Genomic DNA, 72,089 nt, shown 5'->3' with positions numbered 1-72,089 from the left:
AACCTCGTACATTAGACTTTGGGGGAAAATTACTTTCCAAAGAAACTTCTCAGACTCAACTGCTCTCCAAACAGATGACTTCTGATTCCAGAAAGGTTATGCCAGATGAATCAGTAATTTTGTTATTTTTTTCTATTAATTTTTTGATCCTGTGCCACCTTCATAGGAGGAGAAGAGGAAAATAACTGCTCTTCCTCATATTTCTACTAGGTACCAGTCAGAGTAATGATACACATTTTTCTTGTTATTTTATTTAATCTTTATAACAATTCTAAATTGAAAGTATCAGATCCTACTTACAAATAAAGTAACTGATTCTCAGAGAAAATGAACAGCTTGACACATTTTAAGTTGATGCTAGAAATGATAAAAATTTAGTAATGGGACAGAGATTAGAATGTAAGTAATTCGTGGGACACCTGGGTGGCTTAGTCGGTTAAGCGTCCAACTTTCGCTTGGGTCATGATCTTGCGGTTCGTGGGTTTGAGCCCCACGTCGGGCTCTGTACTGACTACCAGCTCAGAGCCTGGAGCCTGTTTCACAGTCTGTGACTCCCTCTCTCTCTGACCCTCCCCTGCTCACACTGTCTCTCTCTCTCTCTCTCCTAGAAATAAATAAAACATTAAAAAAAAAAGAATGTAGGTAATTCGTATTTCCTTTAAAGTTTATTTATTTATGTATTTATTTTGAGAGAGAGAATGAGAGGGGGAGGAGCAGAGAGAGAGGGAGAGACCGAATCCCAAGCAGGCTCTGCATGGCCAGCACAGACCCTGGATTTATATTTCCTTTAGAGAGCAAATATACAAGAGATAGATGGAAGATAGATAGACAGACAGACAGGTAGATAAAAGGGCATTGGATAAAAATCACACAGAATTTTACGGATAGAATTTAGTGTGACCCAAAAGTTTGCAGATCAATGTCTGGCCTAGATAGTTATAAGACGAAAAAAAAACCTTTGGACACTCCACCTTAAGTCCTGGTTTCCTCTTCTATAAACGAAACGTAACAATAGACGTCTCTCCCGTAAAGAATCCCAAGGAATAGAACTGAATGCTGTGACTCTGAAGAGCTCTTTAAATATTGATTCAACACTCTATGGTCTGCCTAGGATCCCCAAACCGATTTTGTGACTCATTCAACACTAAGAGGTTACCTGTTCTGAAGGAGAAAAAGAGATATTGTAAATCAGGTGGCAATCAGTGATTCCAAAGGAACTGAACATATTCTTTGTCCAAATGAACAGAAGATGGTGTGAGTAGTGCGCTCTCAGTGAGAAGTAGATACAGCTGAAGCTGGTTATCAGAGGGTGAGCACAATGCAAGACAATCTTCAAGAACAGCAGCTCCCAAGGCATCTTGGATAAGTGTCTTGAGTTAGGTCATCAAGATGAATGGGGTCACCTAGATTTAGTTTAGACAACTGCAAAGCGGAACAATATGACCCAAGACTGGCTTAAGACCTCGGTACAACTACAGAGCCAATAGCAGCTGGAAACTCTTAAAGACTAAATGCAAAGGAGAAAGTAATTTTGACATCAAAGGGATCAGTTTGACAAATGAAAATCAAATTGGATGGACTTTAATGCAAACAGCTGGGTGTGATGCAGCCGAAAGAGGCAGATTTCCTGCAGTCAGCCAAACAGATTTATTAGAATCCTCCGTACCTCCCAAGGAGAATGTAAATACAGAGTTTTTAATTTTCAAGTTTTGCCATTCCAAACAATGGAGGGGAGCATGTGGTAAGATAAATAATCTGCACTACCACCCTTGGAAGGATTTTGTGGCTATGCTTGCTCTATCTGTGCCAAGATATTTTTCTCTGTTCCTTTCTCTCAGCTTTCCTTCTAATGTGTAGTAAGTGTCATCTTCAGATAATATATCTGAATGCAAGGTGATGGATTCAAAAAGTAAATAGTTTCCTGCTAAAGGATTCCTGATATCGGGAGCTCCTTTGAATGGATGGGCCAGAGCTCCATGACACCTTGCATGAGTGAGAATGATAGATAAATCCACTTCTTCACTTCCTAACATGTACCAAGGTAGGCCTCTCTATGAAATGCACCGAATGCAATATGGATACACCTCAGCTGGTTTAGACTGAAGGGCAGGCAGCTCACTTGCTGATGGGGAAATCAGACTCAAGGTAAGCGGAAAAAGAGGAGAAATTTATCATCAGCCTGTAGGACACTTCATCGAGGGACTTCAGCGACATGTGTTTGTTCTGTTTTGTAATGGTGATGCACCCTAGTTCTGTTATCAGTAGTACCTCATTTGAGTCAGAATGCAAATCGTACCGAGGATTAGAACTATTGGAAAGGGCAATACGATTGCAAATCCTTTTCCCCTAATTCCTCTGCTACAATAAAGTAGAAGCTCTTAAAGACAGAAACTTACCCAAGAAATATAGAAGTTGCTTGATACTGTTCATTATTGTATCCCCAGTTTAGCAAACTACAGGACACCTAGTAGGCACACGATATAGATTTAATATGTTAATGAGTAACATGAACCAGAAATTTGTAAATGGGTCTTGACATGACTAAGTGTCAAGGGAGGGCTATCTTCTGTTTCATTAAGCCATCATTACCCATAGTCGCAGGACCTGCAGAGCAAATTCAAAGGCATAAAATCTAAATTCAGAATGACTCTGGGAATTCAAACACATTGAAGCCGGAGAAAAAATCCTCTAGTTTTTGGTACCATTTAATAGGGTCTGTTTGCCTCATTTCAGAACCTATGCAAGGATGTCTAAGCAGCATGTAGGAGATTTTAAGCTAATATACCACTTATCTGCTTTGCTGGTGGATCAGTGAATGATTTCATTGACCTGAAGCTTTGTTCTTCTTCCTGTGCCCTCCTAGATCATTCCATTGATACGCTGAAGAAAGACTACATGCAGGTGAGTGCTAATGGGCCCAGCAGATATTAAGTCTGTTTTCTTTCTTTTTACTACCTGCAAGTCCCGCTGGTTTTAGATGTTTGGTTTTTCATCTGAAGGTATGTTTTGTTGACATAATGAGCTATTTAGGGCTAGACCTAAATTGAAGTAAAGGTTTCTCTGCAAACTTCTGCTTGCAAATCAGCAAAATAGAAAAATGGAGTAGAGGAACAGCTATTTGTGTCCAGAAAGTCCTGTTAGCTGATGCAAGAAAGCTTTGAGAACGCAAATGGAGGTGCATTGTACTAATCATATTTGGGGTAACAGCCTTGAGGTCTTTCTGGATTTAGTAATCTTCTAAAGAGTTTAAGACTTTAAAGATAACAGAAAATGAGGCACTGAATTTTCAAACGTGATTTTGTAACCTAGATGATATTTATTTTTTAGAATAGTTCAGAAAAGACAATGCTAATGTTTTATGTATGCCTGTAAGTGTGTGTATGTACACATTAGGTAAAAAGTCTAAACACTGAATTATAACAGCATTAGCTTACAAAAGCCAACGCGGCTGGTGAAGAACTTCTAAGATAGACCCAAAAATGTAAAAACATGTTTTAGATATCAGATAACTTCAGCATTATGAAAGAAAGTGAGCTCAAACTTATTTGGCTAAATACTCCTGGGCTTTTCAAATACAAGGGATATCTGTTTGTAGTAGCAATTGGTTTTATGTTCACTAGATGAAGTTTACATTCTTGAAATAATAAATGAGCTCATCATGGAATGTTGAGCAAGACTTGGTGGGCCTACATTTAATTTTAAGATAGTTTTCAGAATGCTTACATCCATTAAAATTATTTTCAGCTCACAGAAGGTGCTTTTCTTATTTTATCAAAACCCTCTCCTTTTCTACTCGCCTTTTACTGCTGACTGATAAAACAGGAGAGAAATGCAACAGAGTTCACTACTGTGAACTCATCCCATGTCTAAGATCCACCTCATTGAGACAAATCCCCCGTATTTAAGGTGAGATAACCCTGTCCCATTTTCAGACCCCGTGAATATTTCTACTTTTGTCTCTGAACCATTAGCCAATGGGCCTATTCACCTATGTGATGAGGCTTTTAGGAAACTTGGTTCACCCCAGAACAAAATAGTGTTGAGCCAAAATAATTTTGAGAATAAAACTAGACTTTCAACTGTGTGGATAGGAGGAAAAAAGATTAATTTTTTTTTTAAAAAGTGACTTCACAATAGCAAGAAAAAAAATGTACAGAGGAGCTCAAAATCAGTCAGTCATTTGTGGGTCATCCTGACTTTGCAGAAAGGGTTATCTCAGCAGTTAGGAGTTTTCTACGTAGTTAGCAATGGGAGCCAGAGAGGTTAAAACAGCTCATCACTTTATCAGGATTATTGAGGGTATGAGGGAGGCCTTAATGGTCTGGCAGTCCTTTTTGTCACAATTTAATGGCATATCGATCTTGCAGAGTGAACAATCATGACCTTCAACTGTTTACAGATGCTTTGGAGGGAAAAGGCTTGAGGAGCTTATTCTAGGGAAGTGGAGAAGGTTCAGCCCTTACTAGCCAAGTTAGGGAAGTCAAACAGCAATCAAAACATCCTGGTTTGGGGCAACTTTCCACTGGAGGTGGCACTTACAACTGGGAAGATCACAAGTGCTTTGAGAAAAGCCAGTGGTGTTACAGGCAGTCAATAAATCAACCACAAGTGTCATTAACCAAGAGGAGGAGTGGTGTGTGTGTGTGTGTGTGTGTGTGTGTGCGCGCGTGCGTGCGTGTGCGTGTAAGAGGGACTCTTGCATCAAGTTGTGCATTTCTGCTGCAACTAGTTTTCAAGAAAAGAGTTTCTTTGAGGTGCCTGCAAGTTTTAGACCTTTACATCAGCAGGCTGAAGACCCCAGGAGAAAGTCATCACATTTCACAAGACGACTCAGAGCAAAGAACAAGGTGAAACTGTTTTTCCACAAAACATAATTAATCGGTGGGTCATGGCAGGCACTTTCTTGACTTCACATAAAGCTTCCTGCTAACATGTGGAGAACTGCTTTTTGAGAGAAGAAGAATGCACTGAAATTAAACTCTCAGAAGGGGCAGGAGTTAGGATGTTTATCTCCATCATCTATTTCAATGAATTCAATCTACACCTCTGTTGAATCCCAAAGCAAAGGTTTCAGCCTTGGTTTTGTTGAACCTCCACTATGTTATCTGCGCAGTCCCGGTTGCTATATGAGGCATAAGACATAATTCCTGTCCTCAAAGAGATTAGAATTACCCTAGACAGCAATGGATTCATATGCTGTGTCTAGCTGTGAGGTTCTAACTCTCTGAACCCTGCAGTGAGTTGAATGGTAGCCCCCTTAAGAGATACATCTATATCCTATTCTCAAAACCTGTGAATGTGACCTATTTGTCAAGAGTCATATATATATATAATGAAATTAAGGATCTTGAGACATGACCATCCTGGAATTCCTGGGTGGGCCCTAAATAGAATGACAAGTATCCTTCTAGGAGACACACAGAGAAGGGAAGGTGATATGAAGACTGAGGCAGAAATTGGAGTGATGCAGCCCCAAGCAATGCTGGCAGCCCCTAGAAGCTACAAGGCATGGAAGGGAGTGTCCCCCAGAGCCTCTAGAGGGAGCACTGACCTGCCAACACCTTGATTCTAGACTTTGGCTTTCAGAACAGAGGAATAAACACATTTCTGTTGTTTTAAGTCATCAGATTGATGGTGATTTGTTACATACAACCTAGGAAATGAATACTTTTACCTAGATTGGCTTTAACCACGGGAGCATGTACTTGACTTTATGATAATACACAATGAGAGCCAGAATTATGGTACCTATAAATAGGTACTATACTGTAACAACAAAACACCTTTATAGTTCACTACTAATTTGTTTGTTTCCTCTCAAATTGGTATATTCAGGATTTAAGTGGGCTGTGCAGAGAGAAAAGGGATTTGCCTTGTAATCTATTGAACGATGAGAGAGAAAGAAGCAAGTTGGTAGGTCATTACAGCATTGGCATTAGTGGGTGAGAAGACCTGGTGGTAATGCTGAGTATCAGTATTGGGATGTTCAAAGTGCACGGCTGCAAACAAGCCAATGCTTAACTGCCTTCTAAACATGTGAACATTTTGTAAAACATGTGCCCGGTGTGCTAGACATATCTTTAAAACTGGCTCATATTTCAGGTGTGGGAAAAGCAGGTCAAGATCAGCTTCAGTCATTTGCGGGTTGTCCTGACTTTGCAGGAAGGGCTACCTGAGCTGTTAGGTATTCTCTAGGCAGGTAGATATGGGGAAAGGAATAAATGTTGGTATCCACCATGCACCAACTGAGTCCATTTGGTTTCCCAAGGCGTAGGGGTTAGTGACACTGTGCCATCAAGTCAGTAGAGACATTTGGTGCTCTGGGAAATGCCCAGAGGGCTGATTCTTCCCCTCCACTCTCCCAGCTCTTGTCTTGCAGGAAATGGGGCAGAAGCTAATACAACCATTGCCTTCCTTACTCTGACAAAGAGCTCTCTACCACACCAGGACGACCACAGTTCACTTCTACTTAAAGCCCATCACAATCAATAGTCCAGACTTGTGAAGCCTTCATGAGCAGTCTTTTTAATTCCACCTCCTGCCTCAGTTCTCCTCTGTGGAATTGCACTTCCACTATCCAAGCTATTGACATGGTGTCTGCAAAGGTGCCATGCTCCTTGCGTGTGTTAGCATCTCTTCTAGAATGCTTTCGCTGCTTATCCACTTGGCAGACACATTTATTCTTCAAAATCCAGCACAACAGCCTCCTCTTGTGAGAATCCCCCTGACTACTAAAACAGAGTCAATTATTCTCTTTTCTAGCCTATCACTAGCCTAACACTGTTACGCTCATTATAGCGTACTATAAGTTCTTCATAGAACCATCTCTCAAAATAGACTATGAATGGAGAACGTAAAAACTTTCCTGTTTCCGTGAAGGCAAAAGCATATATACTGTGTCACTGTATCTCCAGCACCTGGCCTCGGGCTGGACAAAAAATTGGTATTCAATAAATGTTTGATGAATAAATGAAAGAATGACTAGTCCTTTCTGTGATTAGTAAGCTCTTAAAAGCTCTTAAGACATGCACGTTTCCTCACAAGTCATTAATGTACAAGGAGCTTGTCTCTGCACTTCTAAGATCTCTGAGAAAGGAGATTGCTTTTTCTCTTATTTAAAAATTAATAAGTTTAATATTTTCTGATCATAAAAGCAATGCAAGTCCCATATAGAAAACCTGGAAAAATACGAGTACATCTGAAAACAGAATTCCTCTCTAATCCTGTCACCCAAAGATAAACACAATTAATTTTTCTTTGCATATAATTAAAAATACATCCAGAGGGTACGGGTGCAAATAATTGTGACAAAGTATGATATGTATGAAACCATAGACAACCATATACTCATTTTCCCCCCACTGTCCCCTCCCACAGATTATGATTATCGTCTGTGTTAAGTTCAGGTAACGCAAGCTGCTGTAAAAGCCAACTGTGGTATAGTGGTGCAAACGCCACAGAAGTGTAGGTCTCACTTATCTGTACAATAGACGTTTCTGATGAGCAATATGACAGACCCAGATTACTTCCATCTTGTGGCTCAGTAGTCTGTATAGCAGAGCTTCCACGGTATTGATTTTTCTACAGAAAAACCTAGTAAGGAGGTGGAGTTAAAGGTGACAGATCATGAGGGCCTCAAAAGGCCAGACTACTATTTCTGATGGGCTTTAGGTAGAAGTGAACTGTGGTCGTATTGGTATGGTGGAGAGAAGTCTTTGTCAGAGTAAGGAATATAATGCTTGTATTAGTTTCTGCCTCATCTCCTGCAAGACCAGAGCTGCATACGTGAAGGGGAAGAATGGGTGATTGCCCATGGGAGGGCTTAGTGACAGGTGGAGAAGTGAAATGGGTGACTTCCATTCACATTCCATTGGCCAGAACTCAATTTACATAGCCCATCTACGTGCAAAGGAGGCTGGGAAATATTTATCTGTGTGGCCAGGAAGAAAGAAAATGAATATGTTGAACCATTAGTCAGTCTCTGCCATACACAGAATATATCCTTTTGTAACTTGATATGTTTATTTAAGTAACATTTCATTGAAATGCTGTAATAACATTCCCTAGCAGAATTATTGAGGCAAAGAGTAATCGTTTGTTTTGCCGAATTGTCAACTTTTAAAAATATTTAAAAACAACTGTTTCATACCTTGTGATCATATGTAGTTAGGCACATACATATCCATGACACTTCTATCTTCATTGTGGATTTTGCTCTTTATCAGCATAATAGGACTATACTCATCAATGCCTTATGGTTTAGATTCTATTTTGCTTTAAATAAACACCATCACTTCTGCTTCCTTTTTGTTTGCATTTGCCCAGCCATCCTCCTAACATTGTTCAATCATTTTGTTTTATGTGTATCTCTTATAGACTGTATATAGTTGGATTTTTTACCTAATCCTAGAATTGTCCTTACATGGGGACCTTTAACCTTCCTGATACTTTTTTGTCAACTAACCCATTAGTTATGCATATGTTATTATGTTTTGATTTCTGAGAGTCACCATCTTTACATACAGACTTGGGAATACATTTTATATTTGTCAATTGACATGTTAATTTGTACTCCAATTATATCTTATGATCTACTTTTCAGCATTATTTTTATCTAGTAAGCTGGAAAGTATTTATTTTGTTTTCTACCTTACGACTGGTTATTTTTTTAAATGATGCTTTAGTAGACAGCTCAGTTTTCCAAAGTCCTTGTTCAAATCAATGAATGAATGAATAAATAAAGAAATAAAGGAGAACAAATTATTTGTCTTTAAATACGATTGGAAAATTTTTATGTTTTTGTGTTTTACTCACTCCCACTCGCTGTTTAGGGATTCTTTGGTGTGTTATTTCACTTAGCACAATACCCTTAAGGTCCATCAATGTTGTCACAAATGACAAAATTTACTTTTTTTATAGCTGAGTAGTATGGCATTGTGTGTTATAGCTTAGTAGTATGGCATTGTGTGTGTGTGTGTGTGTGTGTGTGAGAGAGAGAGAGAGAGAGAGACATATTCTTTATACATTCATTAATGGACACTTGGGTTGTTTCCATATCTTGACTATTGTATATAATGTTGTCATAAACATAGGGGTGTATATATCTTCCTGAATTAGTGTTTTTGCTTTATTTTTGTATAACACCCAGGGAAACCTTCAAGAAATTGATAAGACAAATTGAAGATGACACAAATAAATGGAAAGATATTCTGTGCTCATGAGTTAGAGGAATTAATAGAGTTAAAATATCCATACTATCCAAGCAATGTATAATTCAATGTGATCCCTATCAAAATTCCAATGGCCCTGTTTACAGAACTAGAAAAAATAATTCTAAAATTCGTATGGAACCACAAAAGATCCTGAATACACAAAACAATCTTGAGAAAGAAAGACAAAGCTGGAGGTATTAGGTTACCTGATTTCAAAGTATACTATAGAATGATAGTAACCAAAACAGTATGGTATTGGCATCAAAACAGACACAGAGATCAATCTAACAAAACAGAGAGCCCAGAAATAAACCCATACATATATGCCAATTAATTTGTGACAAAGGAGCCAAGAAGATACAATGGAAAAGGAAACTTTCTTAAATAAATGACATTGGGAAAGCCAGACAGCCACATGCAAAATAATAAAATGCGATTACTATCTTATACCATAAAAAAATAAACCCAAAATTGATTAAAGCCTCAAATGTAAGACTTGAAACTATAAAAACCCCAGAAGAAATATAGGCAACAAGTTCCGTGACCTCAGTCTTAACACTAAATTTTTTGGATCTGACTCCAAAAACAAAGATAAACAAGTAGAACTATATCAAATCAAAAAGCTTCTGTACCACCAGGGAAATCATCTACATCTTTTCATTTGAAAAGATAATCTACGGAATGGGAGAAAATATTTTCAAATCATATATCCAATAAGGGGTTAATAATCAAAATATGTAAAGAATTCAAAACAACTCAATAGCAAAAACCAAACAATCCAATTAAAAAACTGGCAGAGGTTCTAAATGGACATTTTCACCAAGGAAGACACACAGATGGCCTAGAGGCCCATGCAAAGATCTTCAACACCACTATCAGGAGAATCCAAATCAAAATCACAATAAAATATCATCTCATATCTGTTTGAATGGCTATTATCAAAAAGATTAGAAACAGCACGTGCTGGAGAGGATGTGGAGAAATGGGAACTCTCATGCACCCTCGGTGGGAACGTAAACTGGTGCAGCCATTATGGAAAACTGTATGGAGGATGCTCAAAAAAATTTTTAAATTGACCTACCATGATCCAGCTATTCCACTGCTGGGTATTTACCTGAAGAAAAAAAAAATGAAAATATTGCTTAGTTTAACTGAAAAAGGACTTTTATAATATAAGCTATTATGCCCATTTTAACATTAGTAATATTTTAGTTATATGTCTCTTTCACATATGAAAAAGCAACTTTCCTAGCTATAGAATTGTTGGGTCTTATTACTACAACACTTCTAACTCCGTAATGATCCCAGTCATACTTGACTAGAGTCAAAACCCTTTCCTCAAATCCTCAATCTAGCTCCATTCTGAAGTAAGAGATTTATTTCAATAAGTTCACAATAGAGATAGTTAAATTGCTGTGGTAATAAAGCTCGGACAAACATAATCCACATCAGCCTCTATGCCATCTATCAAATCTTCTTTTCATCATGTGAGGTGTAATTCCATTAGGGGGCTATGACTCTCCCTTTCTTGTCCACCCTCTTCTGACTTCTCAGTTTATGTTTCATAGTTAAGCCATTACTTATAACCCAGTTTCTATTACTTCTCACTGTTGTTTGCATGCTTGCCTTATCTTACCAACTAAATAGTCCTTGATGGCAGGGGCCATGTTCTATTTTCTCCGTAGAGCCAGTGATCTAGAATGACAATGAGCACTGTGGGCACTGTCTCTATATTTCTTGCTTGTTTGAGCACACTAAAGGTAAATTTCAGTTGTGAGTTTCAAATTTCTTCTTTCATTTAAGTTTGCAAAAGTTAACCTGAAAATAGCAGCCTAGTTCAGATCTATCATTTGCTTTTGATCCTCACTCTATGTACAAAATGCCAAAAAGAAAAAAAAAAAAGATGAAATGGTTTGAAGGAAGATGACTAACTGAAATGAAGAAGGAAACTAATTCTGTGAGAGAGCATTGACTTCATTTACAATTACAAGAAATAACTATGACCTTTAATGAATGCCAGATACAATGCTAAGTGCTCACATTCATTACCTGATAAAATCCGCATCTCAAACCTGTGTAGGTAGTTACAGGTCTCCCTTTTTTAAACATGAGGAATCTGAAGATCAGAGAAAGAGAGAGAGAAGGATGCCTGGGTGGTTCAGTTGATTGAGCGACGGACTTGATTTTGGCTCAGGTCATGATCTCATGGTTCATGATTCCCAACCTGGCAATGGGCCCAGTGCTGACAGGGTGGAGCCTGCTTCGAATTCCCTTTCTCCCTCTTTCTCTGCCCCTCCCCCACTCTCTCTCAAAATAAACACATTTTTTTTTTTAAAAAACAGAGAGATAGAAAGAGAGCTTTGTTTCTGATTTATTCTCAGAACTATGGTACCCCACTAGTTGGTGACCCATTGTGAAAATACTTGATGACAAATTTTGCTTTCAGATGCAGCATTCTACACTGAGGAACAGTATAGGATTTTACATTAAACAGAAATGGCCTAGAATTTTGACTTTTCTACTTCTTGTCTGTGTGACCTTGGATATATTATTTAATACCTTGTCCCTGATTTCATCATCTATAAAATAGGAATCATATTTACATTGCAAGCTTATTAGGATAATGAGTGTTAATGTACAGAATGTGTTAGCACATTGTAGTTGTTCAGTTGGTAGCTATTATTACTGTTGAAATAATTATCACTCATTATCACTGTGCCCTCTCCTTATCTCAGACTATCAAAATCTAATTTTTCTGTTCCAGGTTCATCTTAAATGACATCTCCTTCTTTTCTGATACACATAATTAGCATGTGACCAAGATCCCTTGCCTTTGAATCATAGTATTTCCTTATTTGTGTTATATATATGTTATATTTTCTTATCTCTATAAGAAAGAGATACTTATCTCTTACTTATCTCTATATTTTGTTACTTATCTCTACATTTGTTTTCCTTCTTTCTCTCTTAACTTGTTACTTTTTTAGTCTAAGAACTGCCCATTCTTTCCTTCTTACCCTGTGCAGTCTTATGTGGTGATTCACTCAGAATAGGTCGCTAACAGAATTAGCAACTTTGACTGGCACAGTACTATGTATTTGCTAATTTCTGTATTTTCTGAATGGTTTAGAAAAAAATACAACTTTATTTCCTTTTTACCATTGACCTCAACATTTTGCTAGTTCATGCCATTGCAGAATTGTATCTGTAGGTACACAGTTCACTCAAGTGGGTGAATGGGTAACATGTTTTTAAATGCCATTAAAAGGAAAGGTTGAGAGGGGCAACTGAGTGGCTCAGTCAGTTAAGTGTCCAACTTCAGCTCAGGTTATGATTTCATAGTTCACGAGCTTGAGCCCTGCGTCGGGCTCTGTGTTGACAGCTCAGAGTCTGGAGCCTGCTTTGGATTCTGTGTCTCCCTCTCTTTCCGCCCCTCCCCTGCTTGTGCTCTCTCTCTCTCAAAAATAAATAAACTTAAACATTTTTTAAATAAATAAATAAAAGGAAATTTTTATTATTCTTTGAGTATGATTGTGGTTCTCAGTCTTGGCTAATTGGGTTGACACTTGACATGCTTTTTAATAATTACCATTGCTTTGAGTGAAAATGAGTTCAAGTAACCTAAGGAGAACTTTAATGACCTTTACAAAATTATATTAAATAAAATACAGGGAAATTGGCAGGGTGAACCAACACTGAAAGTATTTTATAAGGGGGAAAAAAGAAGCAAGACTGTGCTAGAATCCCGTAAATCGCCAATAAAAATTCACCTTGTCTGTGTATTGTCCTAGGAGACACAATCTCATTTACATTTATTAGAAGTAATGATGTAGTGTCCTGCAGATAATTAACACAATAAAATGCTGCTAATTTCACAGTGTCATTATAAAATTTGCCAGTTCAAATTAGAAAGTGATTAACCCTCTGAGTGAGGCAATGACATTTCCATTCCCAGTTTGTGAATTAAATTTAAAAGGATGTTTCCCCTAGTTTGAAAGTTGAGGTCTCTCACTATTCTTGTGTCTCCTGTTTTCTTTACCTTCTTTTCCATGTCTTTCTAAGAACGAAGCCTCTGAACTGAAGCAAGAGAATTATGACGGTTTTGGATCCCAGAGTGTTCAGGTTCCTGAGAAAAGCAGAGGTGTGTTTCAGAACAGGAGTGAAGCCGATTTTATTTGTTTAAAAGGAGGGATAGAAGGAAGGAAGGAAGGAAGAAAGGAAGGAAAGAGTAAGGAAGGAAGGGAAGGACACAGTAATCTCAGATGAGTGTAATTTCTTTGAGTATTGAACTTCTTGTTGGCACATATAAGTATGAAAATTCTCCATTAACAAGTTGCCTTCAGAATGTGCTTTGTTTCATTTAACGGCAGCTACTCTTTAACCTTTGCCTGGATGCTACTTTATTCATTTACAGCATATCTCTCGTCTACAACTGATTTTAATTAATTCCTTAAAAAGGAATAAATTCATTAAAGAGAAAAGATTTATGGTGCCTCATTTTAAATACTCAACTGAAATCCTCTTAGAGAATATTTAATGAAGGAATGGTATTATAAATGAATGAAACCTTGAGTTAATGATAAAATTGTCCAACCTGTTAAGACAACAATTAATTGAATAAATCTAATACATACATTTATAAAGCTGCTAAAAATATGGTGCCATGCCCTTCCCTGCTCCTTTATTCCTTTTCTTACTCTAATGGTTCAGGGCAAAAGCATATACACCTGATCGAAGAAGACTCTTAAAAAGTAGGGCTTCATTTCCAAAGTACTATAGCTTGCTATGGTGTCTTCAAGGACTAAAAGCAATAAAAAATGTTCAGAGAGCTCTTAAAGATACTACCCTTAAAAAGTTTATTTCATGGGGTGCCTGGGTGGCTCAGTTGGTTAGGCATCTGACTTCAGCTCCAGTCATGATCTCATGGTCTGTGAGTTTGAGCCCCACACCGGGCTCTATGCTGACAGCGCAGAGCCTGGAGCCTGCTTAGACTCTCTGTTTCACCTCCCCTGCTCATGCTCTGTCTCTCTCTCAAAAATAAATAAACATTACAAAAAAAGAAAAAGAAAAAAGTTTATTTCATATTTCCCTCCATATTTCTATGTATATTTCTTATTGTTGATTGCTCCTTCACAAAGCTGTGCAGTTTTAATGCTGAGATGCTCTAAGGATTTTGTCTCAAATGTTTTTAAGGCTGTGACCAAAATCTAACCCAAACTAGCTTAAACAAAAAAGAGGGACTCTCAAGGCTAATTTTACTGAATCTACAGTCTCAGAGGATGATATTAAGACTATCTCCATCTTGAAGGTCTTCTTTCTTTAAAGTGGCTTCACTCTCAGGCAGATTGACCCACGCCAAGTGACTGAGCCTGCGGGAAAGAGGTTCTTGAAGGGTTCATTGGGATACTATCACCAAAAATAACTGATATTAATCAGTTAAAATTCATTGATAATCAGAATAATCAGCTAGTGCAAATTCATTTTTTGAGAAGACAAAAGCCTAAAGAGGCTAACACCCACAAAGCTAGGTAGTGCCAGAATGCTAGAATCAAGCTGAATTGAATCCTAGGATTCTAAAACTCAAGAATTCTTCTATCATTCATCTGTGCTTTAGAACATACAGACTAAATGGATGCTAGCATCCTTTTCACTCTGACATTCTGCCATTTTGTGACTCTGAAAGGGTGGGGGCTTCCATACAACCTTAGTTCCAGCTCCAATATTTAAAAGCTGTGTGACTTTCAGGAACTCACTTCAGCTCCTTGGCCTTTACTTTCCCCATCCATGTGAAGAAATGGTTACTATAAATCAATAGGCTTTGGAATATTGAATGGAGTAGAAACTTTTTTAATGAACTAAATATTAATGACTCTCAAATAAGCAGTTCTTCATTCATGTATATTTAACGGTATGTTTAGATGCTGCATAATGTATGCTTCGATGCTTTATTAACACATCCATGGTCAAAAGACCTTGTTGGTCGGGCACCTGGGTGGCTCAGACAGTTAGACATCTAAATCCTGACTTCAGCTCAGATCATGATGTCACGGTTAGTGAGTTCGAGCCCCACATTGGGCTCTGTGCTGACAGCGTGGAGCCTCCTTGGGATTATGTCTCCGTTTTTCTCTGCCTCTCTCCTAATTGCTCTATCTCTATAAAAATAAGCTTAACAAAAAAACACCTCATCCATCAATGAAGATGTAGGCTATCATAAATTGTTACACCAGTACACAATGGAACTGTGAATCCAGAGTCTGTAAGTAATCCAGAGTCACCAGTGAGTGGCCCTGCAAGGTGCCCCATCACCACTCCCACTGGGGATCTGGAGTTTCTATACCTGCTCTGAGAAACTACGTGTGTTATGGTGTCATTTGTGTTTTGGGTCCATAATTTGTGATTATCAGAGAGGCATCAGTCAGTGGTTCCGAGGAAAGATATAGGGATAAAGTGGGGATACGCGGAGGCTGACGAGAAGTGGGCTGGATCTGAGTGTCACCAGGCAGGTAGCATGTCGATTTCTATTTTTGCTCCTGCAAATAAGCAGCCCCTCATGTGAGTCTCTGGGTGTTGGCTGCCTAGAACTGGCACAATGGGCTCTTGTATCATATTTGCCTCGAAACAAATACTTTTTAAAGTCAGACTGCTTCCTTAGGAACACATTTGACTTAAAAGGATGGCATTTTTAAAGTCACAAGTGCTTTCCAGGATGCCTCCTTCTTGGTTTTTGGCGAATCAGCCTACAAGTCAAATGTGTGTGCGCGCGTGCGCGCGGGGGTGGGACGGTCAATTTGCTAACTCCCTCTGGGAAACATTTGCGCTCACCAGAACGTGGTCGGAAAACCAGGAAAGTAGATAATCACTGTAGCTCTAAAGTGAGAAATGTAATAAAAAGTCAGCTGTTCTCAAGTTTTTCTTAATGTCCGCTGGTGGCCAAACTGTTTTCTTATCCTCAATTTTTATTTATTTTAAGCACGCACACACACAGTCTTCTAATAATAGGCCTTATCTACAATCTAGAGGCACCATTCTATGTTTGCTATTACTAGTTTCTTCCCTTGTCAACTTTGTAAAAAACAACAAAACAAAACAAAAACCCCAAACCTTTTTTTTTTCTTTTGCTACATCTTCTGCTGAAAGGCAGATTGGGGGAAAAGAACATAATTTAAATTGGATTTGACTCCAACTCCGGCAAAAACTCCATGTGGAGATTATGTCTTGATGGTATGTCCTATTGCAACAGAAGGTGGTAAAGCACATATTTAAAGCTACTCCCTGATTTATGAGAGAGATTCTAAAGGGTGGGAGTGCCTTGGAGCAAAGGGTGTAATTGTTGAGTGTGCTGATTGGACAGATAAGGGAAGACAGAAGACAAACTTCTGGTTACACAACAGTTTTTAGGGCATTTAAACTAAGAATATTTCATCCACTGTCAAGGAAACAAATTGCTTAACCTTAATCTATGCAATAATTTCTCCCACACATAAATGCCCTTTCGCTATTAAATCAGGTCCCTCCTTTCCTGCAACTTTCAGCCCACAGCCCATTTTGTCTTGTCTAAGAGGCTTTGCCCTGTTTATCTCCCTCCACCTCCAGCGTGCCTTTTCCCTGATGAACATACTCTCTATATAACTGGGCACTTGTTTTATGTGGCTGGCCAATCATATCACTGATTGTGTAATCATTGCTTAGAATGTGTATATTTTATTGACTAAAAAACCTAAAAATTCTCTTTTAAGCTGTGGTTACATGGATGAGTCATCCTGGGTTTTGGCTAAGCCTTGGGCTAAGATGGCTAGCTCCCTAATTTCCATTCTGTGCCAGTGAAAATCTAAAGGAGAGGAAGAAAGGTTAAATGATGTGCTTACAGCTTGACTTTTTTTGGTACACCTTCAAGCCAAGAGCTGTGTGTTTAATTCTCTCTTAACGTTCAAACTAACTGGTGAATCTGTTAATATACCATATTATTATTTCTTTCTTCCCTTTTTCTGAGTAAAAAAAAAAAAAACTCCTATGCTACGAACAATGTTAACATTTTACATACATACTTTTACTTAACCTTCATAGCGACTCCATGAGATAGTTAATTTTATATCTATTTTACATATGGAAAAATCGAGACTCGAATTTAACTAACGCGACTGAGCTAGAATCAGACAGCTACAGTTTGCTTGGCCTGACTTGAATATCCTTGCTTACCCACTGCATCACGGTGCTCTCTGTGCAAACCAATTTTATTTTTAGGATGCCAAATTTAAATAAGAGTTAGGAAAAAGCATTGACTTAAGTAAGAAGGAAGTCAACACAGTGTTATTTAAGTGTCAATTGATAGCCTGTCACCATGTGGCCATAGACCCATTATTTCCCTACCTCATTCTACTATAACCTCATTTTACTCAGTGAGTTGAATAAAGTAATGTGTAAGATTTCTTCCAGTTCTAACAGTCCGGGAGTGTGTGCTATGTGGCTGAAAGTTTTAATTTAGACTCCTGTGACTGTATAAGGATCAAAAACTGGAAAAAAAAAAAAAGTGGATTCAAATCCCCATGAGTTTATCAACCCAATCTACTTCAAGATAATGAAAAGACTCTACTTACGAGACAGGAAAGGCAGAAGAAAAGGGTGAGGCTCGGTGTGTACCTTACTCTGCTACTTTGCTACAGAATTCCACGCCCTCCACCCCCACCCCCAGGGGCAAGTTTTGAGAGTGAAGCACAAGGAGATTGTATCATGGGCGTTTGCCCGACACAAAGAGCCAAAAATTTTCGTTTATTATTTCACCTGGAGATAATTTTGTGCTACACTGACTTAACTGTACTTATTTCTGCTTATTGTCTTCCTTTTGGATTGCATGAAAGGCTAGATAACACGCATCTCAAACAAACCAAGAACAAAGGCTCTTTAAAAACTGTTGTAACCATTTTAACTGGGAAACATGGATGAGTCAGGGCAGAAGCCGCCAGGCCCCAGGGGACAGAAGTGGTTACTGAGCACTCGGCTGTAGTGGCCGCTCTTGCCAAATCCTCCTACCTTGATGAGGTTTGGGGCAGATGGCTGATATCAAACCAGACAAGCTTTGCAAGTTGACATGGAACATGATAAGGTACAGATCTGAGAGCTTGCAAGAGAAGAAAACAGTTTAAATATGACACCCCTTATTTCCCGGGACAGGAGGAGAAGGAGGTTTCTCGGGTGGGAGGGGAAAACCAGAACGCCGTGAGTAGTAGGTTGAGTAGAGAAAGGCTGGGAAATACCTAGATAGCTTGATTCCTACGTTCTAGAGTGAGACAGAAAGGACCAAGAGTGAGCAATGCCAAGGAGAACTGAAAGAAAAATAGGCAGACATATTCTTGTTCTTAAACATAGTATCTAGATATGGAGGTCAGTGATATAAAGAGAGTGATTAAGGAAGAAAGGCCCGAAGATGTCTCTGAGGCTGATGGCTTGGACAACTGAATAGATGAGGGTGCCACTGAGTAAGATGGGGAAGCAAGAGGAGAAACGTGCGGCAAAGGGCATATACAATGAGCTCATTATGGGGTTATAGTACCTGCAGGTTATCAAGGCGGTGACAGCACATAGGAGAGAAGTCTGAGCTAGGAATATCACATTTGGGTGAGATCAATATATAGGTGGTAGCAGACGCTATGGGTATGAAAGCTCCCCTTCAGGAATATGGAGTACAGTCAGGGAAGAGAAGGGTTAAGGGCAGAACTCTGAGGAACCGGCATGTTAGGTGTGGGCGGGCAGAGGAGAGTATCTGTGGAAGGTGCACAGTGCTACCTCAGAGGTCGGCGAAAGCATGTCACGGAAGACAAGGGTCGTGCGAGCTTCAGGAAGGTGAAGAGCGTAAAGATAAAGAGACCAGAATAGGAAGCTGAGTCAAACAGGCCAATCTTCACCAATTTTGCAACTCTGACTGGGGCAAGCCTGTTCAAATGCATAAAAATAACATGATACATGTGTGGTAGAAAAGATGACTGACTTCCCTCACTTCTATGGCCTTGGGGTGGTCTCTTAACTACTTGAGGCCTCAAATCCACAGGAGACCAGTGAACTTTCATATGTTTAGAAGACTGATATTATAAGTGTGTGCACCAAACTTTGGGCATTTTCTTTGTGATATTCATCTTACAGATAAAAGACAGGAGTTCTCTGAAAATAAGGATTATTTTTTGTGTAACGTGTATATTGTCCAATAGGCCCTGAATACTTAATAAAACCTTTCCATGATGATAACCATTATTACAATGAAGAATGCAAACTCTCCTCTAACGCAAAAGCTTAATTGCCAGGCTGTACGAAAGAAAGTTAAATTTGGCTTTTCACCTCCTAAGCAGGTATTTGGCAGCAAACATTTCTATTCAAAAAAAAAAAAAAAAAAGTAACATACACTGTCAAGGCTTCTGGAGGAGTGCTCTTCCATTCAAAAAGTGTAAAAAAATTTTTTGCAGCTGTTTTTAGATCCCAGTCCAATTAAGGCTCTGCTCATTTAAATTATTCTCTTCTAATCCTTGATTGGTATGGAAGGCGATGATGCCTGGCAATTGCCCACAGTAGGCATTAAAGGTAATGAATTTCTTAGACTCCTATTTCTTACCTATAATGAAAATATCACCCACCTATCTCATAGAAGCAAGATGCTAAATTAGCCATGAAGATCTTGGCAGCATTTGCTGAAGAGGGTGAAACCAGCATGGGAAGCTGGGCTTACTAATTACTTTGTGTTCTTTGTTATAGGTGAGCGCTGAATACACACATCTTCCATAAATACGGATTTTTGTACCTAAAAAAGGTATACCATCTTTCTTAGATTCCATGTCTTTACTAACAAAGTCATTAAGTCTAAACTTGGAAAAGGTTAGGATTTTATTTTCCTACCATCAGTGAAGTTTTTTTTTTTTAATTCAAACCACCTGGTAAAAATGAATAACTTTGTACCACAGTTTATGTCAAAAGCTGACAGGTATCTTAAAGTATCATGGCATCAGAGCATGATGTTTGATTTGAGGTCTTGATTCCAGTCTCTTGTTATAATGACCCTTCCTTGTTGAGTTGAGTAATAATAGAGATGATTCCAAAGGGTAATAATAGCTCACAAGAAAGAGCAAAGGGTAAGATATGTGGCTTCTGAGACTCTGGATGCAGCCTATGCTCCTCATCTAGAGAGCGTGAGAGCAAGGGAGTGAGCAAGAAAGAGAGAAAGAGAGGAAAGAAAGGATGGAGGGAAGGAAGGAAGGGTGGGAAGGAGGAAGGAAGGAATGAAAGGGGGCATTAATTTGCAAACTTGCAAAATCAGTATAATATACCAATAAAGAGAGACAGCTAAAACCTGCTGTTGTAGATTTTGGAGCAAAATGAATACTCATAGAGACTTTTCAATGTGTTCAAAACTAGTCCTGAATATCCTATGATTATTTCTTAAGGAAATAGAACTGTTGTGTCTCAACTTCATAAGCATTATGAGGAATTTGTCAGGTACTGTGGATACAGAAATCGACCAGGCAATTTCTCTAGTCTCTCCCCACTTCAATAAATCCAGGATATGCAGAAGGGAAAGGTAAATTAGGGACATGAAAGTCCCTGCGATGGGTAACCTACAGCATTCTAGACAGATTGATTTATGCCATGCTAGGTGACCAAACTTTCAAAAGGAAAGAGTTTACTGAAGTGAACATGACTGGTACTTTTCAGGTAACAAAATAAGTTTTAAGTATGGAAAGGCAGATAGTTTACGTATATCATTGTATCCTCTGAAAAATCCTGAAAGGTACATGTCTGCTTCTCCCATATGCAAATGAACAAACCGATACAGGGATTTAAACTAACCTGTTCAAATTCCCACAGTTGTATGGCTGTATCAACTATGGCTCTCTTGATTGAGTGATAGAAACTTGACTTGAAATATATTACATAGGAACAAGATTTGTTTCATTTAACCAAACCAAGAGAAAGAGGAAGTGCAGGTGGTCCTCAAAGGTGACTGGGATCAAGTTTAAAACGCTACCAGAGTCACTCTCCTAGGCCTAATTTCCATTATTTCTGGCTTCCTTCTTTCATACAGCTCCCTCCTTGGAATTAAGTATGCGGCTGTTTAATGATCACAAATTTGCAACTCCAAGAAACTCTTGGATTTTAAACTTCTTTTTTTGAAGAAATGCAGTGATTGGTTCCACCTGGATTTAGTGCCCATTTTTGGAACAATCAATGATCCCACATATTGAGTTATAATAAGTGGATCACTGGGGTCCAGAACCCAGGTACTGGTGGCCATGAACCTTTAGGAAAGTAAAAGCATCTTTTCAAACAACTGTTTTGCGCTGACAAAGACCAAATGCCAATTATAATCTTTTTATTACCCCCTGTTGCTTTTAAAGAAAAAGACCACAAGTCTGTCAATCAAAAGATTTAAAATTTCACTAGAATCTTAAGAAAGAAAGGTGACTGTGTTCAAATTGTGGCTTTTTCACTTAATGGCTGAGTGACCTTGAAGAATTACTCACTGCCTCTTGTCTAGGTTCTTCATCTGTAAAAGTGTAATAATAATGTTATTTACATGATACATATTTTGAAATCCAGTAGCTCCAGAACTGAATTGAGCTTCTTGTCTCGAAGCTGACATTCGCTCCCGTTTTCAGTTAATGGCACCTTCAATGCCTCAAGTTTCCAGGTCCAAAAACTTAGAGTTACCATTGAGACTTCTGTTTGTTCCATGCCCTGCTTTTGAATGGTCGCCCAAACTTGTTATTTCTTCTTTCAAAATGTCTTTTATAGCAATTGCCATTTCTCCCTTCTAACCTCCATGTCACAAGAGGCCCAAACAGCACTCACTGATCTGGATTACAGTTATAACCTTTTAACTGCTCTCCTTCCTTAGAAAGTTTAAACTTTTCAATGCATTTTTGACAGCACTTCCAACTGAGTCTCCCAGTCTCTGAAATAGTCTCCAACTCAATAGTCTGAATAAGAAAAAGACAAAATAATGGCTTCTGCTATCCTAATCTATATGATTTTTGGTTTCTTGAAATTCTTAACTCTAGAAAAAGAGTGAATTTTGGATTAATGAGAAATAGTATAAAAGTATATGCATAAATATTCTATACTTAATGAACAAGTTTCTTTTTGCTAATATGTATGTACTATATTAAGACATTATTTTATTAATATAAATGTTTATTTTATATAATTAGTATATGCATTCATATAAATACATATGGCATTACTATGCTTTATGATAAATTATTTATTAATGGCCAGATTGTAAGTTAAAATTTTCCTTTTATTTAGTTGCAAATAATTTTATATTAGTTAAATTTTATTTTGTTCTGAACAGGATTTGAAATAATTAGATTTGGGGAGAGGAATTATTGAATTATTAAAGCAGAGCAGTTGTACTCAATTGTGAATGGGCTTGTTAAGAAGTTGATTCTTGGGGCTCCTGGGTGGCTCAGTCGGGAAAGCATCTAACTTCAGCTCAGGGCATGATCTTATGGTCGGTGCGTTAGAGCCCCATGTTGAGCTCTAAGCTGACAGCTCAGTGCCTGGAGCCTGCTTCAGATTCTGTCTCCCTTGCTCTCTCTGCCCCTCTCCCACTCATGCTCTGTCTCTCTCACTCTCAAAAAGGAATAAATGTTAACAAATTTTTTTCAAAAAAAGGAAGCTGATTTTATTTGTATTAGATGAAATATCTGGATGAAGGCGAACCACAAAATGGAAAAAGATCACAGTAATTTTTGCTTTGTTTTACTTTATTTTTTATTGTCAGATTTTTTTTTTTTTAATTTACTTAAGTAATCTCTGCCCTCAACGTGAGTCCAAAAACTCAGGACTTCAAGACCAAGAGGCGCATGCTCTTCTGACTGAGACTGGCAGACACGCCTTCTGACAGATTTTTAAAACAAAGACATATGCTAAAACTCTAGTTCTTCTCTTAACTGTTGGAAAATTAAGGAAAAAAGAAAACAGAGAACTTTCAGTTTTGAATTTTGAAAGACAGTAGAATGTGTATTTCTACTTGGGTAGAATGTTTGAAGGGTAACAGGATAGGTCAGTCTTGAGTAATTAAAAAGGAAGGAAGATAATTACCTTTTGAGGCTGTGAGATTTCAAAATGTGCTTAGAAATAGACTGCACAGGTATTTTTAAATGCCTAGCCCCAATCTAGAAAATACAGAATGCGTGTTGATTTATTCTCCAAATTCTTTAAAGCGACTTTAGTGTGGGTTTGCAGGGTATAAACACAAGTCCTTCATAACACTTCGAAGTTACAAAAAAAAGAAAAAAAGAAAAAAGAACTAACTTACTGCTCCAAAATGTCCTATTTCTTTAAATTCTGCTGTAAGTTGCATAACATCCTCTTAAATAGGTTAAGTGTTCAGAAAATATTTATATTTTCTTGTGCTTTTTAAGATTTCTCCTTTTACAGCAATTGCATTTAAGCCTTGTTAAACAATGTGGAGTAAAAGCATGAAGTAAGTACATGGAAGGGCTGAGAAAGATGTTGTGTTCTCTTTGGTGTGGGGTATGTAGCAAGCTGAATGCCTTGTACTTGTGTCCAAATAATTAGCTTTGTGAGTATCATTCCAACCACCATTTTATAAAGTGATGGCACATGTTGGAGCTGCTTTTAATGCATGAACCACCTTGTCAATTTTACTCATTATGAACCAGCCTATTTTGTATCCTGAAGATACAATGCATGCACACCTAAATCAAACACACCTCTGTACACCAGTGATGTCAATAACAGATGAACTAAAGTTAAGAATCTCGGATTCTTGAATCAATGCTTTTCATGACTTTTCTCGATTCTCATTTTTTTAATGTTTATTTATTTTTGAGAGAGAGAAAGACAGAACATGAGTAGGGGAGGGGCTGAGAGAGGAAGACAGAATCCCAGGCAGGCTCTAGGCTCTGGGCTGTCAGTACAGAGCCCATTGCGGGACTGGAACTCAGGAACCATGAGATCATGATCTGAGCCGAAGTTGGACACTTAACCGCCTAAGCCACCCAGGTGGCCCCTGATTCTCATTTTTAAAATAAATTTATATATCATCCCGTCCCTTTCCAGTATGAGGTCAGTGTTTAATGGTTTCCAATCACAGCAGATGAATATCTTTGGATTCTGAAGGGTATCATTTTTATGAGAAGACAGCTGATAGGTGGAAAAGCTTCATGCTGACTGACCATGGTTTCCTATTTTGCATGGTTATTTGATCCATTGAATGGCGGTATGTGAATGGGCTGAATTAAGAATTAAAAAATGAATGGGTATAACACATTTGTGTGTTTTGTCCCTTATATTAATATTAACCTGTAAGGTAGAGCTATGTTTTTCTTTGGCGGCAATGGGATTTTAAATAAAGGAAGGGTACACAGTGGGCTTTAACTATATTTGTAATGTATTATTTCTTTTAGAAAATTCTATAGCAAATGTTAAGATGGGCACACTGGGTGGTGAGCACCTGAGCTTTGTTGTATTACACCCTGTACTCTTGATTATTATACTTTTGTATTTGTTTAAAATATCTTATTCTTAGAAACTAATAGATATTTAGTCTCGGCAAGTGGCTTCTAGGTTCCCAAAAAGCAAAATCCAAGCTTCGCTAAGAAGAATGGGAAACAGGCTTGCCATTATCTAGTTTCTACCTGCCACTCTGCCCTTATTTCTCTCCCTGTGGCCTCTCCTGAATTTCCCAGTTATTCACAGTTCCTGAAAGATAAATCTATCCCTCTACATGCTCAAAAAGCGACATAACATCTCCCTGAGAGCCCCATGCTGGCCTCATTCTGGTCTGTTTGCAAAACTCCTCTGGGCACTTGAGCACTCTGTTCAGGCCTTGCCTCCTATAGGAAAGCCCATGTATGGGACTTTTCCAGACAGAATTAAGCGCCTCTCTTCCCTGTCATTATCTCTGTACCTTCAATAAACATATTATCACACTCATTTATGTATTTTTATCTCCTTTAGCCAATGAACACCTTAAAGCTACAGTTATGATATCCAAGCCTAGCACTATCTGGCACAAGGTAGAATTTTGAAATTTTTCATTAGTTGTCACTCTCAATTTTTTTAAGTGAAAAATTCCTATTGAAAAAATCTCAACATACAGGAGTGCTGATGCGTAGGCGCATGCGTACCCCAAGGTTTATAGCAGCAGTTTCAATAATAGCCAAATTATGGAAAGAGCCTAAATATCCATCACCGATGAATGGATAAAGAAGATGGGGATTATGTATACAACGGAATACTACTTGCCAATGAGAAAGAATGAAATGCCATTTGCAGCAACGTGGATGGAACTGGAGGCTATTATGATGAGTGAAATAATTCAGTTAAAGGAAGACAGATATCATATGTTTTCACTCATATGTAGATCTTGAGACACTGAACAGAAGACCGAGGGGAAAGGGAAGGGGTTAAAACAGTGACAAACAGAGAGGAGGGAAGCAAACCACAAGAGAATCTTAAATACAGAGAACAAATTAAGGATGGATGGGGGTGGGAAAGAGAGGAAAATGGGTGATAGGCATTAAGGAGGCACTTGTTGGGATGAGCACTGGGTGTTGTATGTAAGCCAATTTGACAATAAGTTATATTCATAAAAATTCCCAACAATTTAGGAATATATAAGGAAAAATATGTCTTCATCCTCCTGCCCAACTCCCTTGTTACCATGTCCATGGCCAACAGTATCTTATTTATATGTCTACATAACCTAAAGAAAGAGATATTCTTCATATATACAAAGATAGAATCATATAAATTAACATGAATACATAAAGGTTCAAAAATCACTTTTATACACAAATGGGATAGTATTATACACAATGCTCTGCATCTCAATTTTTTGAATATAGCAATTTATCTTGGATTCTATTCCCATTAGTATATACGGATTCCCATTTTTCTTTTTACAATCTTTTTACAATCCCATATTATGTATATAACGTGGGGTGACCTGAGAAGCAAGTAGCATACAAACCGGCTGAACAGGTAAAGTGGATGTAGAGGCTCATTAGTTGGAAAAGCATAAGTAGGGTGACCTTGGAGGTGGTTTGAATTAGAGGATCAATCATGTCATCAAAGACTCAGTGTCTTTCCATTGGTCTGCTGGGCATTTCCTGTATCAGCTTCATCCCTGAATAGCTTCCCTCAATGATGGATACAAACGGATATATCAGGTCTAGTTTTCACATCTAAAACCCCATTGTGAAGAGCAATGAAGTATGTGAATGGATGCTTCTCTCCATCCTCACCAGTGCCAAGGTTTTTTGTATTTTTAATGTTTTTTACGTTTATTTATTTATTTAGAGAGTTGGGAGGGGCAGAGAGAGAGAGGGAAAGAGAGAATTGTAAGCAGGCTCCAAACTGTCAGCACAGAGCCCAACACACGACTCGAACCCACCAACCCTGAGATCATGACTTGAGCTGAAGTCAATCGCTTAAGCGACTGAGCCACCCAGGACTCCTTCAGGTTTTATCATTGAATCACAAAGCATACTTTTACTGCATACTGTGGATCAGAAGTCTTGAACTGTTTACTACCTTATAAGTCAGAGATTGGTGTGAAAGAAATTGAGCTGATATGTGGTTGGATGAGGGTTTTGATAATGAAGGTGAGGAAGTTAGACCAAAGGTCTGTCAATAGGAGTTAAAAGTAGCAGAGAGATCCTATTAATGTTAATGTGGGATGGTATCCTAAACAGGAGACGCAAGAAGTCTCAGATGAAAAAAAAAGCTCTCCTTTCTCTCCTGGCTGATGCTGAGAGCATAACCATAAGAGATTTGCTCCTTCACCATGTGTCTGATTTTTGTTATAATGTTAATACATTTTAGAAAACCAGCATGTTGTATCATTGTGAGTCAAGGATGGTCTATTTGGATGAATGAAGCATCAGACAAGAGAGAGAGGAAAATGATACCTTGAGGACAACTGGGGAAGTGGAGATGGGTGGAGAATGTGGGGGGTAAGAGGAAATGGTCCACAAGGGAAGGAAAGATTTTTACTCACAACTACCTTTCTCCTAGTTTTGCCTAAAGCTACAGCTGGAACATGTAGTCTTTGAAGTCTTCAAGGCAGACTTATTAGTTCAGTTCTATCCAAAGAGAAGTTTCATTCAAGATGGTAACTGAGAGAGGGTGACAAGGGCTGTATGCTGGACAGATTGAGAGGAAGGAGCCTCAGCACCCTCTCACTGCACTCAGAAAATTAAAAAAACAAACAAACACCACATTCACTCTCAGGGAAAATCCCATGTTAGTTACACACACACACACACACACACACACACACACACCAGTGAATTTAGGACCCTAAATCATTATACTTGGGTAATAATGTTAGTAATAATAAAAACTTAAATTGTAGCTGAGGGACTCTACTTCGGGGACGACAAAAGGCAATAAGGGCCCAGAGGCCCACAATTAAACAAGATAGATTTCACTTTTCTAGTATGTGTTGGGTGTGGTCTTGCCCCAAGGCAATGAAACAGACTCAAGTACCTACCTGTGAGCATAGGCTTGATGCTTTCTTCTACGAAGCAGGCATGTTTGGAGAATTAATAAGATGGTATCTGTAAGGAATGTGAACTGTTAAGAGAGGCCAAAAACAACCTCTGCGCTCTGTTATTATCACCCTGTGAATCACTCAACACAATTATAACCAATCCTGCTATGGTGAGATTCGAGAAACTCAGCCACAACAAAAATTGAAACTCTGGACTTGGCTTTGGTTGACTAAAGTTAATCTTTCATTATAGCTCTTTCCCATTTTTCCAGAGGTGTTTGTCAAAGGTGATTGTTTCGCCAAAGACATGCCTTCACAATCTCTGCTCACCCTTCTACAACTGGCCTCCAAAGCAGAAGAGAGTTGGGCATAGACAGAGAAAAGCCCTCCGTCTTGCAGAAGAGGGAAACTTCGAACTATAACTAATCACAACACGGCAGTGAAGTGTCTGGAAGTACCAAGAAAGTAACAGGTAAGCACCTAGGGCATGGAAGGTCAACTGGTGATCATGCTTGGCAGACACAATTTTGCACAGCTCAAAAAAAATGCAGCTCTCCATTTCAGCTACCAACTTCTGAGACACCCACTTCTGGTCCTCACCCGGTGGGATTGCGAGATAGTTAGCTCCACACTTCTTAAGAATCTCACTCTCCATTCCCCCTTAAAAAATGGAAGTTCTCATAAAAATTAAAAATATTAAACTGATTATATGTCATATCTGGTCAAAAGGTGTGAATTCAACATGCATTCAATCATGCATACGTGTTTTTCTTCAAACAATCACACATTCTTGTGCCCTGTTTTATGAAAGACTCTGAATTAGATGTTAGGAATGCAAAAAATGTATAAAATGTGAACAACCCTCAGGATGTTCACAGTCTAACAGGAAAAACACCTACGTAATTAGATGAATACAGTGTGGAATGGTCATGGCAATGATACAGGTATGTCAAGATGTTACAGGAAGACAAAAGAAGGGCCTTCAGGTCAGCCTGCGGCTATGAGACATCTATGTATATGTGTACGTGTGTGTGTGCATGTGGTGGGGATGGCAGTGTGTAGAGGGGCAATTCAAAGAAAGCTTCTAGACCCGGCAATTCTTTCATCATGCTAGAGAAAATAAATAGGATTTTAGCCAATTACAGGGGGGTCTGACAAAAATACAAGGCTGAGAAGCTGTGTGTGCACAGTCACAGTGGTGTAAGAAAGTAGTCTCAGGCCTCTGCAAGTGGTCCCAAATGACTAGAACAGTCAATGCATGTGGAGTAGATCGGGAGATGAAAGCAAAGAAGAAAGTAAAGAACATAAGGTTTTTTGCACACAAATGCTAAGTAGCTTGGATTTTTATCATGACTGTGACAAGGAGCCAGGGAAGGGCTTTTCAATCATTCAGATATCATTCTGTTGACACAAAGACAAGTTGGAAATTGTTGCCATCGGAGGCAGTAACCAGTTGGGAGGCTACAGTGTTATTCTAGATTGAGAAATATACCCAATTCAGAGCCATTGCAGCAGAACTGGAAGGGAGAAGGAAGATTTAAGAAATATATAGAAAATCATAGGGGTGCCTGGGTGGCTCAGCCAGTTGAGCATCCGACTTCAGCTCAAGTCATGATCTCACCACTCATGAGTTCAAGCCCGACATCAGACTCTGTGCTGACAGCTCAGAGCCTGGAGCCTGCTTCTGATTCTGCGTCTCCCTCTCTCTCTGCTCCTCCCCTGCTCACACTTTCTCAAAAATGAATAAAAATTTTTTAAAAAAGAAAATTATATAGAAAGACAATTATTGGCCAATTTTCCTGTTGGAAAGGGGAAGTGGTTCTATCATATTTCTACTTTGGCACAACAGATTTACAGTGTTGCCTTTATCTGAGATGCTAAAGATGGTAAAGGGCAAGATTTGTGGGATGAAAGAATGAAGTGGAAATGAGGAGTCTGTGGATGGAAAAGACACATGAGGGTTAAGGACATTTCTGTACTGGAGATGCCTCTCTGGTGATCATCAATATCAAAGGCATGGGTAAGGGTATGCATCTGCCAGAGGCCACTGAAAGAAAACAGAGTGGACAGAGAAACTAAGAAGGAACATAAAGGATATCAAAATTTAGTACGTAAGCAGAGACAGAAAAATATATAGAGGTAAAGTCAGAGAGGAAGGTGGAAAACCAGAAATGAAAAATACCATCAGAAGCCCAGAGGGTTGCTCATGTTGCCAAAGGGTCAAATAAGATCTTGAAAGTATGAGTTGTGATGTCAGCTTGACTCCCCACTAGATATTGGTGGAGGAATAAGGGAATAAGTCATAGGTCCTTCCAAGAAGCTCCTCAATCTTGTCTCTACATAGTTGTTGTGCATGCATACTTCACTCCCATAAACACTAAGCTATAATGCTAAAGAGAACTAGTGAGGAACTGAAAAAGGACTTTTTATGAGTATTTTGATATTGCTCTGTTGACCCATGAATATTTGATAGGATGTAGGAGACCATCTCTAACATTGCCCACAATGATCTCCACCTTCCCATCCTCATGGCTTCATATAATCCTGTCTCCTTGAGTGGCTAAAACAGATGACAATCTTCTAGATAACAGAATGCAACAGAGATGACAGGGTGTTGCTTCTGAGACTAGGTAACAAAAAGATTGTGACTTCCATCTTGGGGCTGTCTCTCCTTTGGTCTCTCCCGCCCACACCCCTGCCCTTTTCCCTGGACCTCTTGCTTTCTGGGAAAAGCAAGCTTTCATGTTATGAAGTCTGCTGGCAAGCTTTCAGGTTATGAAGTCTGCTGGCAAGGAACTGATATATCTAGGCAACCAGGCATTGAGGACCTGAGGCCTTCGGCAGCCACATGACTGAACTTGAAATGGATCAGAAGACTGTCAGCGGTCATTTGAATGAACTTGGTACTGGATCCTTCCCAGTGTGAGCCTTGAGATGACCACAGCTCCATTCAACACCTCCACTGGACCTTTGTGAGAAACCCTTGTGAGAGGCACCCCTGCTAAACTCCATCCAGATACCCAATGCACAGAAACTATGAGATACAAAATGTGTGTTATTTGAAGCCACTGAGCTTTGGCATGACTTGTTACACAGCAATAAGTAACTAATGCATAGGATAAACATCAGGTGTGCATGTTCATCAAAATTAACCTCTCTGTCTTAAAATATGCCTTCAACTCTAATCTCAACCATGAGTGACGATACTATAATACCAGGATTTTTAAAGGGACACAGTTTGGCTCATAATTTTTAAGTGATATAAAGTAGCCACTCTCCTACTGAACCAAAAATCAACAACAATTACAGAGTTTTTAGAATTTCTTAATAGTATAGTCATGCGTGCACTTAATTCATAATGGAAGATTAGAGATGCAAGAGAGGTCTTCTTGGTGCATTCATTCCCTGCCAGCCAGGAGCACTGTGCCATTATCTCCCTGCTTTCCTAGTGATTAATTCATCACATCTGTCTTTCCGATCCCATACCTTCCTCAGCTGGCATCTTGTGCTTTCTGTTTACTAGACTCAGAAATGCCATGTCTCCTAATCCTCCAATCCTCGTGTATAATCCTGTGCTCAACTCAAATGTTTCTTGATTGTATTGGATGTTATCACATCCTATTGACTGCCTGGAGTTTGCTGTTATCTCCAGAGAGTGTTCATCCTTTTGTAATTAACAGCTTATTTGATTCAATGGTAACCGAGGTCAGGCTGTGTATATTTTACCATTCTGAGTTTGCAGGGGTATTTGCCCTCCCCTTTGATATCTTTATTTTAATTACTTCTGAGATTTGTGTCTGTATCCGTAGGATGTGAAGTGTGAGTTATTTTAAATATTCCTCTTCTTTTTAATATAGTTTGTGAATACTTCACTCACTTCTGAAAGACATTGTGCCAGGCTTATCAAGCATTTGGTTCCTTTCCATTTATCTATCTATCTATCTATCTATCTATCTATCTATTTAATTTATTTGTTTATTAGCTCAGCTCCCTTTTCCTTCAACCTTAAAACTAATTTCCAGCTTGCATATTTTGATGCAGACATCCTAAAGGGCTACTTGAATCTCTCCCAGGTGGAAGTTAAAATAAATGTCTGGAGGGGCGACTGGGTGGCTTAGTCGGTTAAGCGTCCGACTTTCGCTTAGGTCATGATCTCTCGGTTCGTGGGTTCGAGCCCCGCGGCGGGCTCTGTGCTGACTGCCAGCTCAGAGCCTGGAGCCTATTTCAGAGTCTGTATCTCCCTCTCTCTCTGACCCTCCCCTGCTCACTCTCTCTCTCTCTCTCTCTCTCCCCTAGAAATAAATAAAAATATTTAAAAATAAATAAATAAATGTCTGGAGATAAAAAAACAAACAAAATTTTACGGGTAGTATACGTCTTGTTTTTATATTTTCTGAAACCCAAAATGTAAGATAAATAAAACTGATTGGCTTTCATAATGTTTACCAAAACTTTCTGTAATTGTCCAAAGACTCTTGTAGGCCAGTGAACACAAACGTCTTCCATTTAGATACAAATGATGAAGGTTGTTTGAAATTTCAAAAAGAGAGAGAAAGTAGTTCCATGTCACCTACTAATGTTAGTATCAGTCATTTAAGAAAATATCCTTTGCTGAAGGCTTGCAATAAAGGCTCAATGCAAAATCAGTAACAATGGGAATATTTACAGCTGTTCCATGGTGTAATGGTGAGCACTCTGGACTCTGAATCTAACAATGGGAATATTTGCAGCATTCAAAGCATAATATAAAGATCTTTGTTTTTTTCCTGAGGATGGCACGATTAAATATGTTTCCAGTTTACTGCAGTAAGTAGAACAATATTTTGCCTGCCATTAACATGGCTTTTGCATTTGGTGAGGGCTAACCTGTTATTTAAAGATGGGTACACAGATTGGCAAATGGGCATATTTAATTTTGTAATCAGTTCATGTAATCATTCATCAATTCCTAGATCATTATGCAGGACTTAAAAACTGCCTAGGGCAGAGGTATTTAAAAGTAGTGATGGAGAAAACCAAGCGGACAGCCAGCCAGAAAGAACGAACCACGTCTACATTTCAAAAGCCAGAGAAAGCCATGCTCATGATCCAGGTGGTCAAGCAAGTAATGAAAAGTTGGCTACACAGTCCAGAAGGCTGATCAGGGGACAGCTTGTTGACTTCATTTCCCCAAACTGAGATGAGGACAGTGTGATGAAATGTGCACTGATTCATTTTTGCTTAGTAACTTTCTGGGCAGCTATGGCATTCCACAGAGGGCCATCCAATGGACCTGTCCTTCGGGAACATCAACTAGATAACAGCAGACACATTTTTAATATTCATATTGTGCCATAAGTTATAAAAGTAAATTGTAGTTCCTATTCCCACCAGTCACATGGACGTTGCTAACATTTTAAAATAACCAAATTATTTGCAAAACCAATTAAAACGTCTCCATAAGTAAATAGTACGGTACTGCAGCATCAAAACAATGGAACAAACTAGAAAGTCCAGAAATAGACCAAAGTTTTTTTTTTAAAGAGAATGTAGTACATGATAAAGGAAATGTCTTAAATCAAAGAAGAGAATGAAACACTTTTAAAAATGATTTTGGAAAAAAGTTGGGTAGAATCATGAATCTCTGTGGAATATTGTCAGATTTACATTAAATGGAGGGAAATCTCATGTCCCCCTTCAAAGGACTTGGAATTTCTGAGGATTTAAAAGGAAAAATCTTTGAGAGCATCTAGCTCAAGTCTTTATAAACTAGAAAACAGAGAAAAACAGGCTTGCCCAAGGTAATGCAGTGGCACTGATAGATCTAGAAACTAACTCTAGATTTTTGTTGCTGGGTGAGTATATTCCAAGCCTGGTGGGCTTTCCTTTGCACCTCACTATTTTCAAGAGGCACCATATCTATACCAGGAACTTCAAGGGCCTCTGATTTAAGTTACACAAAAAGCAAGGAGAAAGTATCTGGATTAGCATTTCCCAAAAAGTATTCCTTGAAGTATCAGTCTGGCAAGACATTTTACTAAAACAAGACAAAACCCAAGGAAACAAAACAAGACTTTTATAGGCAAATAGGTTTGGACAAATGCTACATTCTTTTTTTTTTTTTTTAAGTTTTTTATAGTTTATTTATTTTTGAGACAGAGAGAGACAGAGCATGAGTGGGGGAGGGGCAGAGAGAGAGGGAGACACAGAATCCGAAACAGGCTCCAGGCTCTGAGCTGTCAGCACAGAGCCTGATGAGGAGTTCAAACCCATGAACCAAACCGTGAAATCTGACCTGAGCCGAAGTTGTCCACGCTTAACAGACTGAGCCACCCAGGCGCCCCTACATTCCTTTCGTAAAGGTCAGCACACAAAAAAAAACAGAAGTCCTGCAATAACGAAGCCTGTTTAACTTTATTTAATGCAGCATTTCCAAAGAATCTATTTTCCATATAACATCTATTAACATGGTAGAACAGTACCCTTTAAGACACTGCTCTAGATTCAGGCTAAAGAAAAGTCATTGCCCAAAGCAAACAGTCAAAGAAAGAAAGTAGGGGTATTAAGATCCTACTCTTCCCAAACTCCTTGGGTAAGCACTTCAATTCTCCATTTTACTTTGTAGTTCCAGACCTATAATTAGGTACGTTCCCATGCCTCTTCTGGCAGCGGGCTGTTGAGTCACTGATGTCTGCCACCTGCAGCCTGGGACGTGCCCAGCTTCTGAACGGAGCCTGCAAACGATGGGGAGTGTGTCGGCAACCACAGCCCTCCAGATATGGGATGTGGAGTTAGTCACGTTGACATTGATCTCACTGAGTCATGGGTTGCTACACTCCCTTGCTATTTTGCCTTAAGTCACTAGAGGCTTTTTACCTCCATTTGGAGTCTGGTATGAATTTTAGCCAGAATTCCAGATCACATGTTCAGGTACCTCTTTTTCCAGGGCTGTAAATTTACACCCGTATTCTTTTCACATTCCTCAACTTCCTGCCAAGCGGTGGCTGGGGTCTGAACATGAAGGAATAATTATTATCATCACCTCTACCTAGCTTGAAACATTTTCATCACCCCTAAAGGATACCCCATACCCATTAAGAAGTGACTCCCCATTCTTCCACCCATTCAGTCCCTGGTAGCCACCAACCTGCCTTTCGTTTCTCTGGATTTGCCTATATTGGACATTTCCTATAAATGGAACTACATAACATATGGGCTTTTGTGTCTCGCTTCTTTCATGTAGCATAATGTGTTAAGGTTCATCCATGTTGTAGAATATCATTTGTTATTGCTAAATAACATACTATGGAAGGACTATACCACGTTTTGTTTAACCATTCATCAACTAATTGGCATTTGGGTTGTTTCCACATTTTGTCTACTGCAAATAGTGATTTTATAAATATTTGTGTGTAAGTTTTGTTTGAATACCTGTTTTCAATTCTTTTGGGTATATACCTAGAAGTGAATTTCTGAGTGATACAAGAGCCCCATGTTTAACTTTTTGAGGAACTACCATACCATTTTCTACACAGGTTACATTACCAACAGCAACATGAGTGTTCCAATTTCTCCACACCCTCACCAGCACATGTTATTTTTGTTGTTTTGTTTTTTTTTAATTTTATTATAGCATGTTCGTGGGTAAGTGGTATGTCATTGTGGTTTTAATTTGTGTTTCCCCAATGATTAGTGAGATTGAGCATCCTTTCATGTGAATGAATATCTTTTTTAGGGAAATATTTATTCAAAGACTTTGCTTAATTTTTAATTGGGTTGTTTGCCTTTTTGTTGTTGAGATTTAAGAATTTTCTATAATCTGGATACTACATCCTCCTCAAAGATATGATTTGCAAGAGTTGTACCCAATCATTTAATTTCATCTTTTCCACGTTCTTGATAGTATCCTTTGATGTACAGCAGTTTTTAATTTGATAAGGTTCAATCTATCTTTTTTTCTTTTGTTGCTTCCACTTTTGGTGTCCTATCTAAAAATCCACTGCCAAACCCAAGGTTGTGAAGATTCACTCCTATGTTTTACTCTGAGGGGTGCATAGTTTTAGCTCTTGCATTTGCCAAGTCTTTGATCCATTTTTAGTTAATTTTTCTTGGTGAGGAGAAGACAAAGGTCTTCTCTCTTTCTCTCTCTCTCTCTTTCTATTGCATATGGATATCCAGTTGTCCCAGCACCCTTTGTTGAAGAGAAAATTCTTTCCCCACTGAATAGTCCTAGCACTTTTATGGAAAATTTCTTTTTGGATTCAAGTTTCTTTCTGTACTCTTAATTTTATTACATTCATCTATATGTCTGTGCTTATGCCCCCACAACTCTGGAGTTATGGTAGCTTTGTAGTAAACTTTCAGACTGGGAAGTGCGAGTCCTCCAGCTTTCTTTCTCCAATTTGGCTATGTGAAATCCTCTGAAATTCCATGTGAACTTCAGGATCAACACCTCCATTTCTGTACAACATTTGATAGGGATTGCATTGACTGTGTAGATTGCTTTGGGTAACTGTATTTCAGTAATAGTGTCTTTTTTTTTTTTTTTTTTAGATTTATTTGTGGGAGGGGGGAGAATGCAAGCAGGGGAGGAGTAGAGAGAGAGAAGGAGAGAATCTCAAACAGGCTCCACACTGCCAGTGCAGAGCCTGGTGTGGGGCTTGAACCCATGAACCATGGGATCCTAATCTGAGCTAAAACTAAGAGTCAGATGCTTAAACCAACTGAGCCACCCAGGTGCCTCAAAAATAGTGTCTTTCAGTCCATGAACATGGGAGGTCTTTTCATTTATTTATACCTTCTTTAATTTCATTCCACCAATATTTTAGTAGTTTCAGTATACATGTCTTACACCTCCTTTGTTAAATTTATCCCTAAGAATTTTATTCTTTTCGATGTTACTGTAAATGAAACTGTTTCCTTAATTCAATTGTTTGTTGCTTCTGTTTATAAATATCACTCGTTTTTGCCTTTAATCTTATATTCTACAACTGTGCTGAATTCATTTATTATATCTAATAGCTTGTTGTGGATTTTTATGGATATAATATTGGATATAATATATAATATGGATATAATATTGCATCATCTGTAAATAGAAATAATTTTACTTTTCCCCCCCAATTTGGATGCTTTATATTTCTTGTATTGCCCAATTTCTTGGCCATAACTTACAGTACAACATTGGATAGAAGTAGCAAAAACAGTCCTCCTTGTCCTACTTCTTATCTCTTAAGGGGAAGCTTTACACTGTTGAGTATATTACCTATAGGCTTTTCCCAACTACTCTTTATCATGTAAAGTAAGTTCCTTTCTATTTACAATTTGTTGATTTTTTAAATCATGAAAGGGTGTTCACTCTTGTCAAATGCTGTTTTCTGCACCCAACTGATGTCATCAAGGGATTGCTATCGTCATACAGTAAGTTAAAAAGTGTTTCTTTCTCTACCGTTTTTTGGAAGAATTTAAAAAGGGCTGTTCTTAATTATTCTTTACATGTTTTGTAGAATTCGCCAATGATGCCATCTGGTCCTGGGCTTTTCTTTACTGGCAGATTTTTGGTTACTGATTCAGTCTCCTTACTTGTTATTGATCTGATCAGATATTTTATTTCTTCAAGATTTAATCTTAGGAGGTCATATGTTTCTAGGAACTTATCCATTTCTTCTAGGTTATCACCCGCAACAAAGAAGAAAGACAGATCACAAATATGGAGGAAACATAAATGCTAATTACTAATTGAGAGAAACAATCTGAAAAGGTTATATTACTGTATGATTCCAAATATATGATATTCTGGAAAAGCAAAACTTTAAAAAGACAATTGACTACAATGGGTTATAGTGAAGGGCAGGAGAGGTAGGCAGAGCACAGAGGATTTCAGGGCCAGGAAACTATTCTGTATTTTACTATAATGGTGTATGTTTGTCAAAACTCATAGAATATACAACAAGGGTAAACCTTAATATAAACTATAACCCTTTGGTGATGACAATATGTCAATGTAAGTTCATTGATTATAAAAATGTACCACTCTGGGACACAATATTAAGTGTGGAGGAGGCTGTGTTTATGTGGAGTCAGAGGATTTATGGGAACTTCCTGTATTTTTTGCCTAATTTTGCTGTAAATATAAATTTCTCTGAAAATAAAGCTTACTTTCAACACCTCTCCCCCTCCCCAGGCTCTCTTACTACATTGCAGCAGCATCTTTCCTCATCCATTTCCCTTGGTTGTTGTGGTTATGACTAGATTTCAGAGTTCTGCAAAAGTTGATTCTGACAGTTTTTGCCACCTTAGTAGTTGCTTTTGTGGAGGGATGGAGATATGGAGTTCTGTACTTCACCACCTTTGGTGAACTATAATGGTCTTTTTGTTTGAATGAAGTAGGGAGCCAGTGATAGTTTTGATCAGAGAACTGATTTGATCTGACATTTTAAGAGGTCCATTCAAACTTCTATGTCAATGCCAGAGAATATGGGGACATGGGCAGATCCAGGAAGACGAGTTAGGAAGATATTACAAGATCCAGGAGAGAGATGCTGATAGCTTGCAGGGGATTGAACTCTCCACATCAGTGTGTAGATATAGCCTAAAGGTTTGAAGGTGAGGTGTGAAATAAAGGGAGATGTCAAGAAGGACTCCTAGTTTATTCTGTCTTTATCATATGCTAGATTTTTTTTTAAGTACAATATGGTGCATTGAAACATGTATAAGCTTTGGAATCAGGGACATCTGGATACATTCTTGTTATATCACTCACCAGTAATGTCACCTGTCCAAGTCCCAGTGGCCTCGTCCAATATGATATAAGGACACCAACCTATCAAATGTGTGTCATCGGGATAGCAATGCAATGTATCTAACTTTGTGCCTCCACTACAGTAAGAAGTGAATAAGAGTGAAATTCTCTTCATTTCTCACCCTTTTTAAAACTTGTTAATGATGTGTCCATTTTGGAGGTTCTTTGTAATTAAATTAAACATCCATTCGGTCTTTGGACATCTAATTCTGTGAGCTTTCAGAAATGAAACTTTTAGTGTGCTCTCTTCAAAAGAATATAGTTAGAGAGAAACCAACAATCTACTTCCCGTAGTATGTGAAATAGATATCAGGGCCTAACTCCTAGAATTATAGCCCATTATAATTTTGAATGATCTCATATCATTCTTTCTAACATGAGACAGCAGGGGATCACACTGTGGATGCCTCCCTCCCTCATTTTCTCATCAAAGGGAACTTGGGAAAATATTATTTTTTTAGATCTTTTCCAATCATTACTGTGAATAGGACAATTTTGTAAACTGAGTTTCCTGGACATTGTCACATGATTACAAAGAGATGATTGATAGACATAAAAAGACAGAAGAAAAAACACATTTGTTTCATTAATGTAAGTCAAAGACATGCAGACATCCTTAGATAAATATGTTACATTGATCAGGACACTACAACACACTCAGTGAAAGAAGATGCCATCAAGATCCCATAGAGATGCACAGCTACCCATGATTGACATAAAGATTCCAATTCGTTCTTCAAGGAGCTCCTGTTTACCATTCACTCTGGCAGTCTTAATCTCTTCTGCACCTTTTCCAGTTGCTTTGGAGATTTCAGGCATGTGTTTTTCTACTAACCAGGTGCAAGTATCAGGTAAGACCACAGGAAATTCCTAAATGTTTCCTGGGAGACTGGCTGGATCAAGGCTCCTTTTTCCAAGCATTCCAGCACTCTGGTCAGCTTCAGGCCTACCTTAACGTAAGCTCTATGCCTGTACGTCCCCAACCCAGACAGACCAACTAAATTATAATAATCATCCCAGGAGATGTTTACCAGGTACAACATATAGAAAGTTCACAGTGCTTTCTTTCTTAATTTTTCTCACAGCTTTCCTATGATGTGTCTTCTACCCTCGTGCACAGATAAGGACAAGAAATGCAGCCACAGAGCCATGCCTGAGGTTTGATTTGTTCTATAGGACTTGTCCCTTCAGCTGTCAGAGCCTTGGGTTATCTCTGTTGTGTGTGGGAGACGCACCCTCTGGGTGGGGAGGTCACCTGCTGTCTAGGTAGGAAACAGCCAGCCCAGGAGCTGAAAAGGCCTGTAAGGATTCTGCCCACAGACAGGTCCCTGGAAATTGATGGGCTTGAAGTAAGACCTGAAAAGGCAAAGGGAGGAACATCCCCTTGCCCCCGGGGAAAATAAAAACTGCTTTACACGTGCCGGGCATCCCTGGAATGGATTTTTAATCAACAACAGTTCTCATTTAGTCCAAGAGGGAGCCAATGAATAGACTAATACTACTGACTGACATTACGGCCCATTCGTCTGTTTAAGTTGTTTGAAATTTTCAGCTGCCAGCAAAGGATTAATATTGATTTTCATGCTGTCTTCGTTAAATACCTGCTATAGAGTACCACTCTCTTAGTCTCCTTGCCAACTCTTCTTCCCCCAGTTATCACTAGCATTAAAATGAAACCTACCTATTATTAAATCAATCATGCCTGGCAAAACTATTCAAAAAGAAGGGAACATCCATCATCTTTACCATCAACATGAAGCCCGTAGTTTTTTGTTTTTTTTTTTCTTTTTGTTGGTCAACCTGGAATTGCTGGAACAATGAATTAAAATTTCCTTACAGAACTAATGTAAGAAACTGAAAGTGAAATGTGTCTGTGAAAGGACAGTGAATGCAAGAGGAGGCAAATTCTAGCATTTTGATAGATGCAGCAGTATGTTTTTACCTTGAGCTGCTACCAGCTCAAACTATGAGGCTAGACTGCTATGTTTGACTGTAGGAGAACTGGTGTTTGAAATCTGGGCTCTGTGAATGGCATATGTGAGCTTCTACATAGTTTTGGTGAGCATATGACCGTTTTTTGCCCACATTCTGTGGTTTTGCCTTTCCACTTTCAATTTGCCCAAAGATGTCAGCCTTAATATTTCTCATCTTTGCATCTCTCCACATCTCTAGGCAGAGAGTTCTGCCTGAACAGTCCCAGTCTTGTGCTCCTGGCAAACTCCTGCTCACTCTCCAAGACAATCCCTCAATTCCTCTGCAAAGCAACCCCAAATCAACCTGGGTCAACTGAAGACCCCTTGAAGGTGACCTCACTGTCCCACGTTCAAACTCGTGGCATAGTCCTCACCATGTCAGATCACCCTCTACAAAGCTACGAACACACTGAAGGCAGGAGTGGTCCCTCATTTTAGGTTTGAAACTCCAGCAGGAGGTTGTTGAAAAATTGGACAGAGTAGAAGCATGATGAATATTTACTGAATGAATGAATAAATGAAGAAGTGTATGGTTAGAAACATATGGTTCCCATGTGGTTTTCTTATGCCAAAGATGCATTTTCTGAGTATTTAAAAGGCCCTACAGCAAAATGGCTACTAAGACTTTAGGATGTAAAGTCAGACTTCCCTATTTTGAAATCAAGGTCACTTATTAGCTGTGACTTTGGGAAAATGCTAAACAATAGCTACAGTGTTATTCAACTGGACCTCAACTTCCTGATTTGTAAACTGAAGTTAGTAATAGTCCTCAGTAGGGTAGATGTGTGGATTAAACAAGAAAATCCAAGCAGAGACTTTAGCATAATGTCTGATGCATGTAGTGAACACCCAGCAGTTATTCCCAATAGAAAGCTTTGCAGTAACTTTGCTGCATGTTTTAGGAAATGCATCTTTCATATGGCCATAGAACTTATATGATGCTCACCCGGCCAATATCCGAAATGAGATCATGCATTATATGGGGATAATTAGTACAAATTAATTCCTTAAAGCAACAAAATGGACTCATTTAGGAAGTTCCTTTTGACGATTAATTACTGACTACTTATTACATACTTACCATACATAGCTCTGTGTATTCAGAGGTGAATGGTCCACGGCCCCAGCCCTAAGGGAACATATAGTTTCTAAAGAGACTGTTGTACCACTACATGGAATGGGTTAGAAAGTTAGGAGATTGGGATATAGGTTACTTGATATCTTCTCTCGTTTACATGTGAGCCCAGGCAATGTTTACAATACGGATTTGTACTTTGTGAGCTCTATAGTGCAGTACCACTAAATAAATCCAGGAGCACTAACTTAAGGCATTATAATGACCACTGAAATGATCCATAACAAATTATAAGGACTCCCTAGTAGTTTAACCATCACAATCTCTACATCATAAGAATGGTTATAAAGAATGGCATGAAAATAAGTGTTCCCTGTACTATCACAGTACCAGAACACACCGCATGCTTTCCTAAGAATATAGATACAGAAAACCCAAGGATGTTCTAAGGAGGCTTTACTGCCTATGATAAATTAATGATTTAACTCAATGTGAATGGAGTTAAACCTACATTTTTAAAATAGTTAATATTTCAAATAATAACTAAAATGTAACATGTTTTTCCTCTTACTTCCCCTGCCTTGGGCTCCATTCTTGGTGGCATTGTGATAATCGCTTGAGGATATATGGCTCCTAAAGCAGGCTTATTACTCCGTCCTCTGCTAGGAGTCATCATGAATGAGGGTAAAGAGAAAACAAAGGCCTCAGGAATGTAGTGGCACCTTTCTACACCACTGACAGAATGAGAATGTACTTACAAAGATGCTAAGCAAAACTCTGTCTCATAACCCATTTACCATTAACTTTTTATGGTCAAATTAAAGATGTGCTCAGGTGTGCATGTTAAAAACATTCAGAGGTTTGAAAACCTGCAATCCCCAATCATATATAGACAGACAATTCTTATGTTCAGGTAGGATTCCTATCTAACACATACCGGTATGTTTTCGCTAACGATGAGGACAGCATTTTATTTGGCTTGAAGAGCAAGTTGAATGCAGGCAGATTTGAGTCTAGTGCAATGGACTGAAATCTGAAAGGACACCAGCCCTGCCAGCTTAACTGGACTTGACCTCTGTCGGGAGGCAGCATCCAAGCCTGGTATATATCCCCACTACTAGAGTTTCCTGGGTATCTTCTCGCTTGGCAACCTCCATCCTCTCCTTTTTTCACTCTAGTACTTACTGGAATCTGTTGACTTTTAGCTCTACCTAAAGTGTTTTGTTGTTGTTGTTGTTGTTGTTAAAAAAAGAAAAAGAAAAAAAAGCTTAGGAAGCAGCTGCCTAAGGATAGGATGAATGAAAGCTACCCCAAAAGTTATCTCCAATAAGTCATAACCAGGTATGTCCTCCCTGATGCTCCTAAATGTAAATTTCTCATTTGTCATCTTATGAAAGTCACTGTTCTTATGCCTATTACTTTTATCCCCAAATAGGAGGATTACCTATTGTGAGAATAGATAAAAAAGTTAGAAGTAATTCCCTCTGTGTTTCATCTATTTATCCAAAGACAAAAACAAAAAAAGGAGAAGTCATTGAACATGTACCATTCATATGTAACTATGGTGGACAGAGAGATGAAACAACAGATGCTTAACCACAAGGAGCTTACAAACAAAGAAAGACAACTATTGCAAACAATTACACTGTTCACCTATCTGGGATAAACTGATACTAAAATCATAGGCATAATGATAACTCATTTAATTTCCCAGACAAACCTTTGTTGAAACGATTGTTTTCCTCATTTAGAAGACAAGGGCATCGAGGCTCAGAAATGTTAGGTGACTTGTTTAAATTGTGAAAACACAGCAGTACCGCTGGGTTTTCGATCCATGCTCCAGCTTATAAACTGTCCTGTATTGTGTTTGTTTAGGGGTCATGTCCTGCTAGGTAGTCAAGGGAATCATCATGGAAAGGAGAGGTTTAAATTGGTCCTTAAGAGATGGGCTGCATCTTTTTCTTTCTCCAAGCTTATTGTGATATAACTGACATATTGTATAGGTTGAAGATGTACAAGATGATAATTGGGCATGTAAATATATTGTAAATGATTATGTCAGTAAGGTTAGTTAACACATCTATCAACTCGCATAGTTAGCTGTGTGTGTGGGAAGGGGAGTACATTTAAAATCTACTCTCAGCAATGCTCAGGTATACAAAACAATATTATTAACTATAGTCATTACTATGCCAAGTGAAATAAGTCAGACAGAGAAAGACAAATACTCTATGATCTCACTTATACTTGGAATCTTAAAAAGCTGAACTCCTAGAAACAGAGTAGACTGGTGGTTACCAGAGGCTGAGGGTTACATCTTAATGATTTCCAAGAAGATGGAATAGTATGAGCAAAAAGGCTCAGAAGTGAGTTGGTCTACCTAGTGCTCTAGGAAAAGTGAGTTTTTCTGTTTGGCTGGGATATACAGTATGTATAGAAGGTAGCAGAAATATAGAATCAAAAAGGTAGCTTGGATTCAGATATAATAGGATTTGAGAAACTAACAAGTCAGATTATTTTCTTTAGCAGTAAGACACTATTACATTTCCTTTCGTCCTTACTGCTGTCCCAAAGGCATTCTTTCTGATTTAAGAATTCGTGTGTGAAGAAGAGGATAAAATGGGTGAGCAAAACACTGCATGAAAGAGTGTATAATCCCACCACTGATAAAGCCCACCCCCACCACTAGCTCCAATAATTGATTTGCAACTCCAGTTCTTAAAATGACTTGCTTAGCAGCTACAGCTACTTTCGTATTTACTTTTTCTTTTCCTTCCAATTGCTATAGTTACCAATCATCCAAAGGAAGTGATGAAGTTTCATTCCAAATTTAGCAAGTAAAAGAGTAAGTAAATAAATTAATTGAGGATAAATAGAGAGACAATTATAAAGAATGTTAGGCCCAATTTGATATATTTACATATCAGTTTTAAGTAATCACTTCCATATCTATTTAAATATTATTAATTCTTTCTGAAACATCTTGAATACCCTGAATAAAAATTGGAAAGTATTATTATGTCTGTTGAAGACCTTACGTATTATAGAGTTCAACATTCAGGATCTTTTTGCAGTGGTTACTAGCTTAGGGTATTAGCCTATGTCCGATCTATATTAGCTGAGATGTAGAAAGTCTAATTGCATAGTCACTATGGTAGGCCATGGTGGACAATGACTATATAGCCATGGCATTTCTCCCTACCTCTCCATTTATCTTCCTCCTAATGCTTAAGTGTAACTACTTATACTAAACTACATAATTAAGTAGACCCCAATTTCTCCCACATCATCGTTTCAACAGAGGTCAGACAAATACTACTTTTAAAGTTGCTTTTTTCTTTTGTATGGCAGGAAATGATATTATTGAGGTAATTTGGAGAGGAAGGAAAACTTCCCAGCTTTCATCATTACTTTGGAGACAGGAGTACAAAGGGAAAGAAGAGGTGAGTAATAATTCTAACACTCATTACACAGTTAGAGTTACCTACAGAGTAGACAGTTACCTACAGAGCATTGGCTGAGGGACCCAAATATCCCCCTGACTAGGCACTGAAATTCCCACAGTTACAAGTTCTCCTTATGGGTCTTTAGAAATCCTTTGAATCTTTACTGTTTGAAGCATTATATTTACAGGAAGATAATAATGAATAATTAAAACATCAAAAGAGGACATTTCATCTAAAAAGTACACTACCATTCATTGTCATACACAAGAAACCATTAAGAATGACACTCAGAAGGGAGCCATTCTGATGGTCAGGAAGAAGGTAGTTTGAGGAGAGCATCAGCATTCTACCAGTGGTGTGTGCGTGTGTGTGTGTGTGTGTGTGTTTGTGTGTGTGTGTGTGTTGGAGCAGATAGAAACAAAATGAGTAGTGCTTTCAATGAAGCATAGAAGTATATGTCAGGATGAGATTAGATGAGCAGGAAACTTAATAGTAAAGAAAATAAGAGAAGATGGGAAAAGGGAACAAGAGGAGGCAGAGAGAGCCTTGAGCCAGATCATGATGTAGGTCTAACACCTGTGGAAGCAGAGAGTGAAGAAAGGAAGATCGTATAGGAAAAATTATGGACTATAATGGGTCCCAAGAGGGATTTGGCCAGGCCAAGTGGGAAGCCCTTGAGCCAAAGTCACTATATCAGGAGTTCTACGTGTCACAGGAATAGACCACCTTTTTAACCTCTCTGGGATCAGGCATAGGCTGGGAGCAGCCAGCCAAGGGTGGGGCTTCGGTGCTTGGTTGGTCCAGAGTGGTAGCAGCTAGGGCCCGGTAGTCAATTATGCTCTCTGATATGAGTGGTACGTTTTCATGGCCACCACAGGTAGCAATTTTAAACATTAGCATTTTGTATACATATTTGCCTCTCAAAATGATTAGGTGGACTATAACCAGAAAACAGTTTATGATGTCGATTAATCATTTCCGTTACATAAGGCATTTACTTGGTTTCTATGTTACATATAACTAAATCTTTTTATGATGTAAAAATAAATTAAACATGTAATGTCATTTTTGAATTCGAACCATTTGTTTTCAGGGGCATCACAGAATCCAGGGTGTAACAACTGTTCTCAACATATTCATACTTCAACACATTCCTGGGGAAGCAAATCCCCCATCACTAACAGTGACTTCCATGGCAGTGATTCTCAGCCCTTATGCCACAGATACTCCTTGGGTATGACGTCATTATTTCCAAGTTGGCACATCATGGGATACTTTGAAGTCTAGTATGCATCACATCACCACCAAGGTGTGTGATGTATACTGGTATACGTGGCATATACACAAGGTACAGTGGCTTTGCCTGCATTTGTAAGAAACTTCCAAGGTCAGTGCACATCTGTGCTGAGGATCACTGCTTTAGGGAAGAGGTTCTCAGGTTTGAATATGCATAAAAATGGGAGAGGGGGAGGCTTGTGAAAAACAGATCTGTTTCAGTAGGACTGGACTATGTCCTATTAATGAGCATTTTTAGTGAGCAACCTGGGTGATTCTATGATTTCAGATAGGCCACAGAAATATATTTCCAGAAACATTAAATCAGGGCCATAATCGGCTATCCTTAATTTATAATGAGTCAAAAGTCATTTAGACTCAATGGAGCCATGCAGCAGAAAGGGGGTGGGGTGGGAAGGCAGGGTGCAGAGTGAGGGCACATTAGATGGAGAAATAGCAAGATGGTAAGACAGAGGGGATGGGGAAAACCAAATAGTGGAGAAATATGTATGATCTATATATCTATATCCATCAATCTATTCACAAATCTTATCATCAATTTCATCAGGAAAACCTATTTAATTTTATATAACTGAAATGATGCACCCAAAAAGTAGTTTTTATTATTTTACAGCTTAGTGTTCTATTTGCCTCTCGACTACAGTCATGAAATATATACATATACAAATGTATATCATTATATATACAATTTGTGTGCGTGTGCATACACACACACTGTTTTCTTAGGTCTTCTTAGCTTTTCCTTTTTTTTTTTTTGGAAGTTTATTTATTTTGAGAGAGACAGAGACAGCATGAGTGGGGGAGTGCCAGAAAGAGGAAGAGAGAGAATCCCCAACACGTTCCGTGCTGCTAGCACAGAGCCCCTGTAAGGCTTGAGCCCACGAAGCTCTGAGATCATGACCTGAGCTGGAATCAAGAGTCAGACGACGCTTAACTGACTGAGCTACCGAGGCACCCCAGCTTTATTTTTGAAATAAAAGAATGGTACTTATCTTGCACATATATCACATATTACAATATATCATACATCTGATCATTTATATTCTTTCTTTCTCTCTCTCTCTCTTTTAGTGAGAGAGAGGAAGAAGTGGAGGGAGGGGGAGGGAGAGAGCAAGAGAGAGAGAGAGAAAGGGAGAGAGAGAGAGGGAGAGAGAGAGAGGGAATCTTGACTCAGCACAGAGCCAGAGGCAAGGCTTGATCCCCTGACTCTGGGCTCATGGCCTGAGCTGAAGCCAAGAGTCCAACGCTCAACCAACTGAGCCACCCAGGCACTCCCACAGTCTATAATTATAAAGTAGAAGGCAAGAGCCATGATTATTGTGCAGTTACCCGTGCAATTACAATATTAACGTAAATGCAGCCTTTTCCTTATTCTACAGTTTTCAAACTATAAATCAAATATGAATGCCTGATGAAAAGCTGAGGCTAGGAAGTAGGTGATGACAAACCATTTTACAGGGCGGGGCAAACATTTATTTTTATTTTTTTGTTTCTATGTTATTTCCAAGCACCGTTTTGAATATCGATACAGAAAACAATGCCATCTATATCCTGCATGGTGAAAGTATTATGTTTCTGCGGTCCTTGGCTTGCATCCCTGTTGTCATCACCTAGCTGATATTATTGTGACATTTTGACACTGCATTGTGACACAGTGACCTGATGCCTCCAGCATCCTAGAAGGACAAGTTGACTAAGGCACATGGGGCATTAGGAAGCAGTGAAGCAGTTCATTACTGCTACAGAGAGAAAGTCTGCTCTGGAGACAAGAATTCTTATCTAAGGCACAAGACGCTCTCGATTCTGTTTCCTGCTCTGCTACTGATTTACTCTGAGATCTGTGACATACAATTTTAATTCATGGGTACCTCGGTTTTTCTGTCTGTATAATGAAAATGACCCAAACATAGATGATTTTTTCCCCTTAATCCGAAGAGAGTGATTGTGTTTGCAGCCCATTCTCGGTAAACAGAAATGTTGGAAAAGTGCATTTTGAGGGACTAAATTAAATGAGGACAGGTAAGTGACTTCAGTACTGTCATAGATTGAGGAGAACAATTTAGTGCCTAGACTCGCTCGCATCTGGGCCCTGTCTTACAGAAACGTCCCCCGTGACAGTCCAGCCACGAAATGCTTCTTTGGTCTTTGTTTAACATTAAAATTTGCTCCTTCCATCTTAACAGTAGCAAGTTGCCTCCCTCTTTGTGGCATCACACATCCCACTCTGTTCAAAATTCCACCCAATAGACATTCTCTGATAATACACGGCCTTTTTCATTGTCTTGAAACGATGATCATTTGGTGCCGACAAGGGCTTGTCTTGGAAATCCTGTAAGAAGTTCAGAAGGAAGAGCTGCCTTCCCGAGTTATGGCTTTTCTCAAGTGCCTACTGCTTGGGCTCATGACCTACTTTGCAGACTTGCCTGCGGGCTTGAAGCCCATGCCTTCTCAGGCCATCTGTGAGCGGACACATCTTGGAGCCCCCAGTTCTTTAAGAAGCAAATGCTCTCAGTTAGATAAAGCCCTGTCGCTAATAAAATGTCCATCTATTTTACAGCAAGTAGCAGAGCTGAATCTCAGACAGTCTGTTTCCCAGAATTTCAGAGGCAGGGTAATGAGCCATGGGGGTGGGTAACCACAGCCGGAATTCTGTAATCAAGCCACAAGGGGGCAGGGGTACATGTCCACCTGCCCCGTTAGCCAGGCGAACCTGGTGTAAGCTATGTTTTCATAGCCTTGTTTGTTTTCTTAGCTATCCTGAGAGCATACAAATAAGTATAGGCACAGAAGAAAGGAAAAATGGGATTAAATACCAGGGAAAGTCATTAAAGTTAAAGAATGGGATAAGCCTCACAACTATTTCCAAAGCGTAGCTATTTCCTGTCCAAAGCCAAGTTCCCTTTATTTTGTAAAATATGAGTAAAATAAAGGCAAAAGCATGCTTATTCCCTTGGTGCCCTGTATTAGGCAAGTCCTACTAGCCGCAGAGTTTGATGAGATGAATTGCTGGATGCCTCATAACCCTTTCCTCTTTAACATACAAACAATATCTAGTTATTTTTAAAGGGGCTCTGGTACATGCTTCTTACTACTCAAAACTCGCTAGTTCCAATCACAACAGCAAAAACAAGAACAGCAGGAAAAAGCAAATAAACAACAACAAGAAAAACAACAACAAATGGATTCTTACAAGAAAACATTGCAGAGCCCCGCTGTCACTGATAGAGTAACACTTATTAAGGGAAAGGCTGACTCTTGACTTTTTTATTATTATTATTTTTTCAATCTCTATTTATTCTTGAGAGGGGGGGAAGGAGGGAGGGAGGGAGTGGGGGAGGGGTAGAGAGAGAAAGGGAGACACAGAATCCAAAGCAGGCTCCAGGCTTAGAGTTGTCAGCAGAGTCTGACGTGGGGCTTGAACTCACTAACCCTGGGATCATGACCTCAGCCGAAATCAGATGCTTAACCAACTGAGCCACCCAGGCGCTCCATTGACTTTTTATACCCAGAATAACTAGGATATGTCACAATGTAAGATACATTGGTCATGAAAAAAAGTTCATTATGAAAAATTCAAGAGGACAGATTCCACTCCATTGGTAACAATTTATACATTCCAGGATAAAACTGTGTCCGTTGACTTTTTAATGTATTTCTTTTTTATATTTATTTATCTTTTAAATTATACTGAATATAATAAACACTCATTAATTCACTACCCGGAATAAAACAGATAGATATTAACAATTTGCTACCTGTAGTGCTCCAGTGTGCTACATCTTATCTTTTTCTTTCTTTTTTCTTAGGAAACAATATATTACAGCTACAGCTAAAAACCCTTACCTGCTTCCTTTTCTTCCTCTCTCTCCCCTCCCAAAGGAAGTCATTCCCTGGCTTGGTGAGAATCATTCCTATTCAAGGCAATGCCTGTACATGCACACAGCAAAAGTATGGAAACACCCTAACTGTCCCTGGACAGCAGAATGGATAAATAGATTGGTTCGGTCATGAAATATAATACTATTTAGTAGTTAAATAATGGATAAATCTAAAAAAAAATACTACTAAATAGGAAAAAAGCAAGCCGCAAAAGGATACAAAAAATATACCGTTCATGCAAATTTTAAAAGCATACATCAATAACATAAATCATTTATGAATACCTATAAATGTAGCAATAATACAACAAATATGAATGTGTTTATTTTTCAGTGTAATGCGCAATATTCTTTTATTTGATGTATGTGCTTTGCAAAGATGCTATGTACTGTCTAGAGGCCAAGGGCAGGCTGCCCCAAGATGGGCTACTTTGGCGTGAATATTATTTTGAGTTAAAAGCAATCAAACCCCAGCAGATTAGGGAAAAGCCGTTTACCTCCCGCTTAACTGCTGGCTTGTACCAGGTTAACAGATTCCTCTTTACCTAAAAAAGTTATCTGCATAATAGGGCAACCTTTGTTTTCCAAACATCTCCTCTCACCTTCCTGCTGATGGCCTTCTTCCTTCTGTAGCCTCAGACACCCGGACACCTATCCCTCTTCTTAGCTTATAGAAGCATCACGTTGCCTCATGGTCTTTACAATTTCCATGTTTCTGTGGATTCCCCATAAATAAGCTACTAAATTTGATTTGCTCCTGTTAATCTGTTTCGGGTCTATTTGATTCTTAGCCCAGCTAGAAGGGCCTTGAAGGGCAAAGTAAGTTCTTCGTCCCCAACCACCGCTATAGACTGAATGCTTGATCTTCCCCAAATTCCTATATGGAAACCTTACTCTCCAATGTGATGACATTTGAAGGTGGAACCTCTGAGAGGTGATTATTCAGAGCCCTCATGAATGGGATTTACTGTCCTTACGAGAGAGGCAGAAATTCCTCACCCTTTCTATGGACACTGCAAAAATATGACAATCTATGAACCAGGAAGTGGGCCCTCACCACACACGGAAGCTACTAGCACCTTGCTCTTGGACCTCCAGCCTCTGAAACTGTGAGAAACAAATTTTCATTGTTTATAAGCCACTCAGTCTATCGTCTTTTGTTATAACCTGAATAGTCTAAGAGATGTACTCTGACAGGCACTGTAGAAGAAAATACGTGTGTGATTTAGGATGTCTACCCTCTAGCTTGGACAATAAGATTAAGTAGAAAGTGACAACATGAGGGTTGTCTCAGCAGGTGATGTGGTATTCGGTAACTATTGCTGAGTATTATTACCCCATTTAATAGATAAGAAAACTGAGGCTTAACTAAATTAAGGAATATATCCCAAATCAGTGTGCAAAGACTGGATTTACCTGACTCCAGCCTGCTGCTTTAACAACATCTTACTGTGCTCATTGTACCTATTTGTTAATTGTTGTGAGGAAAGAAGGGTTTTGCTTTAAAAAAAAAAATACTGACTAAATCTTTCAGGACAAAAGACAATGCTGTAGGGAGAGAAAACAGATCAACAGTTGCCAAGGACGGGGGTGAGGACTGCCTATAAAGCGGTTCAAGAGATTTGATGGGTAATGTAAATGTTCTTTATCTGGACTGTGGTTTCCTTTGTCAAAACTCATAGAATTGTAGACTAAAAGGGATGGATTTTATTCAATCTAAACCACACTTGAATAAACCTGATGTAAAAAGGCAACAGGAAAAATTAATCTCCAGCAAACAAAAATTTCCAAAGGCTCATGGATAGACACCCGTGCTGGGTCCAAAGGCACTTTTATCTTTACCGTGGTTGGCAATTAATTCCCGGTAAAATGTTTGGAGAGAATTTCAGAGAGGAGTCCTAGGTCGGTGCCCACGAAGTCAAAATCTGCCTGCATCTATTGCAGCTTCTGTTTGAAAAACCAAGCAAGCTGGGCCCGCTTAAGTAAGACCTTTCCTTTTGTTGAAGGTGGAAAAGAGAGGTCATCCGAGGAGCCATGCAGTGGTTATCCACGGAGCCCTTCCCGTTGAGCGGGCCTCAGGTGTCCAGACGGTTATTGCTGCGGAGGAGGGCAGGTGCCCACGCCCCCGGGAGCCACGCACCGCGCACCTGAGCTGCCCTCTCCCAGGCGCGGTCCCTGCAGATCGAACACTGCAAAGCACATGCATCTTGTGGGAGGAAGGAGGGAAGCCTCTCTAATCTGCAGCCTGAATATCTCGCAGCACAGCCCTTGAACTTGGCACTTTGCATCCTCTGATGATTGCTGGGACACAGGCAGAAAGACAATGCGGGAAGCAATTTAATCAAGGCAGTCGGAGCGATCCGCCACAGAATAAACCACCGCTGTACAGCCCCGGATTTTTGGTCTTCCTCCCTGAAAGCTGCCTTCCTTTGTAATGCTGGTTGAGGGGAGTCGCTGCTTCTTTGAGTCAGTTGTAGAACCCAGCAGGAGAAGATATTAACAAGCTTAAAAGGTATTACCTGCCTCGCCATACCAGGAGGCTTGCGCGACTGTCGGGGCTCCACGCATTTCTTGTACTTTCCTGGGGGAATTAGTTAAAATTGCCAAGGTGGAAAGTATTTGATTTAGATTAATCTCACTTTGCCAGGCCGGAGAGCCTCATTACTCTGATTGGCTGACCTAGCCATGCCGCCCCCTGTTTCTCAACGAAGCTGGAAGAAGCTTCTGGGTCAAAGCTCTTGATGGATAAGTAAAATGGGTTATTATCACCCTTTCATGAAACCCATAAGAAGCAGAGAAAGAACTGGAGAGCCAAGCCAATGGAAGCGGTGGTGAACCTGCAGCATTTCACCGGTCTCTGGCAGGTCCAGAAACGACAAGAAGAAATACACAGTTCCCACCGCTGCTTTGTGCATTCATTCATCCAGGACTCCCAGCCGAGGGCGGGGATGTGTTAGGAACAGCTAAAATCAGCCGGGGAAAAGCCTCCCTTAAAGATTTCCAAAGGCTTTATTTGTTTCAAAAAGGAAAACAACCACAACCACGAAAACTTATCTTAATTGATTCTATGAGAGTCTGCAGTTCTGGGCTTTATGAACTGTATACTCAAGCAGGAGAGAGGCCCTTCTCAGAGGAGGCCGATTACTGGAGATAAAACCGTAAACTGTGCTTCTCAAACTTGAGCGCGCGTTCCCATCTTCTGCAGACTTGTTAAAATGCAGATTCTGAATCTGTAGGTGGAGATTCTGCATTTCTAACAAGTTCCCAGGTGATGTGGCTGGCCTATGGAACATGCTCCTCCTTGGTTTACTAAGAGTCTAAGAGAGAGACGGAAATGAAAAACTATTCTCAAACTCCTGGGCTATGCAAATTATTCAGGTTATTCACTGGGCCGCAGACATTCGCTGTCAGTGTGTTTTCAGATTTTCGTTAAAACCCGGTATTGAGTTTCTTTCCCTTTCACTTACCTGATCATCTACCCACAGCTACTAAGCTGCACCGCACAGAGCCAAGAACACAAAATAATCCTGGCCCATCACAGATGCCTCACCCTCTTTGAGATATCTGTGTTTTATTTCCTTGTCCTGAGGATAAATTCACAATGACATCACCTTTCTCCGTGCGTATGCACCTGTATGCAATCCTTGCTCCTCTTCCCTCCCAGATCAGAAAAAGCTTTGCTGCAAATCTTCTAAATCCGAAATTTCTCCCTCCACAGAAAGCTGTTTGTTCTTTTGAAAGGGCTACAAAAATAATGGGGTCATCCTGTCCCTACCCACTAGGACTCTGTTCTACGTGGTTTGAACAGGAGTGACTCAGATTTTATAGACATTGACGTGGATGATTTGGAACACACACACACTCACACACACACACACACACACACACACAACTAAACTAAAACGACTAATCTGTTGTTTATTTACTTAGAAAGGGGTGGGCTATCCAAACAGATAATGCTAAAATATTTTTTAATTGTATAAAATCATTAATAGGTACTATTTCCAGGCATAATTACATATTTTAAAAACCAAGAAGAGGTGGGTGTTTCTGAAATCTTGAGCAACAGCCGGACCCATTTTTAGTGGTTTATACACACGTAATTAGCAGTTTAATTTCCTCTGTGGCTAAGTTAGCCTTAAGATTTCATTTAATAACAAGTACAATTTTATAGCCAGCAGCAAGGTTCCTTCACCAGCTTCAGCTCAGCACTGCCCTCTGCTGTTCTCCAAGCAGTTCACCACACCCTGCGTGGTGAAAAAGCATCAGAACCCTCAATGGCAATTGGGCTGCACAGAAATTAACTTTGAGAGAAACAGAGAAATAGAATTCGTTTAAAACTCTCTCTAATGAGACTTTTCTTTTTATCTGAGGAACCAAAAACCAAAAAACTATATGAGTTCCTTTCCTTTCATTTCCCAGATGACATTCATGATTATATTAGCCTGGAAATAAGTTTCCTTTTCACGCTCCTTGGCACAATTTATGTCGCATACCTCCCTGTAAAGGATGGCCCAAAACAACTGTTGCTCAAAGTGGCACTTTTTATACCCTTTAAGTGACCAAACTAAGCATGGTCCATTTGACAGCCGGGAAGCCCAACTTTGGCTTTATAATCCATTATCTGCATTATTTTTCAATGGGGGAATAAGTTACTTCTATGCCCACAGAGCCAGTTACTGTGTGTTAACACTGAGTGTGACTCAGAACCAAGAGATGGAGACATGTCTTGAAGATTCCTGCTAATGAGGTGACCGATGACCAAGTGGTTCTGTTGCGAGTCTAACCTCCTAGGCTTCGCTTTTCATCAGGATGGGGACATTTGACAATGACATCAATCTTTCCAGTCGTATGCCATGCACAGAAATGCTATTGCTGTGTTAAGTATTCCTATTCTGTCTGAAATAGGAATCAGAAGAATTCAGTAGGATTTGGAGAAAACAAATAAATATTTCTCCTGGTAATGCAGGTAGATTGGAGGTCTGAGACACTTCAGTGCCCTGGTGCACTGAAGCCACACGAGGCTCTATCCTCACACGTACCCTATCGGCTACCACCGACAGGATTGGGCTGAGATGCTATGGATAAAGAATCCTTGTCACCAAAGCCTGTTTTTAAAAAATGTTTATTTATTCATTTTTGAGACAGAGAACATGTGAGCAGAGAGAGGGAGAGAGAATATTCCAAGCAGACTCCACACTGTCAGTGCAGAGCCCGATGTGAGGCTCAAACCCAGATCAAACCAAGAGTCAGAGGCTCAACCAACTGAACCACCCAGGGGCCCCTCCAAAGCCAATTATTTATCAGAATTTATAAAATCTGGATACTGGTTAAGACTGGGGTTCACATGTCAACCCTGATGCCTTATTAGTTGCATGGTTTAACCTCAAGCAAATTACTCTCATTCCCAAGTCTCTGTTTTCTTATCTACATATGAGAATATGACTCATGTAACATGGTTGTTATGGGGTTTAAGTCGGATACCCTGTGGAAATACACAGAATTGTGCATCTAAAGTATTCATAAATTCTGAAGTGAAGATACAATATTGTTGGTAGAGGGGTGATCAAATAGAGGTAGACAGAGAAGAGACTAATATCTCTGACAATAGCTAAGAGCCTGGGCTTGTTACATCTGGGCCTGGATATAAACCCTAGCCCCACAACGTTAGTTGACCTTGGGGAAGTTCCCTTACTTTAAACCTCAGTGCCCTCAGCTGTAAAAATGGATGGTGGTAATTCCACCTCCTACAGTTACTGTGAATGACACAAGAAGAGTCACCGCCATAGGGCCTTATTCACAGTGTTTCTTCCAGGAGTAGGTGTTAGTACAGAGCTAGGCTGGTTTGGGGGATTTTTCTCCAAATTCCAGAGTCAACATTTTGGTTGGCTTTCTGTCCTTGCATATTGGAGAGCTATACGTGATCACAATTGTTCTCTTTCAGTTCATAATAAGGTTAGGCATTTTGGGCCCAGCAAGTTAATAGTGGTAAAGAGGAAAGAGCTGCTTTGGGGAAAGGTTTAATCTGAAGATCTAGAAAGTCAGCCAGTGTCTGTCTATACAGCTGTGTTAGGCTAAAGAAGAATCTTTACAGCCAGTTTATGGATTTCATTGGATGCACAACGATGACCTTGACTATTATCACTTCATATTTTCCTCCCGTTTTAAAGGGCGATGACCCAACTAATTTATAACCCTGATTGTAGGACAACCGAGGAGGAAGTACCTGGCTGCAAGCTTCTGTCTGTCATCTGGTTCCAATGTTACTAAGGAACAATTAAGAAAACCCCCGGATGGAGATGGGGCTGCGTGATCTCCTGCATTGTCTTCTTCACATCAGTATCTTCCCAGAAGAAAATGAAAAGAAAAAAGATCAGCGTACAGACTGGGGCAGTTTTAGAAGGCCGATAAATGATGCTTTTCTTCCTTGCCTGAGTTTGGAACCGATTAAGAAGTAGATATGAGACAGACAGCTGGAGATCAAAATACTCGCTTTGTGAGTGGGAAAAGCTGGACTGGGGAACGGAGACTACATTAGCCCTGTGTCCCGGTGGGCTTCGTGGTGCTGCAGTTCTGAATGAGACAGACATACCCACCAGCCAGAGGAAGAGCTGGACCGCTGTCAAGCCCTGCTTGCATGAGGGACGGCCTGTGAGTTCTCTATCCAGACAGATAGAGGGAGCGGGAAGAGGGAGGCGTGGAGTCAGGGTTTTCCTGCAGCTTCTGCATCTGTACCCACTCAAATCATAACCCCTGCTCATGCTGGGGACACTGGGGGATGGGTATAGTGAGAGACACCAGTATTTAACCATAGGTCAGGGGTTTACACTTTTCGAGCTACGCTCCTCTTCAGTGGTCCAGGGAAGCCTCTGGTCCTCTTGCTAGAATTAGTGTTTAAATATATAAAATAAACTATGTAGACTTGAAAAGGAAATTAAGGAACTCTATTAAGACACACTTATCACGGGGCGCCTGGGTGGCTTAGTCGGTTAAGCGTCCAACTTTCGCTTAGGTCATGATCTCGCGGTTCGTGGGTTCGAGCCCCACGTCGGGCTCTGTGCTGACTGCCAGCTCAGAGCCTGGAGCCTGTTTCAGTCTGTGACTCCCTCTCTCTCTGACCCTCCCCTGCTCACACTGTCTCTCTCTCTCTCCTAGAAATAAATAAAAACATTAAAAAAAAAAAAGACACACTTATCAAAGTATTTTAAAAATTTTGAGATATAATAATATGTTTCTTTTTTAACACATTAATAATAAGATCTAGTCGCAGTCCTGGTAATTATCATAATTTCAAAGTAGCGATGAGTGTTAGTGATATTTTGAGATACCTGCCACCACAGGAATGTGATATGACAATACCTCTGATTTCTACCAGTGATGTATACTGTTAAGTGCCATTCTGGCATGTCGTCCAGTTTCATACTGGAGAGAAATGCCGTATTTTGGTTAGAGGTTAGGAAAAATAAAAACAGAATTCATCCAAGTTCATGAACACCCAGTTAAGGACACTTTAAGAACCCTTTAAGATGAGTGGTTCTCCAAATTGAGTGTGCCACAGAATTACCCAGAGAGCTTGCTGACATGCAGATTGTTAGGCCCCACTCACAGAGGTTCTAAGTTAGCAGATCTGGGGTGGGGCCTGAATGTTTGCATTTCTTACATGTCCCAATGACAATGATGACGCCAGTCTAGAAACCCCACTTTGACAACAGGGGTCTAGATGAAGGCCTTCCAACAGAAACATTTAGAATGGAGAATACGTTCTCCCTGTTTGAAACTGTCAAACCCTTACACCCTACAGTTTCCCACCTGGTTTTCAGAGATGGTATGTAGAATCCAGAGAGATACTGGTACCATTAGTGTCACACGATTTCTATTTTAAGAGCTGGCTCAAATATCACCTCTTCCGCAAAGCTTGTCCTAAGAACCCCATGCCAAAGGGACCCTATCTACCACTAAACTCCCCTCAACTGTAGCTTTTATCCTGTACCAGACCCTTGGGAATATGTTATATTGCCTGGCTCATCCTCCCTTGATTTATCCAAGTAGTTTTTCCCCCCTTTCCTCTAACCAGATTTTGTGCTTTGTAGAGAATTAGTCCCTGTACTAACATCAACACTGTCCACTCTGCTATATGCATGGATGCCTTTGGGATGTACCTATTGGTTATGACATCTTGTGAACCTGCAGTTAGGTTCGACCAGTCAATCACACTGTGGGATAAGTTTTGCTAATGCAACAACAACAAAAAGTAGAGCTCAATCTTGTTGAGGTGTTTATGCTGCAAGTGGCACAAAGCTTAATCCAAACTGACTTAACTTTAATGACTTAATGGTCAAGAAAATGAATGATGTCTGGAATGGCCTGATGCTGAGATTCCTGTTGCCATCAGGCCCCTGTTTCCCTGTGCTTCATTTTTAACTATATTCCCTTCTTTATGCATTCAGATTAGGCTGGAATACCATTACGGTAAGAGAAATGGCTCAAGAACTAACATATCGGAGTGCCTGGGTGACTCAGTCGGTTAAGTGTCTGACTTCGGCTCAGGTCATGATCTCACAGTCTGTAGGTTCGAGCCCTGCATCAGGCTCTGTGCTGATAGCTCAGAGCCAGGAGCCTGCTTCAGATTCTGTGTCTCCCTTTCTCTCTGCCCCTCCCCCACTCGCTCTCTGTTTCTGTCTCTCAAAATAAAATAAAGACATTAAAAAAATTTTTTTAATAAAAAAAAAGAATTAATATACCATCCCAAGAGAGAATGGCAGCCTCTTCTTCTCTTCTTCTAGCTCTACCTAAAGTACATGGAAAATTCTTGGGGTGCCTGGGTGGCTTGGTCAGTTAAGCATTTGACTTCAGCTCAGGTCATGATCTCATAGTTCATGAGTTCGAGACCCATGTTGGGCTCTGTGCTGACAGCTCAGAGCCTGGAGCCTGCTATAGAGTCTGTCTCCCTCACTCTCTCTGCCTCTCCCCTGCTTGCACTCTCTTTCTCTGACTCTTAAAAATAACTAAAGATTAAAAATTTTTTTTTAAATAATGTGGAAATTTCTCTCCCAGAGACCACTGATGAATACCTCTTCATATCTCATTTGTGTAAATTGGGCCACATCCTCACGAGTAAAAATATCAGCCAGGATCAAGGGAATCATTTTGTCATCTAACTCTTCTCTTCTTCTATGAATGGTGAGGGGGCAATGCCAAAATGAAATCAGCCTTTTGTTACCAAGGAAAAGGGAAGAATGAATGGATTTTGGAAAGTCAAAAATAGCAAATATCCTCTACAATAGCTTTCTAGTTCCTAGTTCTAGCTCATATTTTAAGCTGACAATTCATAGAAGAGTTAAAAGGTCCCAAATGAAAGTACATTTTATCAAACCCCTTGTTTCAGACAGGTATGAACCTAAACTATAAAAAGTGCATAGTCCCCAGGAGTGAAGACTTGCTTGTGGCAGTCAGAAGACCCAGGACTGAGAATATATTTAGCCATAAGTAGCTGAGGGACTCTGTATAGAAATCCATCACTTCATGCCAGAGTCTCTTTAGCTTTCAAGTAAACAAATGGCAATGGAGGATGTCTAAGGTTAGCTTATATTAAGGGTCTTATGGATCTAATGTATAGCGTGAGTATGTGTGTCTAGGTGTGATGTATGGGGTGTTGTGTGTATGAGTATATCTGTATGTGTGTATATTGGGTGGGTGGGGGGCTCTTGAGTTTTTCCCTATTACTGGAATTTGTACCAATTTTTATTCTTGCACCTATGAGGAGCCATAGGTGCTTAGCCAAGGCACATGTTTAAGGAGTTCGTCGTTGCTGTTGTCAGTTTCCTGAATTGCATCTTATCCTACATTTGGAGATATATTCTTCCCCTCTTCACAGTTCTTTGGCTCTCGTCTTCTTTATAATAGCCCTTTCCCCATCTAGGTACTGAGATGAGTCTGAAAATGACTCACACTAAAGTGGATTAGCCACCATTAGCAGTGTCAACTTTCCCAAGGCTATAAGAAAACAATAACTCAAAAGACTGAAATTTCACGTGGCACAACAGAAACAACACAGATTCTGAAGCTTACAAACCTGGCTTCAAGTACTGTCTCCACTACTGATGAACTGTGCGACTCTGAGTAAGTGACTTGGCCTCTCTGAGCCCCAGTTCCTTCATTGCACAATGATGTGATTGTGCCTCCATGCAAGGTTCTTTAGGAAGTCATATATGATAGGCTATGCAGAGTGTTTGGCTCATAGAAGTGACTCAATCCAGGGCACCTGGGTGGCTCAGTCCGTTAAGCGTCCAACTTCGGCTCAGGTCATGATCTCACAGTTTGTGGGTTTGAGCCCCGCATCTGAGCTCTAGCTCAGAGCCTAGAGCATGGTTCAGATTCTGTGTCTCCCTCTCTCTCTGACCCTCCCCTGCTCACACTGTCTCTCTCTCTCTCTCTCTCTCAGAAATAAATAAAACATTAAAAAAAAAAAGAAGTGATTCAATCCAATTCACTTCCCTTCTCTAATGGTGGAAATTCAGGTATCAGTTAGCAGTTGGGGATGATACTTTCTAGGATGACTCTTCTTGTGAGCCCCCTTAGAATCATTCCAAGGAGGTTACTTAACATATGTACACATTGAGCTAATCCTACATTCAGTATCCAATCCTATTCTGTGTCTAGAATCTTACTCTTCTTCTTATATATATATATATATGAAGGAGAAGGAACATTTTTTTCTTAAAGAACTAATTTTCCCCCCATACACAAGTGCTATCCAGTAATTCAAACAGAGTTATCTCAAATATTTTAAGCCTATTTTAAATTTTGACATAAAGCCTTATTAAGGTGGTAGAAAAAGAGGTTTCTGGTTTTGGTGTGGAAATTCAGCTAACTTCACACACCCACGTGCATAATGAACTCAACTGTTTACTTCCTCGGGTGGCCTCATCTGCTTCTCTCCATCTTGTATCTTTCTTCATGTTGTAAGCCCCTACACTTTACTATTTACAACACTTTTAAGGAGGAAGAACATTTCCCTTGCTATCATCAATTTGAAATTGCCTTAGCGACTCCAAATGAAGAAGCAAAGCTTAGCACTCTCTCCAATGGCTACTAGCAAAGATGTTAACTAGATTGACTACAGTGGAAATCCTCTGATTTTTTTTTTTCCTTTTAGTTTGGTCCCCTGTAACCCTCTTTTTTGAGTACCATCCTGGAGCTGGCCTATATCTCTTTGACTTGTTAATAAGAATGTCATGTAAAATGAAATCAGAATCGAAACCCTAGCTGAAACCCAGGTAGATTACAACTATTGTTTTCTCTCATCACCCTGGGGTGTCACTGTAATACAGAAGGAAATGAGATTGGTTTGGACAATCTGATCTTCCCTGAGTTGTTGTGGTTGCAACTCAGGATCTTGTTTTCTCCTAGAAGCTTGCAAATTGATAGTTTGATTATTTCTTCAAGTACCTTTCCAGGTCTCCAAGCAAGATACAGAGCTTGGAGTCACCAAGGATAATTCTTTTTCTCTTCATTAAATTTTGGCAACTCATTTGTATTTGCCAGGCCTCAGAGTTTTATCTCTGTACTCTACTTTTTTTTTTTTTTTTTTTTTTTTTTAATAACAAGGTGGAAAACTCCTATATCCTCAGCTGCTCATTGTCCTGGATGCAAAAATACCAAACAGTTACAAGTTATGTCAGCGGTACCTTTCAAATGGCTTTCAAAGTGTTTTGCACCTTGTCTTTCTAATTTTAATGTCTTAGCTTAGGCCTTTGCTGCCTCTCACCACTATGTTTTATAGCCAATAGTCAATCTACCTCCCATAAAATTTCCATCAATTCAGTCCATTCTCCACACGTCGGACAAAACCCAAAAAGAAACAAACAAAATCTCCAAACCAAAACACCAAACATCAAAAACCCAACAAGAACAGGAAGGAACAAAACCTAGTCACATCATGATCATGTTGATAGGTTTCCATTTTCTCCTCAGGGCTGTAGCACAAGGCGCAAATTTCCTTGTGTCTCAGATAATACCCTTTCAACATCTAATTCTGTGGTTTCATCTTCTACCATCTTTCCCAGCACTGTATATTTGAGTCAGGCTGATTTTCTTCCGAGTCACTAGATATGACTAATACCACAGATATTTTTTCAAGGTTCCCAAAGAAAGGTGGGGGCTGTTCTGTTTACCTATTCCTGCATAACTTCTTCAATACCTGTGGACACCATGATAACTGATCAGAGGATGCATAACTCAAGCAACATAACTTATGTTATCAAGTCCAACTCAATGAATATATTGATTCAGTTCTTTCAGGCATACTCAAGTAGAGTGGGCTTGGTTAAAGATTGACTCTCTCTCTCCAAAACTGTACGATTATTTGATTCACTTTGACTTGGCAGGCTTGGGAGACTGTGGGGAAGGAGGGAGAAGGTGGTTGCCTGGTTAAGTGGGAAGGTATAACATAAACTTTGCTGGCTTCACAATTGGTCTTCATATCTCAGGACTCAGGAGTCACCATTTTGATCTATAGAAAGTGACATTTAATGAAGAAAAATCCAGGTAAGTGAGTGAGAATTGGGTCAAAGGTGGCTTTTGTTTTTTCCTTTCTATCCACTGGTTTAGGAGAGCCAGACTGAGATCTGCTGTGGATGCAAGAGCGTGAGCCGATCCAATGTGGCCACCACCAGGATAAACTCACTTTTGCTGTAGACTGCTAGACGGCTGTGGTCAGCTCACCATAAAGAGAGATCATGCCACAAGTTGACTCCACATGTTCTAACCACTGAACAATTCTGGCTTCCACAAACACAGATAGAAATTAATACCAATATAGTTGGCATTAAAGCAGGTTAGCCCTATTATTTAATGATTGCATGGCCTTGATTTACATTATCTCATTAATCCTTGCAGATTTAAACATGGCTCTTTCTAGTCTGGGTACGTTAAAGGCACAGGTTGTTGTGAAGGTGATAAAAATGGAATCCCTTTTGTGGGGGGTGGAAGAGAGCTTTGTAGATTTCCATGGGCCAACTCTTCCTTGACCCTCATCATTGACCATCTCTCAGAGGCCAAGTGAGGAGAAGTCCTTTGCTTTTTTTTCTCCCTGACTTCTATGTAAACAGACAACTTAGCAGCAAGCATGTTGGAAAGGGAATGCACAGTGGGCTGTGAACCCAACAAAATGGGCTTTGGGCTTCTTTGCCTGAAGTTTAGTCCCTCTTACTCCGTTCTCCTTAGAGACAGCTCATAACTGCTTTTTATTCTCTGTGTGATCCCACGGGCTATACTTGAAGACCTTTGTTCAACTACCCTCAGCTTTTCCTGACTGCCTAATTAACCCTCTTTTGAGTCTTTTCTCATGGGTTCTAGCCCAACCTTTTAGTTACTGTACTTTGCACCACTTCCCTGGATCCTCTCCAAGTAGCTCAGGCACAAGATGGTTCACAAAACAAGGGCTTCCCCCAAGGGCCACAGGCAGCCTGACATCTCAGTGAGAAAGGAAAAGAAAAACGAAACAAAACAAAACAAGAGAAAGCAAACAAAGGCACACAGGCTGCCATTCAGGGCAACAGCTTCCTGGTGAGGACCTGATCCCTCATGACACTCCCTTGGCATGGCTTTGCTATTAGGGAGACTGGGATTTTGTCCAAAGCTCTCTCCAGGTGAAAAAGCAAGCCCTGCTTCAGGCTGAGGAGGCACCATTAAGTCATTTTCTTATTGCCTTTCAGACCAGATTTGAACTATAAATAAACCAAGTGCCTAGGAGTAGCCACAATGCTTGCTGTAAGGTTATTTGCATCCCTGTCTCTATCTGAATTCCCCTTGCCAACTCTTACTTTTAGAAACCCCATAAGGTTGGCAGGTCCACCACTCCCGCTGCCAATGTCAGTGCATTAGCACTTAGCTTAAGTGAGCACATATGCCAGGCAGGCTCACGGCTTCCTCCCCCCCTCTTCCTAATGGAAACACTTCAGATAAAGAATGACACCACTAATATATTGCATATACTTATTGTATTGATCTTACTTTAGATTACCAGCCCTTAAAAATACTGACTGTATTAGCTAAGATGTAGAGAGACCAGAACAGGCATACAATGATGACATAACAACAAATGATAACAAAGACAATAATGATGAAATGATGCTAATGAGAGTAGCCATGGTAGTGACCATGGTAGCAATAACAATCGAGCGTTTACTGAGTGCCCACTGCTGGTCAGGCATCAGGGCAGTGTATTTGCACTATACATTGTGTGTGTGTTTTCTATCTTCACAATAACCCCAAGAGTGTTTTCTAATCTTTAGATGGAGAAAGGGAGGTCTGGGGCAGTGAAATGTTTCATCCAAAGGCCTATGGTGGACAAGCAGAACAGCAATACCGATGTCACATGGACCTCTAGTTCTGCCAAGTTACTTCTATGTTTAACTTCATGTGATGGGCAAACCAAAAGAGTTTAATTTTTTTTTTATTATTATTCACTTCTGAGAGAGAGACAGCATGAGCAGGGGAGGGTCAGAGAGAGAGGGAGACACAGAATCTGAAGACAGGCTCCAGGCTCTGAGCTAGCTGTCAGCACAGAGCCCGACGCGGGGCTCGAACCCACAAACTGTGAGATCATGACCTGAGCCGAAGTTGGACGCTTAACCGACGGAGCCACCCAGGCGCCCCAAGAGTTTAATTTTTAAATCCATTCAAAAAATGTTAAGTCAGTCTTATATTTCACTAGAAAGCCATGGAGACAATAAATTTCCAAGCGTGAGTCAGCATACCGATGCTAAGGCCACTTTCGGGAGATTAAGGTGGGTTTGTTTGTTTGTTTGTTTTTCACATAACAGGCTACAAATAGAACATTTAATGTTCTCACGGCTCCACTGTCAAAGGTATTTACTCTCCACTCGTCTGTTTTCTTGTATGCTCTGGAGGTGTTACTGGTCATATAAAGGATGCGAGTTTCCAAAGGCTCACAGGAGTTTAAAACTCCATTTCCTCTTCATAACTTTTTTTTTCACTTTGGAAAAAAAATGAGTTAGTTTCTTAGTTTCTTTAACTTCATGGAACTGGAGAATGTGTTTTTGTGTGGTGAAACCAAAAGAGAAAAAAAGCTTGTAAACATGTATATGATCTGTGTGAACTTGAAAAAAAGTATCATCTATCTCTTTTCCTATAGGTGCAATGAACCTGAATATAAAAGTAGGCTATTAACTTAGTTACCTATCCAAGATTTCTAATCAGTATACTATCCATTGGGCCATTTTGTATTTTGTCACCTTGGCTTACCAGCAAAATATTAGACCTGCTTATCTCTAAGTTTTGATAAGATACCCAGCTTCTAGAAAGATCAGGAAACCTAAACAGTATAATATCTAAAGAAGGGATGGAAAAGAGATTCTCTAAATGTCTTATAAAAATAAGACTGTTGAGGGGCGTCTGGGAGGCTCAATCAGTTAAGTGTCTGACAACGGGTCAGGTCATGATCTCACAGTCTGTGAGTTCTAGCCCCATGATGGGCTCTGTGCTAATAGCTCAGAGCCTGGAGCCTGCTTTGTATTCAGTGTCTCCCTCTCTCTCTGCCCCTCCCCTGTACATGCTCGCTCTCTGTCTCTCTCTCTCTCTTTCTCTCTCTCTCAAAACAATAAATAAAAATTAAAAAAATTTGGGGCTCTTGGGTGGCTCAGTCAGTTGGGTGTCCGACTTTGGTTCAGGTCATGATCTCACAATTTGTGGGTTCAGCTTCGGTTCAGGTCATGATCTCACTGTTCGTGGGTTCAAGCCCCGCGTCGGGCTCTGTGCTGACAGCTAGTTCTGAGCCTGGAGCCTGCTTTGTATTCTGTGTCTCCCTCTCTCTCTGACTCTCCGCTGCTCACACTGTCTCTGTCTCTCTGTCTGTCTGTTTCTCCCTCAGAAATAAATAAAACATTAAAAAAAATTTTTTTTAAATATAAGACTGTTGACCATGAGATCACTCATTTGATTTTGTGACTAGAAATATCAATGTTTTATATCTAACACTTTGGTTTAGTAAAGGAATAACTAAGATTTGTTAAACACTTTGATTTATTGCTTAGTACACTCCAGGCATTCTAAATACTGGACACATACTTGCTTCTATTGAATCCTGACAACAACCCTTTGAATAAGTCTATCATCATCCCCTATTTTATATATAATGAAACTGAGTCACAGAGGAGTCAAATCACTCACTCACCCGAAGTTACACTGGTTGAGAAAAGGTCAAGCTGAGATGTGAACACAGGTAATTAGAGTGTGAGTTCAGATTATCAGATAGGTCTCAGGTCTAGGGAAGGGCAGGTGTTGTGTGAACTCCATATTCCTCCTCCTGTGTCAGAAGGGTGTGTGGTCCCAGGGCACCCCGAATCCACAGCCCTAGGCCCTCTGCTCCATGAAAATTTCATCACCATCCTCTCCTGGGATCATGTGCCTGGCCTATTGGGCAGAGCCATTCTAATCCAACTAGGAATTCTGGATGATGGGACATCTCTGAGATCTCTGAGATTCACAGTTTTCTTAAATCTCCTTTCAATACATTGCAATGGGATTAAAGATCACTGATTACTTAAGCCTGATTGAGAGGAAACTGAATCCTCAGTTTGCATATGCTGGCAATGGACTGCCCGGAAGCCCCAGGCAGTTTTTCTTGGAAGAACTGGCCATCCTTAATGCTCTTTTTCGTTTATATAGTCACACTAGACAGTGACAAATCCTGGTGGTGAGTAGTACCCTTTAAATCTGAGATGACATGATCCTAACACATTAACTTCCCTCCCCCCAAGCCATGTGCTCTTTGCTTCAAGTCACCAGCAACAACCATTTCTAAAAAGAGTTCCTTTCTCCCACTAATCAAAAAGAAACCTTTTCTGGTGGCCTTCTGAGTATTCTAGCCTTTGAGAACAATTTTCTTAACATCCTTCTTGAAGCTTTTGGACACTATTTCCTTTAAACGGCTATCTAACAGGGATGGACCTATGCCACTATTGAATAAGGAAGACTTACCCATAAATAGCACACTCACACCAAAACACAGTACAGTCAGGACCTGAGAAGAAATTATAAGATGGCTTAACCAGTGTGTGGTGCCTTGACAGCAATGGATGAAAAGGGCCAGGGAAGCACAGATCATCATTTATAATTTAGCAGTATTATTTTATTATGATCACCTCTGCTCTCCTAGATTTGTCTCACATCCTCCTTGGCATTTTAAATAAAAAGATGCTTTCTTCCAGTTCTCCCTCTGTTTTAACCAGGTCATGTTATGTTTTGTCACATTCAGTCATGTTTGATGTGACATGACATGGGGTGCTATGTAACTCAACCCAATCAATAGAGGAATCAGGAACAGTCCTGGTGGATCTTTGATACAAAGCTGGGGTCTAGGGTTGCTGACTGCATTTTGAACATCTCACAGCTCTTTTGGTAACCAGGACGGACAGAGGTATGAGTATCCTCACAAAATGTGACAATGGCCTATTTGCTGTTTGCATTTTCTCTTCTACTGATTACCTAGTTAGGGAACCTATGGATGAAATGTGGATGAAATTTTTTTTTTTTAGTTGGATATTTTCTAACTAGGAAAGTAGTCTACTGTCCATCTAGGACTGGCTACATAATTCATGAGGTCCAGAGTAAAATAAAAATGTGTGGCCCCCTGTTAAAAATGAAGAGTTTCAATTTCAAGATGGCGACATCAGAGCATTTAATCAAGTGCGGAGCCCTTCTGAGCACCAGACCCTGTGTGACACGGGGTACATGCCTCACACACATAGAAGGCTCTTGGTCTTGGGATCATGTGCAGGGGTCTTCCTGTCCTTAGAAAGTGTACTCTGCATGACGGTGCACATTTCTGATGATGGCCTATCATGCCAGACACAAGAGAGAGAAGAGGAATGTCATTATGACTGCATTCAGGGATATTTCAATCGGTGCTGATTGCTACTTCTCCTTAAAGCACAGCAATTTGCTGCACAGATTCTGTAGTGGTGGGAACGGCACCCACTGCTATTTCCTATCTCCATCTACCTCCCTCTCCTCTTGCAATACTTCCTTTATTCCCTTTCTTCTGTTTTGGTTTGGTTCATAATACTTTGGACAAAGATTACTTCCTTTACATTTTTACATTGAGGCTTTTATTCCAAATGAAATCTGCCTTGCTTCATTTTAGCTTAATGGGCCTCGGCAAAATGGCAGCAGCTTATTGTACAATTAATTGGTGCAATTTATGGACTCAAAGAACTGACCCCTTTTCTTTAAGCTTTAGGGTGTATGTGTGTGTGTGTGTGTGTGTGTGTGTGTGTTTGCACTTACAGCTACAATCCAAAAACACCTTTTGCAAACTGCAAATGAACTAGTACACATTCACTTGGTACATAAATACGTGGTTTTGAAGTTTGTTAAAATCTCTAAAAGAGTACATCAAACAGGATGGAGGGGAAAAAAGAGAAAATGGGATTAAAAGAGACCTTTTGAACCAAATATTTTTCTCTTCAAACAGGCTGACATAATAAACCCACATCTCTGTTTTAAAACAAGTAAAACTGCTTTAAGATCCAGAAAGATTCAGTCCATGAAAGAGGTGCTGGGTCTTCTTGGGATTCTCATCATTTTAACACCAGCTGGCCCCCAAGACCCTGCTCTGAGGTGCCTTCGACAGAGCAACCCTGCTTTTGGAAATCTGAAAAAGAAATTACCCAATTAAGATGTAATGGCCCTCCAAGTCTTCCCAGGCATATTGAAAGGAATGAAGGAGGCATATTGACAATCACAGGTGTGCCATAAAATTTTCTCCAGTTGTATCAAATCCACGAGGCTAAATTACCCAGCACTGTCCTGACGTGGGATGCCACATGTACACGTGCAGGCGAGGGTGGCAGGATGTGACCAGATGGGGTCAACCTGTCAGGGGGATTCTAGGAAGACATTCTCCAGACACAGAGTGGGGTGAGGAGGCATTGGGAGGTAAGGGTGATGTAGAGTTTACCCAACATGGTTATTCTCCGTTCTCAAACAGATTCGACTCATGGAAAGCTAGACTTTTCTTTTTTTTTTTTTTTTTTTAAGCATCATGTAGGAGGCATAGGTATTTTTACACATTTTCTGGTAAAATTAACACACACTAATGTGTTTTAAGTAGGTCCCATACCCAACATGGGGCTTGAACTCAAGACCCCAAGATCAAGGGTCACGTGCTCTACCAGCCTGCCAGCCAGCCAGGTGCCCCAACCCATGCTAATTTTTAAAGGCTCATAATGCTTTGAGTGTTCTTGGGGAGTTGGTTTTAAGTGCCTTTTAATTTTATCTTGCTTCCCTAGAAAATCTCGCTTTTTCAAAACATGAACATTGTTTATATTTAGGAAGGCTGAAGGAGGTTTCCCTCTGTAAGTAGTCGTCAGGGCCTCCACTGTCAGGATTGATGTGGGAAGATGGTCTCGCTATTTTTCAGTCTCTTCTTCTCCTTCCTTTTTCTCTCCCTTCCTCTTTTGCCTTCACAAGATCAGGGAAACGATAAATAAAAACGGCCCTGGGCCTGTGAAAAGATGACGACGTTCAGACATTTGCTTTTGCAGAGGACAGAAGCACGACTTAGAGCGAGCGCGGCGCATTCAATAATCCAGGGCTGCGTCATGGCTTTGGGGGCCAGCGCGGGACAAAGCACGCCTCGCTCCGATGGGACACGCATAGCAACAGCATGAGCAGCAAGAGATAGAAGTTCAGCCCTGTGATTATGCTCCCCGGGGTGGGGGTGGGGGGCCCACAGGGAGTGTGTGTATGTGTGGGAGTGTGGTGCACGTGTGTGAAAGTGTACACACATGTGAGCACCAGACAGTGTGAGTGTGTGTGTGTGTGTGTGTGTGTGTACGGGCGCGTGCATGTGCGTGTGTGTTGGGCAGGGGAAGAGAGGAAGAAGAACAAAGTAGGAGAGAAAGAAGGGACAGCCAAATGGCGGGAGTGCCTGGGGAGTGCCTGCTCAAACACTCGCGAAGGGGTTTCAACCCTTCGGTTAAGACTGTTTCGATTTGACCAATCTGCATTCTAAAATTAAAATTCTCTAAACCTCTGCTGTCCACTGTAGTAACCACACTCACCACTAGTGGCTATGGAGCGCCTGAAGTGTGGCTGGTCCGAATGCAGACGTGCCCTTCAGTATAAAATACACACCAGATTTCAGACTCAGCATGGTAAAGAGAACTACACTATTTCATTAATGTTTACATGGATCAATGTTAAAATGATGAATATTTCAGATATACGGGGTTTACTAAAATATAGTCTTAAAATTAATTTTGCCCGTATTTTGGTACTTTTCAATGTGGCTATGAGGGAAATTTAAAGATTCAGCGCTTCTCTGAATCTTTAAGTTCCTGATGTGTGTGTGGAGGGGGAGGGGGAGAGGGAGGGGGAGTCTTGGAAGGAGGTCTGTGGGAGTTGCCCTCCACACATGTATAATTCTTTGATCTTAGCGTCCTAATCACCCCAAAACTTCTCACTCAATTACCCCCAGCCCGGGAAGATATGACACTTTTCGGAAAGGACTATCTACGGTTGTCAGTTTCTCCGTGTCCCATAATCCTGCAAAGGAAATATATTTACAAGGCACTTATGCCTGGCAGCTCTCTTATCTTTCTTAAAATATAGGTGAGGGACTGGTTCTGTGATTGAGCACAAAATGAGAGCTGCTCTTTCACACCATCTTCCAAGCAGGTGGTATTATGTGCCACGCTACTTATTCAGTGAGTCCAGAGCCCAAACAGGGGAGAAAAGAAAGAAAAGAGAGAGAGAGAGAAAGAGAGAGAGGGGAAAAAAAGCTCTTCACCAAAAAAAAAAAAAAAAAAAAATTCCTGATTTCTCCAGCCATTCTCCAGGAGCAAACAGAGCAGAGGCAGACATTTGGTGTTAGCACTACCTCATTATCTAAATCCTCTGTAATTACTCTAAAGCTATCGTTAAAGATAAAAAGTGATTATATTATTAATAGTATCTACTTGTATTTGTGTAGCTCTTTATAATTTAAAAAGCATATCCTCAGCTATCGTCTGATCTCTTCTGAGGACTCAGTGACTTAGATGGTTTTATTCCCATTTGCAAATGAGGAGATAGGCTGCACGAGCTATAGAAGAACAGAAAGAGTTAGCGCAACCCAAGAGCAGACCTCTAGTCCCGAACTGGCTCTGATAGGATTTTCCCCTCAGTTCCTCCTCTACTAAAGGCTTGGTTGGCTTTGCCTAAAGATACTTTAAGTTCTTCCCGATAAACTCCAAAAGAGTCTTAAGATAAGGACAAATAAACTCAGAGAGGTGGGACAGTGGGTCACACAGATCACCAAAGCCACTTGTCATAGCCGTGTCACTTGAAATTAGTCGGTGTCACCTACATTTGGGGGTGTAATATAAACTTGGTCACCAAAATGGGCTAATTGTGAACAAACTGAGGCTCAGAACAGTGGTCCCCACATAGTGAGCGTCAGAATCAACCTGGAGCACCTGTTAAAGCACAGCCTTCTTCTCCAGAGTTTGTTGCTTCCATAGCTCTAGGGTGGGCCTGATCATTGGCATTTCTAACTAGTCCCCAAGTGAAGCTGATGTTGCCGGTCCAGAGACCACACTTGGAGAACCCAGGCTGTTAGGGTGTTAACCACATGGCAGAAATTCACAGGGACAGAGGACATGCAATTGCAGTGATAGAATAAAATCAATGCGAATGAATGTTTGTAAGCCGAGCCGGGTTTCTTTCGAGAAACTTTTGGGACTAGAGCACCTCACATTCGTGAATTTCTGAGATATAGGCACCTTTGGAAATTGGGTCAAGAGGCTGTAGGAGATAGAGGACACCAGAGAGAGAGAGAGAGAGAGAGAGAGAGAATCAGAGGGAGAGAGAGAGACAGAGAAACGGAGACAGAGAAACAGATTGACTGATTTAAAACAA

At 39.9% G+C, this 72,089-nt stretch overlaps 2 long non-coding RNA genes across 2 annotated transcripts; both read left to right on the top strand.

Moving 5' to 3' along the window:
* The first annotated feature begins 43,837 nt into the window (after positions 1-43,837).
* On the top strand, positions 43,838-50,181 carry LOC120249161. The gene is made up of 4 exons (XR_005532787.1): positions 43,838-43,942; positions 44,334-44,390; positions 44,897-44,988; positions 50,094-50,181. It is a non-coding gene; the product is annotated as an uncharacterized LOC120249161 (long non-coding RNA).
* Positions 50,182-50,944: 763 nt separating this feature from the next.
* Positions 50,945-63,008, top strand: LOC120249160. Its single transcript, XR_005532786.1, has 3 exons — positions 50,945-51,099; positions 56,372-56,816; positions 62,775-63,008. It is a non-coding gene; the product is annotated as an uncharacterized LOC120249160 (long non-coding RNA).
* Positions 63,009-72,089: the final 9,081 nt, after the last annotated feature.

This window comes from Hyaena hyaena, unplaced genomic scaffold (genome assembly GCF_003009895.1).
Source record: "Hyaena hyaena isolate Hyena2069 unplaced genomic scaffold, ASM300989v1 scaffold_629, whole genome shotgun sequence".
Lineage (NCBI taxonomy): Eukaryota > Metazoa > Chordata > Mammalia > Carnivora > Hyaenidae > Hyaena > Hyaena hyaena.
Note: the sequence above shows the minus strand (reverse complement) of the source record. Positions and strands in the feature narration are given on the sequence as shown.